Consider the following 72,089-nt stretch of genomic DNA (forward strand, 5'->3'; position numbering starts at 1 on the left):
CCCTGTGCCCAATGGGAACAGTCCAGCCCGAACTGCCAGGCCAGGTCCTACCTGAACGGGAAACAAGCATCCTAGGACCAATAGCCAGGATAGCTTGACTCCAGTGGCATGGCGAGCACGGGACCCACTTCTGGGCATACACGTCCCACTCAGATGACAAATGCAAAAACAACAATTGAAGGACAGAATGCAGAACAATGTCATACATTCACCCCAGTACGGTGATCTGGGCCTAAACCCATCGTTTTTTTGCCCACTGTGCCATTCCAGTTTGAAACCAGCTATATGTAAATCAGTCTTAACCCTGTGCCTAATGGAAACAGTCCAGCCCAAACTGCCAGGCCAGGCCTTCCCTGGCTTGGAAACAAGTATCCTAGGACCGTTTTCGGGGGTTCACCCCGCATCAGCCAGGATAGCTTGACTCCAGTGGGTCGGAGAGCACGGACCCACGTCTGGGCATACCCCTCCCACTCAGGGTGACAAGTGCAAAAACAGCAATTGATGGACAGATGCAGAACAATATCATACATTCACCCGGTACAGAGATCTGGGCCTAAATCCATTGTCTAAAGCAGTCTGTCCTACTCCAATGTGCCCGGCTGCAATCCAAAATTATTTTCCCCACTCCAATCTACCCTACTCCAATCAGCCCCACGCCAATCTAAAACAGTCTGCCTCACCCCAGTCTGCCTCACTCCAATCCCCAAAAATGTGTCCCACTCCAATCTGCCCTACTACAATTCAAAACAATCTTCCACACTCCAATTCACCCGAAATCAGCCAATTCATAATTCATAATTCATAATTCACATAATTTGTATAGCGCACTGCTCACCCGGAAGGGTCTCAAGGTGCTGGGGGGGGGAGGGGTCCGTCACTGCTCGAAAAGCCAGGTCTTGAGTTGCTTCCTGAAGGAGCGATGGTCCTGGGTCATCCGTAGGTGGATGGGGAGGGAGTTCCATGTCTTGGCCGCCAGGTAGGAGTAGGATCTTCCTCCGGCGGTGGCTCTGCGGATGTGTGGTACGACAGCGAGGGCGAGGCTGGTCGATCGTAGTTGGCGGGTGGGCGTGTAGAAAGTCAGGCGGTTGTTGAGGTACTTGGGGCCCAGGTCGTGGAGAGCCTTGTGTGCGTGGGTGAGGAGTCTGAACGTGGTCCTCTTGCTGACGGGGAGCCAGTGCAGGTCTCTCAGGTGGACGGAGATGTGGTTGTGTCGGGGGATGTCCAGGATGAGTCATGCGGAGGCGTTCTGTATGCGCTGGAGTCTTTTCTGTAGTTTGGCTGTTGTTCCCGCGTAGAGGGTGTTCCCGTAGTCCAGTCGGCTGGTGACAAGTGCCTGGGTGACCGTCTTCCTGGTTTCGGTGGGGATCCATCGGAAGATCTTGTGGAGAATGCGCAGCGTGTTGAAGCACGATGATGAAACGGCGTTGACTTGTCTAGTCATCGAGAGGGAGGAGTCCAGGATAAAGCCTAGGTTACGTGCGTGGTCCGTTGGCTTGGGAGTGGTGCCCAGGGTAGGGGGCCACCAGGAGTCGTCCCAGGCGGAGGGCGATGATCCCAGGATGAGGACTTCCGTCTTGTCTGAGTTCAGTTTCAGGCGGCTGTTCTTCATCCACTCGGCGACATCTTTCATCCCTTCGTGAAGGCTGGCTCTGGCAATGTCGGGGTCATTGGTGAGGGAGAGGATCAGTTGGGTGTTGTCGGCGTAGGAGATGATGTTGAGGTTGTGTTGGCGTGCGATGTCTGCGAGGGGGCTCATGTAGACATTGAAGAGGGTTGGGCTGAGTGATGATCCTTGTGGTACGCCGCAGATGACTTCGGTGGCCTCGGATCTGAACGGGGGGAGGCGGACTCTCTGGGTTCTTCCGGCGAGGAACGAGATGATCCACTCCAGTGCCTTCTCTTGGATTCCGATGTTGCTGAGGCGCTGTACTAGGGTGCGGTGGCAGACAGTGTCGAACACTGAAGAGAGGTCCAGGAGGATGAGGGCCGCTGTTTCCCCGTTGTCGAGCAGGGATCTGATGTCATCGGTGGCTGCGATAAGGGCGGTTTCGGTGCTGTGGTTGGCTCGGAAACCTGACTGCGAGGGGTCGAGGGATCCGTTCGTCTCGAGGAAGGCGGTGAGCTGTCTGTTGACGGTCTTCTCAATGACTTTGGCAGGAAAAGGGAGGAGCGAGATCGGGCGGAAGTTCTTGAGGTCGGTGGGGTGCGCTGTCGGTTTCTTCAGGAGGGCGCTGAGCTCGGCATGCTTCCAGCTCTCCGGGAAGGTGGCGGTGTTGAAGGAGATGTTGATGATGTCCCGGAGTTGGGGTGCGATGATGGAGTCGGCCTTGTTGAAGATGTGGTGGGGGCAGGGGTCGGTTGGGAATCCGGAGTGGATGGTGTTCATCGTGCGGGTGGTGTCTTCGGTGCTGACCGGGGTCCAGGCACGGAGGGTGGTGGTGGGGGGCGCTGGTTCAGTAGTTGGGTGCGTGGTGGGTGTACCGAAGCTGTTGTGTACATCCGCGATCTTGCGGTGGAAGAAGGAGGCGAGTGAGTCGCAGAGGTCTTGCGAGGGGGTGATGTCGTTGTTTCCGGCGCTGGGGTTGGAGAACTCTGTGACGATGCTGAAGAGTTCCTTGCTGTTGTGGGTGTTGTTGTCCAGTCGTTCTTTGAGTGTTGTTCTTTTGGTGGTGCGGATCAGTTGGTGGTGTTTGCGGGTGGCGTTCTTGAGGGCAGTCATGTTTTCTGAGGTCTGATCGTGGTGCCAGGCTTTCTCGAGGGTGCGGCAGTTCTTCTTGGAGTTTTTGAGTTCGTCGGTGAACCAAGAGGCTTTCTTGCTGCCGGGTCTGCTGGGAGGAGTCTTCAGTGGTGCGAAGTCATCTGCGCAGTTGGTGAGCCACTGTGTGAAGATGCGGGCTGCTTCATTGGGGTCCGTTGTGCTGGTGGGAGGGTTCTGGCTGTGGGACGTGGTGAGCTGGTCGGCGGAGATCTTGATCCAGCTCCTTCGGGGGGCCTGTTGCGGGTGGTGGTGGGTCGTGGTTCTTCTGAAGCTGAAGTGGACGCAGCTGTGATCAGTCCAGTGAAGTCCGGTGGAGTGGCTGAAGGAGATGTGCTTGCTGGAGAAGAAGACGGGGTCAAGCGTGTGGCCGGTGTAGTGGGTGGGGGTGTTCACCAGTTGCTTGAGTCCAAGGTTGGCGAGGTTGTCCAGGAGGATGGTGGTGTTGCTGTCGTTGTTGTTCTCCAGGTGGAAGTTGAGGTCCCCTAGGAGGATGTAGTCAGCGGAGGGGAGGGCGTGCGGGCTGCTGAAGTCTGCGATGTCTTCGCTGAATTGTGTCCGTGGTCCCGGGGGTCTGTAGATGAGGGTGCCTCTGAGGGTGGTCTTGGGGTCGGTGTGTATCTGGAAGTGGAGATGTTCGGCGGCGGTGAGGGTGTCTTCGGAGTTGGTCGTGATGCGGATGGTTTTCCTGTGGACGATGGCAATGCCTCCTCCGGTCTGGTTGGCGCGATCCCTCCGGGTGATCTTGTAGCCTTCCCGGATGGCTATGGCGATGTCGGGGCTGAGGAGGCGTTCATCCATGTTTCTGTGAGGAAGGCGACGTCTGGTGATGTTGTGTCGAGCAGGTTCCAGAGTTCAACGGCGTGCCTGTGGACGGAGCGGGTGTTGAGCAGGATGCACTTGAGGTGGTTGTTGCTGGTGTCTGGCTTGGCGGGTGCGGTGCAGGTCCGGAGGCAGGTGAATTTGCAGGCTTGGCAGGTGAAGGGTCCGTGGGTGCGTTTCGGGGTGGCTAGGTAGCAGGCGGGGTTCCTGTTGGGTTTGAGTGCGTTGAGGGTGGTGGTGTCGTAAGTTCGTCGTGTGGACTGGCATCCTCGGGGGCCAGGGGTCCTGGCGCTGGGCGCGGTCCAGGCGCGGACGGGCGCAGACGGGCTTGCCTTTGGCGCGGACTCCATTTAAGGCGAAGTGGGAGGGAGGAGCAGCTGGGAGGCGGGAGCGGGGCGGCCAGTCGGGACACAGGAGAAAAAGGGGGCGGTGCCGCGAGGGAGCAGCGGCGGGAAGCGGGGAGCGGGAGGGGGGTCACACCAGGGGAACAATAACGGTAAAATCGCAAAGCCTAGTGACAAAAAAGAAACACTACAGTGAAATACTAAACGAAATGCAGCACTACAGTGAAATACTAAACGAAATACAGCACTACAGTGAAATACAAAGCGAAATACAAATGAAAGGCACAGATGAGGGCAACAACGGTAGGAAGAACGAACAGGAACGGACCTGAGGCGCTGGGGCAGAGGCGCGCCTACAGCTGATGGGCCGTGCGGCGTGGGGGTGTCCTGAGGGGCCAATCTATCCCATTCAATCCACGCAACACCCCACCACTCCAATACATCCACCCAATCCAATCCACCCTACCCAATACAGTTCACCCCATCCCAATGAAATTCACCTCAATCCAACCAATCTACCCCACTGCATTCAAATCTACTCCACTTCACACCAGTCCACTCGACCCCACGCCAATCCAATCCACCGCACTCCAATTCAATCCACTTCATTCCACCCTACCCCACTCCACCCCATTCTAGTCCACCTCACACCAATCACATTCACCCCACTCCACCCCACTCCAATGCACCTCACACCAATCCAATCCACCCCATCCCAATCCACCCACTCCAACCTAATCCACCCCATCCAGTCCAACCCACTGCAATCCACCCCCCTTCAGTTCAGTCCTCCCCACTCAATTAAATCCATCCAGCTCACTCACTACACTGTACTCCACCCCACTCCTATCTAATCCACCCACTCAGTCCAATCCACCACACTCCAATCCAGCCCACCTCCCTCCACACCAGTCCAATCCAACCCCCTCCATTCCACACTAATTCACCGACTCCAAACCAGAAACACACTACTCTAACCCCATCCACCCACCCCAATCCACCCCTCTTAAACCAATCTAATCTACCCATTTCAATATACCTCTCTCCAACCCAATCCACCCCATCTAGTACCCCTACTTCAATCCAACTCACTCTGCTCAATTCAACCTACTCCGCCCCAATCCAATCCACCCCAATCCACTCCACTTCATTCCACGCCACTCCACTCTACGACACTGCACTCTGCCACTCTCTGCCACTGAACCACTGAACTCTACTCCCCTCTACTCAATTCTATGACACTCTACTCCACCTGCTTCACTTTATGACACTCTACCTCCCCAACTCCACTCTAGGACACTCCACGCCACTAACGTCTATCCATGCTGAGCAGTAGCCACACTTATGTACAGTAAGGCAAAACCACATTGCCAAAGCCAGTATCTCTTTTATAGGTGAGGCCTATTAGCTTTGCCAATGTTTGTTTTTATTTTACATTTGTGTGGTCTGGACTTAGCACCCCTTCGCTAGGTGACCGCTGAATTTGCTCTAATATTAGCCTGGTTCCAGTCCTTGACCTTGACCATGCTGTATAGGAGGCGTCCACTTCGAACAGGATGGGACATCAGGCTGCACTGAACTATTTTGTTTCAATAACAAATCGTGTTCTGGTTTAGGAAACATTTGGCGCGAGCTAAAAGTCATTGTGACCTCTGACATGTCTCTGTCTCTTTAATCATGGCCACTTCCTCCCCTCCGGCCCCTGGACTTTGCTGTGATGTGACTGCTGTGCGCTGCAAGGGGCAGAGTCCAGGTCCTGTTTATTACCCAACAACAGGTATCTGTGCGCCCTATTAGAAAAGGAATGAGACCGTGGCCGTCACCGTCACGGCGTGACGTCCCCTGAATATCAAGTGCCCGCGGACTTTGGTACCCGAGGCTTCACGTGAACCTCAAAACGTCTCAAGGAGCGCCGCGGCTTGAGGCGACAGAGAGGAACAGGGGGGCTTGAAAGGAAAGAGCTTCTTATACCAGACCAAGAACCTGTTGTTTCTCTTCTCCGTGGACGAGGCTGCGTCAATCGTGGACATGGACTATTTGAAAGCCAAAGAATTCCTCTCTCCAGCGTCGCTAATCAGGTGAGCCTGGCTTTGTTTAGACTCTAGAGAGACTTGTATTTCTTAAGCACCCTTTAATTGTTTTCATTTAGCGCTTCGTACCAGACTTCTGAGCGCTGTAAATAACAGATGTTGCTATGAATATGAAGGCATTTGTATAACGCACAGCTTCTCAGTGGAGTATCCCGGCGCATCAAAAACTAGTACCTAACTAAAGTACCCAATCAAAACGAGTACCTAATTCGGGTATTGCCAGCTCGTGTGACGTCAGACAGGTATACAGAATGATTGTTTCATTGCATGGCCTCATCGTACCTGCAGACCGCTTCATCTGGGTGGACGTGGGCGATGTTACTAAAAGACAACCCCAGAGTCCTTTTATATTATCTCAGGCTGCCCCATTACACCGCTCCTCACCATGAGAATCGGTCAGGGGGTTGAGCAAGGGAGGTGCTGGTAACATAAGCAAAATTATGCATGGGTATGTTTAACAGGGAGATTTTTTTTTCTTTAGGGTTTCGTGTGATATCGGAGAGGGCCTGTGTGTTCTTGAATCCTCTCCATTGGCTTTTCTAAATGTGAATGTCGGTGGAATACACATGGTCTGGGACTGCCGGCCACCCCCCGCCTTAACACACAGATTACATTACCCATTTAACAAGTCAACACATATTTCTTTGGAAGGCAGGGGGTCTGAGACCCCCTGGCCGTATTTATTAAAATATGAAACAAAATTAAAAATTTTAATAAAATAAACATTTATACAATTATTAAATGCAAATTTCAGAACATTAGATTTACATCCATTTCGACATGATATGATGGGCTAACCTTAACAAGTAGCTAATACAGCGTGGTTCCTAACCGAATCTAACATCCTGAAATTAAATTTGCATTCTAATCATTTTGGTCCTACGGCAAGGTCGCTAACCGGTGTCAGATCCTTTTTACCAGCTACGCTCTCACGTCCGAGATGCGCATGCGCAACCAGGGCCCGTTTACCCGCGTGCGCTCCCTGAACTCCATTTAACCATAACAGGAGGGCCCTTACACTCGCACACCTTGATGACGTCATAGTGTATGTGAGGGGTGGCTACCAGCCTGAGGAAAGCGTAGACTCCCTCCCCCGCACTCTTCTAAGCGATGGATACTTGCCCCTGGAGTTCTGGGAGAGACCAGTGGCCCCTCCCCCTGGGCGGCCCCTTTCGTGAATGGGACCGCCTCCCCCTAAGGACCTTAAATTGCTGCTCACCGATTATGACCGTACCGCCAGATCCACATAATAAATACGACATTACTAATCTAAGAGGGAAAAAAGGCCTAAGGAAAAAGAGTTAATGCCACAGCAAAATACACCCAAACATATACATATTTACATTTGCCTGTAAACGGGGAAAAGAGCCTAAGGAAAGAAAACATTTACTCCTATGACATTGCATAGCGTTACACCGTATACCTACCAGTGTCCTCACCAGAATTCTGCTACAAGGGGATGGAGGGTGGGTAAAATTAGACGGTCCCACGGTGGGGCGAGGAGTGAGCCTGGGAAGCGCGGGCACAAAGAGGCCGCTTTCCGCGCTCCTCAGGCTCTTAACCCCTTCGAGGCTGCGGTCCCGCCCTCCTGACCCGGAAACGCAACAACCGCTTCCGGGGCAGGTGCGGGACGCGCAACCAACCAAGGATCGGCTAGAGGGGGGGGGGGGGGGCCGGGCCCAGCCATGTGTGCGTGGGGGCCGATTGGCCCCCCCTTTTCTCATGGTCTGGGACTGCCGGCCACCCCCCGCCTTAACACATAGATTACATTACCCATTTAACAAGTCAACACATATTTCTTTGGAAGGCAGGGGGTCTGAGACCCCCTGGCCGTATTTATTAAAATATGAAACAAAATAAAAAATTTTAATAAAATAAACATTTATACAATTATTAAATGCAAATTTCAGAACATTAGATTTACATCCATTTCGACATGATATGATGGGCTAACCTTAACAAGTAGCTAATACAGCGTGGTTCCTAACCGAATCTAACATCCTGAAATTAAATTTGCATTCTAATCATTTTGGTCCTACGGCAAGGTCGCTAACCGGTGTCAGATCCTTTTTACCAGCTACGCTCTCACGTCCGAGATGCGCATGCGCAACCAGGGCCCGTTTACCCGCGTGCGCTCCCTGAACTCCATTTAACCATAACAGGAGGGCCCTTACACTCGCGCACCTTGATGACATCATAGTGTATGTGAGGGGTGGCTACCAGCCTGAGGAAAGCGTAGACTCCCTCCCCCGCACTCTTCTAAGCAATGGATACTTGCCCCTGGAGTTCTGGGAGAGACCAGTGGCCCCTCCCCCTGGGCGGCCCCTTTCATGAATGGGACCGCCCCCCCCTAAGGACCTTAAATTGCTGCTCACCGATTATGACCTTACCGCCACAGGCCAGCATAGTTGACCGACTATCTGGCCCCCCCCAAAGACTACACTGCAAAAAGGTCATATCCTCCTCGCAAAGCCCTCTACCCATGCTAAGATGTTCCTTATGAATAGGGCATTCCCTGACTCTGTTAAATGGACCCCGTCCCGCACATAGAACTGCTCTCCCCAGATGCACCCATGAGGTATGGTCTGTAAGACCGGAGTTCGGAATAGCGTGTCCAGTTTATTGTTGACCCTCTTTACCGAGTGATTCAACGCGCTGACTGAATCCACCCCCTCCACTGCAGTCTCGGTATCAACTGAGACCACACAATAGTGCAACCTGGTAACACTTTTGCTAGCCACCCTGCTGCTGCTATGATTTCTTCCAGGAGGACCCTTCTCCCCAGATCCGCTAAATCATTCCCCCCTAGATGTAAAATCACCGCTGAGGGAGGTGAGCTGTGTCTCTTGAGTAGTCCAGACATATAATCCCTGAGCTGACTGAGGCGAAGCCCCCCCCTGCCGTGAAAGGAGACCATACAACCCTTGTTCTCCGCCCTCCGTCTACCCGCTCCTGCAAGGAAAATAGGGTTAGCACGTTTCACATATGAATGGCCAACTACCCACACTACCAAAGTCTTCTTTGTGTCATCCTGCCGGTTCCGTGATGTTGATGGATGATTGTGATGATCCTCGCGCAGTTTCCGTCCTGCGTCACAGGCCCGAGAAACTGAAAATAAACCAGACAAAAACAGCAGGCGTGAGAAAAGGTGGCGGCTGAGCCTTACAACATGTGCAACCGCACGTAACGCTTATATGCATTAGAGGACCACCTCCAAATCCTTTGAACACTATTTGTACTCAAGCCTCGAGCCATGGCTTCCGTGGCCGCCCCTATCCGGAAAGAGTGTGTCCCAAATTCCTTGTGGTTAAAGCCTGCCTTGGCCATGCTCATAGCTAGGACTCTTTGAAATTGAAACCTGGTCAAGGGGGTACCATCCTTATGCATTAGCAATGCTCCCCTAGACTCCTCCGCTCGCTGCCTAATCAGTGCCTCCACATGTGCCACCGGGCAGCACGGGTTGTTCTGTGCCCGGTGTAACACCAGGCTTTGACCCCTAGCCTCCTGGTCAGTCTTGGTTTTTCTAATGTGAACCCGAATCGTGTCGCCCCTTACGTTGACATCATGCAGCTGAAGGCCGCTTTCACTATCCAGCTTGTTGCCTGCTACCAGTTCGCCTACCCTAAAAGCCCCATAAAAATTAGACGGCCCCACGGTGGGGCAAGGAGCGAGCCTGGGAAGCGCGGGCACAAAGAGGCCGCTTCCCGCGCTCCCCAGGCTCTTAACCCCTTCCAGGCTGCGGTCCCGCCCTCCTGACCCGGAAACGCAACAACCGCTTCCGGGGCAGGTGCGGGACGCGCAACCAACCAAGAATCGGCTAGAGGGGAGGGGGCCGGGCCCAGCCATGTGTGCGTGGGGGCCGATTGGCCCCCCCTTTTCTTCTTCATGCTCTAAAGGGGGTGCTTGAAAACATACCTGTGTAGTACATGTTGGGGATTGCTCATCTTGGTGTAGGTACCTATGAGATCGCTAGTGAAGTTTCAGAGAGTTATGAGACAGCTCTGCCTGTGCCCTCCTGCTCCACGGTCAGCCACAAATGTCATCTCTCTCGGTCCTCTCTATGTACGGTGACCAGATCTTGAGAATCAAAAACTGGGACGTTTTGCAAAAATAGAAGAAGGACTACAATTTTACTTCAATGGAGGGATGCAGAATGACAGCTCTCATCAACATAGGAACACATAAGAGGCATTAAGAAAATAAATAAAATGTAATTTGTAAAGCCAGCATCATACCTGTTATTAAAGTGCCTAACAGCTGCTAACTAGCACAGTTTTAGAACACCTATAAGGTGCCCCATTACTGGTTTCAGTTGCCCCCCTCTACAAACCGGGACATGAGCCACAATTGCTGAGATCTGCCAGGACAGCTGGTGAAAAACCGAGACTGTTCGGGCAAATCCGGGACGTCTAGTCACCCTATCTCGATGGGCTCAGCTCTGATTGGAAGCGTCACCAGTTTCACGTTCTTCTGGGCGTCCACCTGTGTGTCCGGTATGGTGAAAACACATCATGGTCTCACCTCGTACGGGTACTGTGCACCAGGCTCTCCTGTTCAACTGGTGTGGCCCTATCTTGCATTTCCTCTAGGAACGAGCTCGCCCGGTCTCACCGCACATGAGACTTCTTGCATTATGAGAGCATCATTATGCGGAAGGGTATATTATGAGAGATTATTTTACATTGGTCATATCTGGGCCGTTTTACTTCTTTTACTGAGTGAACACCTATTCTAAAGTCCCTTTGGGAGTGCCTTTTTCCCACGAGAGAGAGTCCTTACCGTCACCACTCCTAATTTATGGACAACCCACTTTTCCAGTGTCCATTCATCCACCACGTTAAAACAACAGAGTAGTGGATCGCCCAACTCCACTCTCCTTTGCCAAACATTGAGTATGTGCTTACTCGCCCTGGTCAAAGCGTCAACCTCCCTGCTTTCCCCCTTCCACTTTATTCAGAGTCCCTTCCATGTCTCCGGCGACCCAGCTTTGTTTGGTGTCCACAACTTTCTTCTGACATCTGCCGTGACCTTCTATTTGCCCACTGTTGCAACCAGCACTGCTCCATCACTGTTCTTGGTGGTACCTTCTCTGCCACCTTTGAGCAGATCCACAAAGATCTTCCAAAACCCACTCCTCCCACCCAAACCCTTCTCTTCTCACCATTGTTTATAATATGCATTTACTCTGTAAACTCTCTTTGAGTAGATGCCTTCCTCATGCACCCAGCCGCATGTTTAAAACCTCTCACTAACCCCCAGGCTGCGTCTAATCTGGCATCTTCAGTTAACAACAATGGTTTCTTGACCTTTTCACCATTTTTTTTCTAACTTGGTCCCTTATGTCATCCTGAACTTCTTTGTGATTTTGCGTGGTCACCAGGCCGGGTTCCAGGAATTTTTTATCTGGGTGGGCCAAGGGTGAGTTCCGTTGGACCAATGCAGGCACAATTTATAACAATTCTGAAGGTAGACTACAAGCCCTAGAGCTACACATGGACATCGATTCACCAAAATGCCTGGGGTAGCGGAAATGAAATCACACGTCCTTGAACTTAATAACATCACAAGAAGTGAAATCATATGACCTTTGACCCTCAAACTTCTTGCGAAGTGATGTCACATGACCGTAACCCTTATGACATCACAATAATTGACAATGCTGAAGTTATAATAAAAATATGACTAATAAAATAACACAACAGAGAAAAATGTATGTTTTAGGTACCATTCGCATTAGGGTGCTGATGTAATATGCAAGGAGGTCATTAATCGTTTCTCTTAGTATTACATGAAAAATGATGTGTTCATCTGAAGAGGATAGAGTACCACCAAACATACAACAGCACCGGGAACCTACACGTTTTTATAATTCAAACTGTCATTATTTAATAGTTTCCCTATGGTATACTGCAATAAGAAACGTATTGATAAATCACAGGGCGAGACAAAAAGTGATTTGAATAACAGAATGGTAGTCATGTTTACATGTGTTAATTAATGTAAAGTTGACCATTTTTTTTAAAATATAAACTCTATAATTGGCCTAAATTATTCTTTACTGTTAATACATTTTGATTTAAGATCACCTGCAAGGTTACACTCATGTGAAGCACAAAGGCGAAGGTTTTATTCAGACAATTCATTTTTCATGTATTCACAATAATGAAACATTGCAACAAATTGTTTCAAAAAAGTTTCTTTTTTAGCATTTTTTTTATTTAATCAGAAGATTGCACATTGCACTGCTGAATTTATTAATCTTACAAAATCTAACGTGTGATATTCCAGTCCCAGTGGAAGCGGCAAAAAGTAAACAGTGTCCATGAAGATACTGTTTGCATGCTCTTCTTGGAGTCGCGGCTGGTGATTTTTGAAAGTGGCGGCCTGTAATACTTGCCCTGAATTGTAGAGTGAAGCGAGTGAGCATGATATCGTCTAGCGAGGGTTACGGGGGCGCCTCCCCCGATGAACATTTTGAAAAAATGGGACCAGATAGTGCATTTTAAAGCAGGGTTTTCCCATACATTTAATAAAAAGCCATATGCTCTGCTCTCATTAAATATTGAAGTCTTTCATGATGTTCTAGGCCAATGTATCCTGATGTTCCCAAGAGTTCAGCACATTTTTCCCCCAAATGTGCTAGATGTGTTGCCATTTGTCAAGAATACCTCCATTGTGCCAGATATGGTATATTTTCATTGGTGCTCCACATATGCCATATGTGACCCTTAAGTTCAAAAATGACATACAGAACTTTGCCATTAGTACCACCCATAAACCATGGGTGATCCTAAATCAAAAATGATCCCTAGTATATTAGGGCCAGCACTTTGTCACGTTCCTTCTCAATCCAAATACACAGATTAACATATCCACCACTCAAATTCCTTTCATATTTTCACTATACTAATTCACCACTAATCTTTATCAATTCCGGCGTAGCATGCTACTCGCCAAAAAAGCGATTCGACGCCTCGTCAGGGGTAGAAAGCGCTACATAAATGCAATTACAGTAAAATACAATAATTGTCCCCTCTTATATACCTCCTATATAACCTGGTTGTCCTACTTCACACTAAAAATTACCTTCGGTGTGCCAGCAATTTGACACAGTGACTACAATACCAAGACTTTTGTTTTGTGTGCCATCAATATTCCAAAGTTGCCCCTATGCCACGAAGTACATCTAGTATGCCAATGCCAGCATTTTGTCATAGGTGTCCTCATCTTATACATGCTTGTCGTACAAAGAACTGCCTCCAGTGTGCCAGTACCAAAATTTTACCATGGGTGTCTCTTTAAGTCACAAATTACCTTCAGCATGCCTGACTTAAGGGCATACTCACAAGCATAACACCACATTCTCACTTATATTCACTCATCCACAATCACACTCTCATTCATTCTCACTAACATGCACTCATTCATTCTCACTCACAGTGGTGCTCCCTCACTGCCACTCACTCTCACTCGTTGTTCACGTCATACTCATTCATTCTTACTGACATATTCTTACTTTTTTTCATTCACTTTTTTTTCTCACTCACATTTATACTCACTGACAATAAGGTTGGGGAAGAAACTCAGACCTCCCTAAGGGACAGAGGTATATCATCCAAGGAAAAAACCAGACATAAGTCCATTGAGGGCCCAAGCAACAAGGTGACCCCGAATAGACAACAGCACCCTAGGGTCGAAATGGCAGCAGTCCCAGAATCACCACTGAATAGCAACAAAGATCGCATCAAAATAACAGCATCACAGATCAAGAAACAAATAGCCAAATGAAAGCTAGAAAGAGCCACAGGCCCGAACAGAACACCACCAATACTGTACAAACATGACGTAGATTATTGGAGCAAAGCACTTGTTTCAGTCTTCAAGGACATACAAGAAACACAAACAATCCTTGAATCATGGAAAGGATTGACGACCTGTCCAATCTATAAACAGGGTGACAAGAGCAATCCCAACAATTACTGACTTGTCACCCTAATCGACAAAGAAGCCAAGAACTATACAGGAATGATCCTGGAAGAACTAACATCCTGGGCCTCATCAAAATCCATCATCCCCATAAACCAGACTGGCTTCCTTAGAGGACTGGGAACCACTACTTACATTGTGACGCCAGCTTTGCTGATGGATACGGCCAAAGTGGGGAAAAAATCCGCTATTCTTATGCTGCATAGACTATAGCGCAGCATTAGATCACGTAGTCCATGCCAAACTATGGCAGAAATTGGAAATGTGGGGGATTCCAAAAGCCCTCCTAAAATTGATATTACTACACACTGACACCTGGGTCAAGATCAAGCTGGGAGCTGGGACGCACCTTCAAGGCGAATCAACACCTCCAGAGGACTAAAACAAGGGTGCGTTCTAGCACCCCTGCTCTTTAACCTCTTCATGGCTGACCTTCCTGGAAAGCTGGACAAGAGCAAATCACATGCCCTAAGATTGGGAAAAATGCCCCTGTCCAACCTTTTATATGCAGACAATCTGGTGTTAAGTCGTACACCAATTGGCCTGCAACACTCCCTGAATACCATTAACAATTTTTCACAACGTAAAGCAATAAATATCATTTTAAAGAAAACAAAAATCATGACAGTGAATTATCATAGGAGGAAAAAGATTAACTGGTATTTGGATGGGCAACGCTAGACCGGGTAATCAACTACAAATACCTCAGAGTCACATTGGACAGCAGAGGCTCATACAAACCCCAACTGGAGGCCTTGCGACGGAAGGGCATCACAAGCTCCTTAGCAATGAAGCCTTTGAGAAAAGTCCTGCCAGACTTAACCCTCGACCCATTCCTACAGGTCATTCGAGCAAAACTAAAACCAATGCTAACGTATGGGAGCAATGTGAGGCAGAGATGCAATGGCCCTGGATAAAACAATCAGCAGCGCTTACAGAGCAATTTTTCATATAGTGACCTACGTGTCCTCCGCCCAAATATGCTTAGAATTTGGTCTATATAAACAATCAGTCGAAAGGAGCGGGGGGAAATATAAAAAGTTATCATAACATCAGAGGCTCTGAACCAGAAACTCTTAACTTGCACATTTGGGGAGAACTGTCATACTGTGAAAAATCAACTGCCAGAGAGTATCTGCTCGATTCCCTAACAAGATTGAGACTAACCAATCTTTTGGCTGCCCCTATAGCTCACCAGAATTTCATAAAGGTTGGAACAAAAGTAATGTTAGAACTGGCTATTTCTGGTAGGCTAAGGCTGACACCAAAGCCAGGCAGAAACCACCATTCTAGTCAGGGCAAGGGAGTCACACGCCAAGATAACCCCTGCTCACCCCCTTGGTAGCTTGGCACGAGCAGTAAGGCTAAACTCGGAGGCAATGTGTAAAGCATTTGCGCCAGCACACAACAGCAACAACATCCTAGGCACACCACAAAAGGAACTCCACACAAGGGTATGTAAAAATAACTTTTGTATTGTCAAAACACATCAGATAGTAATCACACATGTACATTGTGCCAACTGGCACAGGCAATATTCACAAGGGATTATGTACAAGACAGGGCCACCAGGACCACTGTCAGGAATCAACACTTAGCAGAAATAGCACTTTGTAGATCATAGAAAATAGGATATAAAATCACTGTAACACAAATTAGCAAGTATAGCACACAACCAGTAACTACTGGTAACAGGTAAGTACCACCTACGCAACCCTAACCACCTTAGGAGAATGTCACGCAGGGGACCAGGACCTCACTAGGACCACCTGTACTGGAAAGAACAACCACCTAAGAATAAAATACATTTAGGAGTATCAGCAAGAACACATTACACATGATGCATCAAAACACATTCAGAGGTGCAGGGAAGGAAAAACACATGATGCATAAACCAACACATTCAGAGGTGTAAAATCAAGGAAGACACATGATGCATAAAAAACATTCAGAGGTGCGAGAACATAACTCAATAGCGCAAAAACACATGATACATAAAAACATTCAGAGGTGTAAGATCAAGGTGCGTAATCATATTAAATGCATTACATTTCCTAGCACCACACCACATTGCGCAAAAGTCACATTAGGCAATTACCATCACATAGATAATCACATTGCGCCTAAATAAAATCCGATACCAGCCCCCATCTAATAAAGGGACTAAAGAGCCCTGTGTCCAGAATGTCAGGGCGCGCTGCCAATGCAGCGCCAGTCAGGGGTGTGCCACCGGCGCAAAACCTAAACGTTGCAGGTGCCCACTACTTGCTGGGCACCTGGGAACAATCACAAGACCTAAACGGTGCAGCTGCCCACTAATTGCTGGGCGGCTGGGAATCCAAAACTGCGACAGGGTCCTCACTGACCCTAGAACAGAACTGCGCCAACTGTTGGAGCCAAACAGGCTCTGAAAACACTTGTGTCCACGTTGGAGCCACACAGGCTCTGACATAACACATGCCCCAAACGTTGGAGCCACACAGACTCTGAAACTAAACAGGTCCCCCCTCACACTGGGGGCAGGGCACAGGTCCTCCATATTACATCTGTGCCAAAACGCGGGAGCGGCCTGCTGCCATCTGGGGCCGCTCCGGACACAGCGCGGTGCCCTCTGGCACCTCTTCAGGGAAGCAATGGGGCCCTAGGAGCACACTGGCTCCTTAACACTAGGCCCGCCATTGGAGTCCCCCCTCTGGGGACTCAGGATCAGAAGAAATGCCCCCTGAGCATCGGAGCCACACAGGGCTCTAGACACGACAATGCTCCTGGGGCGCCAAATAAACTGCCCCTTCAGCTCTGGGGCCTCGTAATAACCCACTGTGCCCCTGAGCCCCTCTCAGGGACTATTAAACAAATATGGGCCCGGGTTGGAAGCACTTGGGCTCCGTCTAAATGTTGGGGCGGCCCACTGTCATCTGGGGCCGCCTTACTTCCATCCTCGTCCTGGTGCCGTCTCCCGGCACCAACAGCAGCCCCTCTGGAGCCCCCCGGCCCTTTTTACTCACCGGGCGGCTCTCTCTGGGGACTCCACTTCTCTTCGGACTGGCTGCATAGGCGGCGAGGCTTCTCTCACAGCGTGGGGCTCCTCTTCGGGAACGGAGCCCCGCCGGTATCTCCAGCCACCTCTTTTCTGGGTGCGGGGCTCCCCCTTTGGTCACGGGAGCCCCACAGCGGCAGGCGCCATCTTCCTCTTGGCACCAGCATTTCCGGTCTCCCTTCCTTCTGCGTCAGGTGCCGGGCCGGCAGCCATTCACAGTGCGGCCCGGAAATGACGTCACGCGGGTGTCCCGGGCCGGTCGGCGGTGATTTCTCAGGACAGTACCGAGGGGTGGGCACCCTCGAAATCAAAACAAAATAGAGCAGCGAGGTGGGCACTCGCAAAATAATTAAATAAACGGGCAAAGTCGCAGGGTAGGCACCTGCCAATCCTCACGCAAAATGCTTGACGGCGACACACTCGCACTACAGCAAAAAGCGCTCTCAAGCGCTATGGGACCAAATAAAGCGCTCTCCCAGCGCTATAAGCAATAAAGCAGCCCCCATGAGTGAAGGGGCAGGAGAGCCAGGCAAAGGGATCCCCAAAAGTCCTGGGCAGCAAAAATATGGAGCAAGCAGCGCCCAAGGAAAAAGGAAAGCCCTTCAGGTGTCCAAGTCCATCAAGGTCCCTCAGCAAAGTGAAGCAAAGGGGACCCAGTAAAAGGTCTCCAGAGTCCAGGACATCAGCAGTCCATCAGGTATCCAGGGGCTGGGCAGGGCCCAGGGATTCCCCTGGGCCCAAGCAGCAGCACGCCCCTGGCAGGATTCAAGTTAGAAACAAGAACCTTTTGGAAGGGGACACAGCCCCTTTTTATACAGAGAAATCCTTTGTCTAGCAGGGTGCAGGCAGTGTGAGAACCAGCTAGAACTGGTTATAGGGAATTCCTTTCACTGACCAGGCTGGGGACATCAAACGCACCCCAGGGGGTGGAGCCAGCATTGTGTGGGGAAAACCCAGCCTCACTCAGGATCCTCAGACCAGACAGTCAATCCACAAGCAGGCCCAGGCTCACTCCTCCCCTCACATCAGCATGCTAAACACTCCATTCACCACCGGGGCAGACCCTCCCAGACTCTCGGAGCCAGGCTCACCAGCCAGCCTCAGCCAATCACACGCCAGACACAAATTACACAAATATGCCAACTTCTAAAAGTGGCACTTCTACACTAGACACAATCATGCCGCATATACCATTGCGCAGCATCTCACGAGTTCGCACATACCAAACTCGACCCTGCACTCCCCACACATCAGGAACTACCATGGCCATACATATTCCCCATTCATTCCTATGGGAGGGCAGGTCACTCACCACACATACACAGAGAGCTCACGCACTTTACACTGTACCACAGAGAAAAAGTGCGCCAAGGCCTAAAATCACCAACACCAGGTTCCAGAAACAGGCTAGGAAAAAGCAAAAAGTTTCGGGGCAAACCTGCCAAAAAGGGCCAGGTCCAACAAGTAAAAAGAATTACATCTATCGCAGGAGACAAAGAAACACTGGCTAAAAGGGTACATGGCTGGACGGTGCTCCAACTTGACATCAGAACTGAGAACTGGGTGCTGTCTTCCACTCACATTGTATTATCAGCAAGCTCAACATAAAAGATGATATACACTGATATCATTTATAACTTGCTGTACAAATTGAAAGAAGGATGGATTTTATGTGGTTTTTAAATGTATCAATTATGATTTGATATTGTGAGTTTTAATTAACTAAACAATAAAAATTACTTACTCTGACTATAGCCTGGAATGTACTTGAACAAGATATCAGAATATGAAATGCTCTCATTTGTAACCTTGCTGTAGTTGTGAGAATAAATTCAGCCCAGAACAATACCTTAAAGAAGATGAACGGATTATTTATTTTACCACACCTTCTGGCAGAGAATAGATAGACACACATACGCTAGTAGGTGTTGTACTTCCACATTTATTCTTAGATAATGGTCAGACATCTATGATTCCCTTGTGGCTGCTTATGCAATGAGGCATACAGTGCCACTATGGGAATAGTATAATGTATGCCACATCCTGCAATATATTACTGCGTGCATCATATACAGACTAAAATACATAAACTCCCTCAGAATCCTCACACAGAAACAGACTGGTCTGGTGGACTAATGTGTCCACTGTAGGGGACTGTGTTCGACCTCATGGTCACATGTTCAAATCCTGGCTGGTCCACTCAGCCTTTCATCCTTGTGAGGTCAATAAAATGAGTACCATTGAATTGGGTAACAATAAACATCTGTCATTAAGTGCCAGGATACACTTGGGTGAACGTGAACTTTACAAATATACATGTTATGTTACATAATTGAGGTGCAAAAGAACACTCAGGGCCCTAGTGCCACTGCACCTGCTACATCATTGGCAGGTAACAACCTGTGATCACTCCCCCAATACACACTGCCCAAATGCAGCTTGCCTCAGACATGAGGTAGGGTTGCCACAGGGCCGTTTTCTTTCGCCATGAATATTTTAATGTGTCAGCCAGTATAAAAATAGAAAAAATCACCCTAAATTAGCATTTTTCCCCTTAACAGTGCATACTTGGAACAGTATTTATAAACAATGCACTTTAAAATGTGCTCTAGAGTTTACTTAATTACACCTCCCTAGGGTTGCCACCGGCTGGTACAAAAATAAGCCAGATCACCTAAAGCCAGTATTTGTAGCCGTTATCTGTACATAATTCAAACAGCAAATATAAATAGAAAACACTTTTAAATGTGTTCTCGGACTGTAAAGATTCCTGACTATTAAATATAGTAAATACAGACAGAAAAGTAATGTTACAAATGTTTATATATTCAATTTTATTCCTATTTATATTTAGTATAATGTCCATGCCTTTGCACATCCTTAAAACAATTACAATTGGCTTGTATTTTTCTTATGGAAAGGTGACGACGCTACCCAGACCAATAACTAATGTAAATAAAATGAAAAAGCATTACAACGTTTTGCCATCCACATGGCTTCTTCTGCCATTCCTCATGGCTTCTTCTGCCGACTGGGAGGGTCAAAGGTCATGTTTGGGTGGGCCAGGTCAGGATCATTTGGGATAGAAGTCACATCATACGCAGATGATACCCAAATGATCCTTTCCTTAGATGATACTACTTCAGATATAGAAACTAACTTCAGCGAATAAAGCAATCTTCAAGAAACTGCAGGTGGTACAACATGTGGCTTCACGAGTGGTGCTTAAACTCCCACAAAGATCGTCAGCATCTGCGGCATTGAAAAGTCTGCACTGGCTCCCGGTGCACAAGAGAGTTCTCTTTAAGATACCCTTGATTACCTTTAGAGCCAGGTTGAGTTTAGGACCCAAGTATCTGGGAGGACGCTTTACTCCTTACACTACTACTAGGTCCCTCAGATCATCCTCTGCCAATTTGCTTAAACCCCCCACTTTCAAATTGAAACGAGAAGGAGAAAAAACTGTGGCAGTTCTTGGGACCAAAGAATCCCATTTTAGGAAGGCCATGAAGACGTGGATCTGTACTGCCCCAGATGAACTATGCCTTTCCTTCATTTAGCACTCTGTTGGTTATTCTCACTCCCCTCTGGGATAGCGCCAGGATACTCCTAGCGGAGTGACAGTCGCGCTTTATAAGTAGCAAATTACAATTACCACAGCCCCACATGCTTGGATTTCAGAGCATGCCTCAGATTTTGAGTTGCTGAACCATTTTCCTTCTCTTCTTTCTCATTCACAACTATCACAAATAGGCGATGAGTAAATCGAAGGGTTCACGTCCCCTCCGATAATATCCTGGTATGCATCAAAGACACTAAGGGAAAACCCCTAATGGTGTGCTGCTATGCTTGATAAACATCTCCTAGGCTGTCCAAGTGCGGACCTCCCTAAGGCACTGTGGTACAGAAATACGGGTTGCATGACACAGCGCCTTCTGTCAGTGGCAGAAACTCAAATTGTTGTGCCTCCCCACTCTACACTCCACTCTGGGGTGATTGCACCAAGATAAGTGGTAATGTAATGCTGTTGTTACTCACTTAGGCTAAGATCAACAAGTAATTAGTACATCTCCACAGTAGCCCCACACATAGTATGATCTCTCCAGACCATTTAACAGCTTCCACAGCTATGTGGGATGTGCTCCTTCTCTCTGGGTATCAGGAAAGGCTCTGGTCGCTTCTACACATCTCTGGTAAGGGCTGGCCCTACTCTGAGCGTGAATCACTGCAAGCCAGTGGAGAAACAGAGGGGCATATATACAAGCCCCTATTGCCACCACAACGTCACTTTTTCCGACGTGGTAGCGTTAGGTGCATAGCCCTATTTACAATGCAGCGTTAAGTCACTTATCATGGCTTAACTCTGCCTTGTAAATAAGGCCCCCTTTCACGCTATGGTTAGCGTGAAAGGGGTGGGCAGTGGGCGTTGTGGTGGGAGTTCCACCGGAACACCATTGATGTTGGCGCATCTTCCTTTTACACAAGGGCAGCGTGCATAGGAGGCAGCGCCAAAATTAAGACCAGGGAAAACCTGTTCTTAACTTAGTGAAACGAGGAGCAATGCATAGTTTCTCCTCATTTTTGCTTTTTCCATGTGTGCTGCCTTGTGCACCACACACGGGAAAAGCAAACTGCCATGAATTGTTTAATTACAGGATGGTCCAACTTCCTGTACATAAACAATCTGTAAAAAAAAAATGCAATTTTGGGACTTTCATTTGTGTTGCATGAAGCAGCACACATAAAAGTGACAGAATGCTATTTTAGGATTGTTTAGGTGCAGGAAGGGACGCCATCCTACACATAAACAATCGTCCCCTGCACGGAGACATCCTTGCACTATGGTGCAAGGGTGCCTGCATTGGCGCTACACTGCTAACTGTAGCGTAAGCGCAGGGGTAAAAGCAAGGCTGCATCATATCCTCAGAAGTGTCGGAGTGAGGCATTAAGCCATGAAGGACAACGCCTTACTCCGCTACTTCACTTGTACATATCCCCTTGAGAGTGCTATTTCAACGGTATTTCCTGATGCAATCCCATGATGACAGCATGTAGTGTTGCTGACTTCCGGGTGCTCAAACTTCTTGCATCTCCTGCATCTTTTGCACATCTCATATATAATGCGTTTCTTACCTAGGTGCTCTGATGAGTCTGTGCGTTGTCGCCTTATGCTGAGTTTAGGATATCACAGAGGCATCTTTGGGGCAGAACTCAAAATGCACAGGTCTGTCCCTCTACGGGCCATAGTTAACTGCCATGCGATCCATATTAGCCCTTGCAGAGTGGCCCCACTTGCCATAAACTGTTGCACCACCGCAGTCCCTTGCGGAGTGACCCCACCTTTTATAAACCGTTGCACCACTGCAGTCCCTTGCAGAGTGGCACCACCTTCCATAAGCTTTTGCACCACCGTGGTCCCTTGCAGAGTGGCACCACCTTTCATAAGGTGTTGCACCACCGAAATACCTTGCAGAAAGGCATTACCCTTCCATAAACTGTTGCACCACCGCAGTCCCTTGCAGAGTGGCTCCACCTTCCATAAGCTGTTGCATCACCGCGGTCCCTTGCAGAGTGGCACCACCTTCCATAAGCTGTTGCACCACCGCGGTCCCTTGCAGAGTGGCACCACCTTCCATAAGCTTTTGCACCACTGCAGTCCCTTGCAGAGTGGCTCCACCTTCCATAAACCGTTGCACCACCGTGGTCCCTTGCAGAGTGGCTCCACCTTCCATAAACCGTTGCACCACCGTGGTCCCTTGCAGAGTGGCACCACCTTCCATAAGCTGTTGCACCACCGCAGTCCCTTGCAGAGTGGCTCCACCTTCCATAAGCTGTTACACCACCGTGGTCCCTTGCAGAGTGGCACCACCTTCCATAAGCTGTTGCACCACCGCGGTCCCTTGCAGGGTGGCTCCACCTTCCATAAACCGTTGCACCACCGTGGTCCCTTGCAGAGTGGCACCACCTTCCATAAGCTGTTGCACCACCGCAGTCCCTTGCAGAGTGGCTCCACCTTCCATAAGCTGTTACACCACCGTGGTCCCTTGCAGAGTGGCACCACCTTCCATAAGCTTTTGCACCACTGCAGTCCCTTGCAGAGTGGCTCCACCTTCCATAAACCGTTGCACCACCGTGGTCCCTTGCAGAGTGGCTCCACCTTCCATAAGCTATTGCACCACCGCGGTCCCTTGCAGGGTGGCTCCACCTTCCATAAACCGTTGCACCACCGTGGTCCCTTGCAGAGTGGCACCACCTTCCATAAGCTGTTGCACCACCACAGTCCCTTGCAGAGTGGCTCCACCTTCCATAAGCTGTTACACCACCGTGGTCCCTTGCAGAGTGGCACCACCTTCCATAAGCTGTTGCACCACCGCGGTCCCTTGCAGGGTGGCTCCACCTTCCATAAACCGTTGCACCACCGTGGTCCCTTGCAGAGTGGCACCACCTTCCATAAGCTGTTGCACCACCGCAGTCCCTTGCAGAGTGGCACCACCTTCCATAAGCTGTTGCACCACCGTGGTCCCTTGCAGACTGGCACCACCTACCATAAGCTGTGTTGCCTGTTTGACTGACGCTGCTGACAAAGGTAGTGGCCCACTTGCAATGTAAGGCTTCAAAGATGTTTGCAAAGGTAGTTTATTAGAAACACTACACACATCTGATTGCAGCAGCTGCTCAATAGTTTAATAGTAATATTTCATTCTATGTTGTATGTCAAAGATCCTGCTTCCATGACCTCTCATTGACCTCTAAACACAGGTTAAACTAACAAGTACTCCCACATCGTTCTATCTTTATGCCTATGTTTAGCCAACTGCGGTCTCCAGGATGCTAAATAACATCTTTTTCCTTGGTGTGTTGTAGGTCTTCACTCTCGTAAAGAGTTTTGTGTTTTTGCATTATAGGTCTGTCTCTTCTGTCAGTTCAGAATTAACAAAAAGGGTTTGGGCACCTCCCACCCCACCCCAAAGGCCGTTCCGTGTGTGCACGCACAATCGAAACACCAAGAAGGGGGTCACTGCAGGCACGCTGCGGGAGCTAGTTGCAAAGGTGAGTGCCACCATTGTGGGATGACGGTACTCCTATAGAGTGCCTTATTGTGTCCGAAAGCCACAGGGGGTAACACCGTCATTACCAGAAGAGGAGTCCAGGCAGTACCAAAACACCTCAATGAATTATTATTAGGCAGTAGAGTTCTATGTGATTCAAGGATAACAAGCTCGTCCTTGTAACAAGTCTAGCCAACTACAGGATCCGTGTAGTGAGAGTGGAAAATCCAAGCACACGGAATTCCCAAGCACCTCCGTTTGGGGTTTGAGTTTCAGTAGACAGTGAATTCAAACTGGAAATGCTGAGGAGAGGTAGAACATAAAAATATTTAATTAAAATAAAATAAATAAATACATTCAAAATATTGTTTAGTCAGTTTTAAAACTTCATGTAAAGAAACAGGATTTCATTCTAGTCACCTACAGTTGCTTAGTTAACATACTTTTTCAAACCACCACGTTATTCTTTCCACTGTGTTGTTCAATAGCGTTCTATTTCTTCTCTGTTCTCTCTCTCTGTGCGCCAAACAAGGGACAGGTACACCCGCAGCATCTGATTGAGAAGTGAGTGTTCTCGCAATAAAGTCCTTTCTACACACATTATGCATCAAATTACATTCAGAACACATGAGGTTCAAGTGTAAAGCCACAGCGCCTGGACATGCCACAGCGTCGGTATATGCCACAGCATTGGTACATGCCACAGCATCACCACACGCCACAGCGTCGGTACATGCCACAGCATCGGTACATGCCACAGCATTGGTATATGGCACAGTATTGGCACACGCCACAGTGTTGGTACATGCCACAACATCGGTACATGCCAGTGTCGGTACTTGTAACAGCATCGGTACATGTCACAGCTTCAGTACATGCCACAGATTCGGTACATGCCACAGCATCAGTACATGCCACAGCATCGGTACATGCCACAGCGTCGGTACATGCCACAGCATCGGTATATGGCCCAGTATTGGCACACGGCACAGCGTCGGTACATGCCACAACATCGGTACACGCCACAGTGTTGGTACATGCCACAGATTCGGTACATGCCACAGCATCAGTACATGCCACAGCATCGGTACATGCCACAGCGTCGGTACATGCCACAGCATCGGTATATGGCACAGTATTGGCACACGGCACAGCGTCGGTACATGCCACAACATCGGTACACGCCACAGTGTTGGTACATGCAACAGCATTGGTACATGCCACAGTGTTGGTACATGCCACAGATTCGGTACATGCCACAGATTCGGTACATGCCACAACATCGGTACATGCCACAGCATCAGTACATGCCACAGTGACGGCACATGCCACAGCGACGGCACATGCCACAACATCGGTACATGCCACAGCATCGGTACATGCCACAGCATCGGTACATGCCACAGCATCGGCACATGCCACAGCATCTGTAGGAATGGCTCTCGAAGGAGTGCTGAGTGCACTCTTGTGGGACTGAACCCTGCGCACCTGCAGAGACTACAGCAACTCGTATCTGAGTAGACATAATCCTTAACTCTCGTGGTTGTGGAGATGCAGTTAGATATTCTGGCACCATTTTACACAGAGGGTACGAGGGGGGTACAGCCCCCACCTGCCAGTGCAGTACAGGTGATAAAGCCAACATGATAGGCCTGAGGAGAACAGTTGCTCTAGACCTTACACTTTGGAAAGATACAAGGTTCAGGGGTGAGGGTAAATGACCTTGGGCGACCTACAACTTGCACAGCGGTCCACCCTGAAGGCTTCTTGGCTCTATACTTATCTCACGTGGTGGATGAAGTCATGCAGAATTCACTTTCTCTCCGGGGAACTTGATGAGATTCAGCAAGCTTAGGTTGTGGTAGGGGTGGGTAGAGTAGCAAGTCTTCTGTCGCTGCACCAGCCTGGAGCTTCAGGCTTGAAATAAGGTGGGAAATCATTCCATTTACCTTCTGTGTCTTTTACCTCACAGCAGCAGCACAACGTTTCCACGTTACAAGAGTAGATTCCCTACTTCTTTGGAGAAGTCAGTGGCCACAACCCAAGTTTTATTCAGAAACAGTGTCTGTCGTGGCCCAAGTTAATAAGCCACTCACATTCAAAGTGGTCTCTCAAAATGTAAAGAAACCGGACCCTTAAAAGTCCACCTTTCCTCAGTTGCATGAAAGCCATTTACAAAATAGCCCCCATCCACGCTGGCTTCCCTGGGGTCAATACGCAGCCAGGAACATGCACTGTGCTGCGATTCTTCCCCAGCCAGCCTGCAGTCAGTCTGCTGCTGGGCTCTTGCTCCATGGGCAAATCCTGGATGTGGGATGACAGGAATCCACCCATGGTGGATTACAGACCGGGTCAGTCGATAACAGTGGAGTGGCCATCAAGGGGTCAGGGGAGGTCAGCTCAGAGATCAGGAATGGACAGGCCACTGGACCACAGGAGGATCAGGTGGGGTATTAGGGCAGGACTGCTGGAGGAGTGGTCTACTGGGAAGTGCAGTTGTCGTGGACCCTCCACTGGGTGACCCAGTAGCCCGAGAGCCACAAACCCCTTGCATAGAGTTCGTATTTAATATAGACATGTGGGGATTATCTAAGCGCATATGGTAATCTGAGTGGGTAAATAGTGTGCCCACAGGGAGTTAGAATGGGCAAATATCAGTCTATTAGTGTACAGAGTATTTGCTGAAGGGAGGGAGGTAATGGTTCTTCAAGAAGACAGATGTGGCAAACATTGTGATGAGGCAGCTCACGTGAGAATTTCTCCCTGGTATTCTCACGACATAAATGAATACAAATATGATGAAAGGAATGGATGTTACAAGTGACTGTGACCCCAACTAAACAAACCCACAAGACAAAACCACCAAATGTAAAGGATGGGACATATTTCTGGGTTATGTTGGAATTTAGAACACCATAACACTTACATCCCTACAGTATGGGCATCAAAAAAACGAAATGATGGATGGAACGTTTGAATTAATCTCCGTCACTGGTGATTGCAGAGGGCGCATCCCAATCTATTGTTTTTGCCTCCTCATTTGGACCCAGCCATATGCAAACCAGCCTTGACCCTACTCCTCATGGGAACAGGCCAGCCCAAACTGCCAAGTCAGGTCCTCCCTGAATAGGAAGACAAGCACCCCAGTTTTAACTATATTGTGGCTGGTGATAAACAGACTGCTCCCCGCCATACAAAAAACCTGCCGCTCAGCCACGCACAAAGTACAATATATACAGCAGGCTAGACCGCCCACTGGTCACGTTGGGCTTGGCAAAAATCCAGAGTGCATAATACCTGGGAAGATTTATTTTGGATCACTCACTATTAAGATAGAGTACAGTGGTGAGCGGGCACAGATCTAAATCCCACATGGCGAATCAAACCAGAGACATTATAAGATAGGTCTTTAAATTGGGCATCCAAGCATCCATAGACACTTACATGAAATCAACTGGGGGACAACAGCCACCAGAGCTACAGAGTGGGGAGCATTAAAGGAAGTTGTTATGGGAGAATTCCAGAGGTAAATTAGCCAGAATAAGAAGGCACCTACATCAAGATTTGACTCACTAGGAAGAGGGACTAGTGTGGCTGCAGAGACAGGGCCCAGAAACCCAATGAATAAGGCAGCATTGTTGGAAACTAGGGATAAAGTAGGGCAAATCTGGGGTGCATTGGATACATTTACTCTCAGGGAACACAGGCAAAAGTTACATAAAGAAGGAGACAAGCCTGGGAGACTACTGGTCTGGTTGCTGGAGGAGAAGAGGCCTGTTTCCTTGATACTGTTCCAGCAAAGGCTGGATGGCACCGTGGTGGTCTCCCTGATGGGAATTAACAGAATCCTTTACCAGTATCTAATAAAGTTATATAAAGACAGAGAATATCCTGTGAATTGCTGAATGATACCTTTCTGGGGCATGTACAGCTTTCAAAACTCACTGGAGACCAAAGGGCTGAGCTGGAGTTAGAATTCCAAAAACAAGAATGAGTTGTAGACAATCTGGTGTTGCCTTGGGGAAAGGCGCAAAGGTCTCCTACAGAGGTTTATGACACGTTTGGTGCGCAGCACTTAGATAACCTACTAGAGGTGTTTAGAGAGGCCAGACAGATTAGTATCCTGCCAGAGACTCTGAGAGAAGCCATAATAACTATGATGCAGAACTTGATAAGGACCCACAAAACTGAGGTCACACTAACCTCCATTGATAAACAAACATTTGCAATGCAAGCGGTCTCGCCTTTGGGACTTTATATGTATTTAGCTATGCAGCATATTAACCTGGGTGCTGAAACATCTACTATTCTTTAACATTTGAGAGAAAGTAAGCACCAAACTGCGTACAACACCAGGTATGGGAACACATGGAGAGAAATATTGCCTTTCAGCTGGAAATTGTATAGTCCAAAGCTCTATTTTTAGTATAAAATCAGGGCCTTCAGTGGTCATATCACTGAAAATACAAGATTTGAAAAATATACTATGATCTACAGGTGCTCGTGGAAGGCAAGTTCTATGGACTAGAATCTAGAGAATGCTAAATGGATTCTGGTATTTTCATAACCTCTGCTGGTCGTTTTCTATCAAGACCGTTAAATAGAGGCAGTTGAACTGAAAAAAAAGTCCCTAAGCGGAAGCAGACAAGTCCTAGGGCTGATCTCCAGAGCCCACAAAGTACATACACATATAAGTATATACTAAAGTATATACAAGAGGTATCGAATGCTCGACCTAATAATACAGATGCAAAAATCTTCTGGTCAATAGACTGGCCCTTTGCGATGGAACTAAGGAGCGTGATGCATGCATGCGAAAATAGTGTGCAAGAGAGGGTGCACGCAGTGTCCATGTACACTGATGACACACTGTATTGACACACTGTAGTCAATCTCACTGTAACTGAGGGAGCATGATGATTTCCGTGGTGTCTCTGACCTGCTTATCAATAGTGAAAAAACAGTTCTGTTCCCTCTGAGAGGACTGGTGGACAGGCCCTGGAGGAACTTCCAGAGACGGGGCTAAAGAGTCAAAGAGTCAAAGAATTTATATAGCGCACTACATACCCAGAGGGTCTCAAGGCGCTAAGGAGGGGGGGGAGGATTACTTGTCAAATATCCACGTTTTAAGTTGCTTTCTGAAAGCTAGGTGGTTCTGGGTAAGGCGAAGGTGAGTGGGGAGTGAGTTCCATGTTTTAGCAGCCAGGTAAGAGAAGGATCTGCCTCCCATGGTGGTCTTGTTGATGCGAGGTACAGTGGCGAGGGCAGGCAGAGCATTTTACCTTGGAGTCCAAATGGCTTCTATGCCTGAGAAACAATTCACATATAATATGGGGAAAGTCCTACGGGGATTGAAGGCCTCAGATCAGTTCTGGAAAACTCTGCTTGGTTCCATCATGGGCAGAGTAACATTAGCAAAAATACTAATGCTGCTGCGTTGCTTGTATACTTTAAGAAATACTTTTTGTTCGATTACCAGATCAACCTGGAAGGAACCAGCCAGTCTCTTAGTCTCATCAGTCTGGGCAGGTTGAAAGAAGTAGGGTCTGACCTGGCATTCTGAAGAGGGACAACGAAGAAGCAGACCTGGGTTGGCCAGACCCAGAGCTTTATTACGTGGCAGCACAGCTACAGCACGATGCATTGTGGTACACGAAGGGGGATAGTTGGAAAAGAGACTTCTCAGGGGGTTACTGGAAGGGGATGAAGGTGTGCCTGATGAGGAGGAAATATTTGTCTAAGGAATACCCATTTGTTGTGCACCCGGTAGTCTCAGGATGGGAGGCAGCCATTAAGAGGATCTTGCGTTGCCCTGTTCTCTAGATCATTACTAATTTGGTGGCCATAGCCTTTCAGGTGAACCAGCAGAGATGTGTCCATGGCCAAATGGAGAGGGGGGGGGGGGTTGGTGCCAGACCTTGTGGACAGGTACCTAGGAGAAACATTCATCACATTTGAGGCATGGGAGGCAGTCGGGGTGGGGTGGGCTAATACCTTCAGTTTTCAAACCTCACAAAAAGGATCCACAAGATATGGACAGACTTTCCTGCCACTCAGGTGCCCTGCTTGACTCTAGGGTAGTGATGGAGTAGGTAAAGGATGGGGGCTGGTCTACTGGTTCTACAGGGCACTAAAGATTGACCGGAGGCAGCCGTCCCTGAGAGTCTGGGAGTAGGGTTTGTAGGAGCTTCTGACAGGCAATGAGTGGGAGAGAGTGTAAACACTTGCAAGAGGTGACAAATAATGCTAGGTTTATTGACACATTGCCCCTATTTGCACCAGATTTCCCTGACCCCACAATAGCTATTCAGAATTTATCTATAAAAATCATTTACCTGCCCACATTGTGGGGAACTTGGGGTGGTCTATTTATGTATGCTCTGGAGTTGCAGGATACTAGTGAGCTATTGGTGCTATTGGTAGCAGTATTGGAGACACTGCCTACTGCCTGCTGCCAACAATACTCAAAAAATCCAATGTAGATTCACTGCACTGGCACTGTTGACAGTACGAAGAATAGCAATCCAGTGGTTGTCCCCCAAAAACCCCACAGTAGATGGAAGGAGAAAATAAATGCTGGAGTGGACTTTACCAAAGGAACTGCCTATGAGGGCGGTGAGGTTGGACTAGGGGCAGAGGAGGATTTACACAAATGGGCTAACATGAGTAACATGTAGGGGATAACTTGACACACGTGTAGATGGGAGGGGATACTAAAGAGGGGTTTAAAAGAACTATCCGATATATCACACAACCCATCAGAAAGGAACAAGAAACAAAGGACACATGAAGGGGAAACAGTGGAAATGCCTTGTATTACTGGCTGTTAGATGTGATGTTACCTTATCTTAAAATGATATATAAAAAAGATCAAACTTTTTTTGCCCGCTATCTTGACGTAGGAAATAGATCACCATAGATCCCCTAATCTGACTTCTCTTTATCTTTTAGGCAATGGATGCTCTCATGATTTCGGGGCTCGTTGCCCTAGTGCTGGATGAAGACGGGACTCTTGTAGACAGCGAGGAATTCTTCGAGATGGTGGACGACAATACAACCTTCATGCTCTTGGAAAAAGGCCAAAAGTGGACAGCAGTCAAGGTGTGGCTCCAGCAGTTCACTCATACCTCTTTATTATAATACAGTGATCTTCTCGTGTTCATCCCAAGTAGCCTCAATGAAATATTGTGTCAGCCATTAATTGTCTTATTTTAACCACGAAAAGCTCAGCCAGCCAGTTGCTCCCTTTGCAGTTTTAATGGGAGAAACTGGATATAGCAGAATGGAAAGTAAAAGGACCAATGTGCTAAACCTTGTGCAGTGTTGCTTGAAAATCAGCAGCATAGCGTTGCCAGATGGTAAAACGTTGATATGAGCCATATTTATGTTTGCTCACGCGCTACAGCATCATCAGCCACGCTTATGCTAAAAAAAAGCTATTTTAGCAAAAAGATTTTTAGCGTGATGCTAAGTGTTGTGCTATGGTGCACAGATGATCCAGTACTGCTTTGCATGACATTTGTCTTTGTGCTACACTGCATGTACAAATTTCAATGCGAGGACTTACCTTAAATGTAAGACTACCGCATAATATTTTGCTTACCCCTCGGTTGCGCCTGCTTTCATTGGGCATTTGGACGCAAAACCACCTCATGCCATTTTAGCAGAACTGTCTGCATCAAACCCCTGGTTATTTGAGCTTCTCCTGACTCATTAGCCCTGCAAAGCAAATCCATTTTGCGATGCGCTTGTATCAACTTTTCAGCGCAAATCTATATTCTATGCTGTAAAGTTAATTGGCACTGTTGCTTGTGTTGCTTTGAGTCATGCCTGCTATAAATAATAGTTAACCTGGTACTAGGACCACAGGTATTCCTTATTCCATGGGCAGCAGCTCTGGATAATGATGCGGCACCTGCATGACCCAGGTACTTTCCGCACCCTTGCAACTGCTTTAGTGCTGGGGCTTACCACGCTCTGGCTCCGGGGTCCCTTCAGCACACTGGCAACAAATTTGGCCCTGTGTGAATTTACACGTCAACTCCGATGAAATAGTCAAAGGCAGGTACATATGCACAAGTCCTTAGTCATGACAGTTACAATCTACCAATAGCTGATGAATGGAGTTGTTTAATATCTGAATGTCACTTAGGTCAAGCAATGGCTGACGTGCAAACCTTTTGTCCCCTCTCTGTACAAACAATAAAAACTCTTGTAAGACAGCTAAAGCTGCCTCTGTCTGAACCTAAAGATGGGCAGCCAGTAAAGATCTTGCACGCAATTAGTAGGATGGCAAAAAACATGTCCTCTGGCAAGTTCAGCACATAAAAAGTGGCTTGATATGAAAGGAACCAAAGTGTTTAAAATTAAGAGATTTGTATAGAAGAAACAAGATCTTGATGTCCATCTCAGGGGTAGTGGTCAGAGGAATATCTCAGTGATAATCTTAGGGGGTGTGGATCAGACATTTCCCAACAAGAGATACTTAGGATCTGATTTAGAGTTCGGTGGATGGAGTATGTGCTGTTGCCATGGAGGAGAACTTTACCCCGCTATGGCAAGGGTAATTCGGACAACAAAGTTAGAGATGTCTGCTCAGCCAGCGGACATCTTTTGCATTTTCAGAAACTGCTGTCATGGCGGCTTCTGTAAATGTATTGAAAGTTTGACGGTCGGCTCTGTCAACATGACAGAGCCGTACGTCAAATTTTCAATTTTTTTTTAATTTCAAAAACAAAATCCGAAAGCAAGATTTTGTATTCGAACCCCACTCCCCAAAAATACAATGTGGCTGCCCCCCACCCCCCCTGGTCATGGGAGGTATCTCATTTGAGGTGGTGGTCATTTTGCAGCTTTGACTGCCCTTTACTTTCAAGGTTTACCTGGCACGGACAGCCAGGGAAAGTTTGCCATTTTCTCACCCAGTGTAAATAGGATGGACGCCGTAATCTGAATGAGACTAACTCACCTTCAGTTTTGTAGAGAAGGTACTCTGTTGCCTTTGCAACAGAGTACTGTCTCCACAATACTCTAAAGCTGGCCATACGTGTCTCCAACAAAATGGGCCAGAGGGAGGGCTGGTGCTTGCACTTGCCAAGTCGACACAGCAGTCCCAGACAGCACACAGGCTATGTAATGGCACGCCAGAATGACATTTTACCAGCTGCTTCTGTGGGTGGCACAATCAGTGCTGCAGCCCACTAGAAGCATTTGATTTACAGGCCCTGGATCCACACAGTGCACTATACTAGGGTCTGGCAAGTAAATCAAATATGCCAATCATGGAATCACTAATCCATAACAACAATTTACAAAGGGAGCTCTTGCACTTTGGCACTGAACAGCAGTGGCAAAGTGCCCAAAGCATCTGGACCAGCAACACAGAGTTCAACACACAGCAAAACACAGGAGGCAACAGCAAAAAAATGGACGGAAGACCCACACCAATGGTGTCAGTTCTAACAGGGTGCATTAGGGGTATTAGTTTTGGTAATTTGAAACTAAAATAAACAATAATTTGCAAGGAAATAGGTCTTGCATTTGCCAGAGTTTAAGCTATTGGCATTGTAAATTACAATGCCTTTTATTTATCTGTTTTGATAATTAACACTTAAATGAAAGGCATTGTCATTTACAATGCCAATAGCTCAAACTCTTGTAAATGCAAGACCTATTGCACTTCAAAGAAGCGGCCGCAATTGTCCCGGGCTGCTTGGAAAGCGAAAGCGCGCAGGGCATGCTGAATGTTGCAGGAAAGCATGTCGTGCCTGCAGTAGTAGAAACGCATTCCAGAAAATAGTGCTTTGAGACTAAATAAGATATATTGTGTAACAACAGAAGTAAAAGGGCCAGTCCTCATGGGTTGTTACAAATGAAGACAAGGCCGTACTAAGGAGGGACTCACAAGCCTATTAACGAATCAGAAGCCAGCATTTACAAAGGACAAAACAAATGATGAACAATAATCTATCTGAAGTGGTGACTGAAAAAATTAGCATGTCATTGAGCAAATGAGAGAATGAGAAGGTAAGAGCGTCAGTGTAGAAGTGTTTGAGTGATTCACAAAATCAGTGAGTGGCAATAAAGAATTCTGCAGAAGGCCATTTAAGCATTGTTACACAGCGACTCTCTTAGTCAGGCTGCCTCTATCACTCTTCCAACCACAAAATATGACTCAGCATATTCTTTAGAGAAGAATAAAACAGAATTGTCCAGAAACGCCATCCTATTAATCGTTATTTGACACCATCTTTTGGGTTGGGAAAGCTTCTTTGATACATTCTGCAGAAAAGTCCCTAGACACCCTAAAAACACAATACAAAAACATGCAAATCTAAAGCATGATGCAATAAAATTTAGGCTATGCAAAATTCACATACCTACTCAAAATTTGAGGGAAATTATGCAGAATGAATATGCAATTACACAAAATGCAAATTCAGCCTTTGTTTAGCCAACTATAATTTTGTAATTTTTTTAATTTTATCGCAGTATACCTAATGGTTACCTTATAGGAAAGTTATGCTCAATACAGTTGACCTGACTTGATTATAGTGACGAGCCAGTGACAAATGCTATGGACCTGATCGGTCCATTAGGAAGATGTATTTCAGATGCCACAGGTCTGATTTGTCTCATATATAAAGTTCTGACAAACAATCAATCAGTATTTATATAGCTCAGCTTATCACTCGTGAGGGTATCCAGGCACTGGACTGCCGGTTTCAGTCGAAGAGCCAAGTCTTGAGTCTTTTCTGAAGTCTGCCAGCGAGGGTGATGTTTGGAGGTGGAGGGGTAGGGCATTCCAGGACTTAGCGGTGAGGTGGAAGAAGGAGCGTCCCCTGGTGCAGTATCCGCAGATGTGTGAAATCTGTGCGAAGGCGAGGTTTCTGGATGGTTGATGGAAGTTCAGGTGGTGGTTTGTGTATGTAGGTCCTCGGTTATGGAGGGCTTTGTAGGCGTTGGTCAGTAGTTTAAACTGGCATCTTTTTTGGATGGGGAGCCAGTGGAGGTCTCTCAAGTGCTGGTTGATGTGGGTCCTTTGGGGTAGGTTGAGAATCGGCATGGATGCTGTGTTCTGTGTCATCTGGAGTCCTCATGAGTTCGCTGGTGGTGCCTGCATTGAGTGGGTTTTGCCGTAGTCTAGACAGCTGGTAATGAGGGCCTGCGTCACTGTTTTTCTGGTGCAGATGGGGATCCATTTGAAGATTCTACGGAGCATGCATAGAGTGTAAAAGAAGGCTGAGGAGATAGCATTGACTTTCCGTTTCGTGGACAGTTGTCTGTCCTGGATGATGCCAAGGTTGCAGGCGTAGACTTTGGGTGTGGGAGTGGGTCTGAGGTCCGATGGCCACCAGGCGTTATTCCAGAGGGAGGTGTGACTGCCTAAAATCATCACTTTGGTTGTGTCAGTGTTGAGCTTTAGAAAGTTGTCCTTCATCCAGGCTGAGACGTTCTTTATGCAGTTGTGGAAGTTGGCCTTCGTACTGGTGTGCTTGGCTGAGAGCAATAGGATGAGCTGGGTGTCGTCAGCGTAGTATGTTGATGTTGATGTCTTGGGGTCTGACGATGTCTGCTTGTGGCAACATGTAGATGTTGAAGAGGGTTTGACTGAGGGATGAGCCTTGAGGGACTCTGCAGATGGTGTGCTTTGGTTGTAAAGTGAAGGGAGGAAGGTGGATTATCTGGGTGCAGGACAAAGGCAGTAGACCTGATTGATTCATTCTGAAACAGCTGTTAACGCCAATCGGCCTTTACGGATGGATTGTTATTGCTCCCTATTAAACCCTGCAGATGTCTTTCTGTTATTTAAAATGTCACAGGTTACAGTTTTCATGTACCGATTACCCCTTATAATGCACCTTACGGTTCAAGATTTCAACTGTAATATTTCTTGCTAGAATCTCTTCGAAAGGCCCAACAGGCTTAATTGTCTAACGTACTCTTGTAAACAATAATAATAATAAAAAAATATATATATATACATATATATATATAACAGATTTGCCTGTTTCACCAATCCAAGGTGAAAGAACATCAGGTAAGGACCTCTTGTCGTGACTTATTTTTCAAAATCAAAACAGATGAAAGAAGGCAGCAACCAAATTATCCAGAGATATATATTTATTTCACAAAGATGAAATAAAAAGACATGGTGTCGGTCCATGACGCGTTTCACTCCCAAAAGGAGCTTGTTCACATGACGCGCCCCGTAGATTGACCCGTATATATATATATATATACACACACACACACACACACACACACACACACACTGATACAAATATGCATCTATTTAAATTAAGAAAGGGGCATTTGGTTTGCTCGTTCCTGCCACTGGTCTGTATGGGTGTCATTTTTCCTGACAGCTTAAAGCATGGGTAATTGGTCAGTCCACTTCAGTCATTGGCTCTCTTGCCCTGTAAGTGACGACATATGTCTGATCACTTGTGCACATCCATCTGAAAATGAGTGTTTCCTTTTTATTTTCATTTTTATAGTATGCTACTGCCCAAAAGACAGTAGTGACTGACTACTTGCTTGACGCTCACTTCATGTGTAGTGTACTGAAACCCACACAGCCAGGGCCGGACTGGGAACCAAAACCGGCCCTGGCAAAGTGCTCGGCCGGCCCCCCCTCTTCCCACTGGGGGAGGGGGGAGATGCCACCAAGCTCTTTACCAGGTCCGCTTTTCCGCCGAATTTGCTGCAAAAACGCCCCTGTCACAAAAACGGCCCCCAGGGGCCCAAAAACGGCCCCCACCCTTGCGGCCGTCCGGGGAATTGCCCGGTGCCCGCAACGGCCAGTCCGGGCCTGCACACAGCCGCTGCATCTAAATTAACTGGCTACATTGCCGAGATATTATCTACACTGTATCTTTGTTTTTACTATTGCAAGATTGCCAGCAAGGTTCTAATATGGAGTCAACTCGAACTATACACAATTTACAACATCATTATAAGACATTCACCACTATGTTCTTCGATCAGGCCGCTGTGGGCAGTAAACAGAGGGCCCCTCCTAAAACGGAATTCGTAATTCTTTTTATTTTTTATTGCAGTCACAAACACCAAATAGGAGTGTTTTCAACTGAAAAAGAAATGATACATATGACCCCCAAGTCAACTTATAACTTAATTGGGCTACGAATTACAAATATCCGGGTGAACTCGGATACTGAGTAAATTTATTTTTGCAGCAATGCTTATTGCAAGATCACTAGAGCACAACAGAGGCAATAATATACACAGGTGCCAACTATTGAGCATTGAGTCAATAAGATGTATGAAGTAAAAACCTAAAATATTTACATGCTTGTAGGATAGGCTCAACAAAGACATTTTCTGCAGTGACGATGTTTACACAATCTCCTTTGAATTTTATTATCACTAGACCAGAATGAATTTAATTCAGGATTGACTTTTTTAGTGCAAACTATATGCTGGTCTATTATGAATGTAGATGATGCACATGTTTCGCTCTCTGGGAGGGGGGGGGGGGGGGTTCGAAGCCGCAAGTAACAAAAACGGCCCCACCCAGGGACAACTTAAGGATTTTGGGGGCCATGGACCAAACGTGTTTTGGAGGCCCCTGTTTGGGACAATTTTGAATTCATGATCCAATTTCAGCTCTTTCATGCCCTCTTTGGCCAAGTCACTGAAAGTGTACAGACACACCTGTTCAAATTCGAAATGTGTTTACACCTAATATTCAGTGATAGTAATGTGTGTTTTCAATAGTGTAACACAGCAGCAGCTCAATAATATTACTGGAAATAATCACTGTGACACCCTCCCACTTCTCATATGTGAGGTCCTGTTTTGACCTAAAGGACACTTTTATATGAATGCTGCATGAACCTTAAACACATAATTTCTCTTCAAAATGTCTGTAATAGACTCACACATCACCCACATTAAAAGTAAATGGAAGGAAAGGCCTCTCGCCCCACTTAACGTAGATTCAAAGTCCTAGCAAAGCTTTTGGCAAATAGACTGGCGCAGGTGGTCCCCTCCCTGAGTCACCGTGACCAAAACGGGGTCATACCCTCGAGAAGCACCTTCTTAAACCTTCGGTGCTTCTTTAGGATTGCCACGTATTCGCAAACCCAATGGCCAAGAGCAGGCTATCTCATATTTGATCTGGAGAAGGCTTTCGACTCCCTGGAGTGGGGATTCCTATTTGTCGCACTAGACAAATATCATCTGGGGGAGTCTTTTCTCAACATGGTGAAGGTACTGTATAGTGCCCCTACTGCGAGAGTTAAAACCGGCCCCTACATATCCGGCCTCGTGGAAGTGAGCAGAGGGATTTGACAGGGCTGCCCTCTGTCTCCATTAAGTTTAGTTTAGTTTAGTTTAAAGGAGTTTGTAGAGCGCTTGGTAACACCTCCCGGTGTGTCCCCGCGCTATGGAGCGAGAGTGCAACAACAAAGAACAGAAACCAATCACACAGCAAAGAGGCAGGTTTTCAACTTCTTCCTAAACATCATTTCATTACTCTCCAACCTGGTATCTAGAGGCAGGAGGTTCCATTGCTTGGCAGCTAAGGTGCGGAAAGATCTGCCTCCCATTTTGGCTTTTTTGGGGCATGTAGTTTTAAGCAGACCCATTCCTTTGGATCTAAGAGATCTGTTAGGTTCATATACAGACGCCAAATCAGACATATATGCCGGTGCTCTGTGATGAATTATTTTATGGCACCAAAGCATAGCTTTAAAAACAATCCTCTTACTGATCGGTAGCCAGTGGAGGGCTGCTAGAGAGGGGCGTGAAGGAGCTCGGCGGGGAAGCCTTAGCACCAGGCGAGCTGCCGAGTTTTGTAAAACCTGTAGCTTTTTATGTTTTTCACTGATGTCCCCATGGGCAGCACGTTTCCGTAATCAATACGGGACGTTATCAGTGCCTGCGTCATGGTACGCCTGGAGTTAATGGGTAGCAGGTCGAGGGTGCGGTTGAGGGTTTTCATTACCCCAAAACATTTACCAACAGTCTTCTTTACGTGACTGTCAAAGGACAGTTTATTGTCCACCCATACACCTAGATTCTTCGCCTCTCGTGCAGGGGAGGGCAGAGGACCCAGACAGCTAGGCCACCACTCTGACGTCCATTTGACCTCAGTGCCTCCAATAATGAGGACCTCTGTTTTTGTCCCATTGAGTTTCAAACAGTGTTCATTCATCCACATAGCCAGTTTGGACATGCAGGCATTGAAGTTATCAGCTTCCTTAGAAGGGGCTTGAGTCAGAGATATGAGGAGTTGCGTGTCGTCGGCGTAGGAGACAAGCTCCACGCCGAACGACTGCACTACCTCTGCCAGAGGGGCCATGTAGAGATTGAACAGGGTGGGACTCAGGGCAGAGCCCTGAGGAACCCCCTGTTCAAGCATCACCCTATCGGAAAGGAAAGTCCCTCTTTGAACCTGGAAGCTCCTATTAATCAAGAAAGATTTCAGCCACCCCAGTGCCTTGTTGGTAACTCCCGCTTTATTTAGACACTGTAGCAAGATGGAGTGTGCTACAGTGTCAAAAGCGGCACTGAGATCAAGCATGATGAGGGCCATTGTCTTTCCCTCATCTGCTCCCTCACGTAAGGTTTCAGTGGCCCTCAGGAGAGCTGTCTCCGTAGAGAAGCCTGTTCTAAAGCCCGACTGAGATTTATGGAAAACATTATGGGTCTCAAGATGTTCCATGAGTTGACTGTTAGCGATTTTCTCTGCTAACTTGGCCACATAGGGTAGCAGGGATATAGGTCGTAGGTTATCCATTATGTCCATACTGATGTTCGGTTTTTTCTTGATGGGTAATACTATTGCCTGTTTCCATTCCTCCGGAAGGCAGGAGGTTGTAAAGGAGGTTTGTAGTAAGTGCCTGAGATGGGGTTCTAGTACAGGAAAAGCTTCAGCTAAAATTTTCGGGGGTGCCGGGTCCCGGGGAGAGCCCGATTTGATTTTGTTGCTCATTTTGGACAGAATTTCATAAGAGGGAACTACAAAAGAATTGAGACATACAGGTGTATTTACAAATTTATCATTTTCAATGAAGCCCGTAGCCGAATCTATCGGTTTAGAGAAACTAGTATAGATTTTGTTAATTTTGCCTGCAAAATACTGTGCAATATTATTGCAAGCTTCCACTGAATCATTTTGAGCGGGGGAGGTCACGTCCACTATGGATATCTCTTTGTATATCTGAAACAGTTCCTTGGAGGAATTGCCTGCTTCCATAATACGGGTGTGATAATGCTCTGCTTTGGCCAGACGAACTGATTTATAATATACTCTCTGTGCTGTTTTATGTTGTATTTTAATATCTGCACAGAAGTTCTGTCGCCAAGCTCTCTCAAGTTTCTTACAAGCCGTTTTCATAGCCTGCAGTTCTTGGCTAAACCAAGGAGCAGTTTTCTTCGGCCTCCTGGCATTGGACAGGGAACGGCTGGGGGCTGTGGTATCCAGGGCCTTAGTGACGATATTATTTAAATTATCATTAGCTGCCTCACAGTCGACCCCTTTAGGAGGGCCTTCGTCATGCACAATTTGATTGAACGAATCTAGAGAGAAGTTCTTCCATTTTCTGCGTTTGTATCGCAGGGATTGATGACGAAAAAGCTCCGTCCTGTCAAGTTGGACTTTGATAGGAATAATAAAATGATCCGACCAAGGTATGGGTATAGGAGCAGAGGTGTGCACTCCCTGCCAGTTACCAAAGACGGGGTCTAGTAAGTGTCCTAATTGATGAGAAGGTTCTTTATTTTTTAGATCGAGCTGAACAGATTGCAATTCCATTCGGATATCATCAGCGTCTTTATCTAAATGATCTTCGAAATGAGCATTGAGATCTCCTAGCACTAACAGTCTGGATTTCCTCAGCGCTAGATGAGTGACCACCTCCATTAGAGTCGATGTAAACTCATATAGTCTGCCTGGTGGTCGGTATATCAAAATGCCAGAGATCGAATGATTGGGACCAATGTTAATTGTGAAGATACCGGCTTCACTATGATCAACCTGAGTGTGTACTAGGGAGCAGACTAGAGGAGCTTTCGTGGCTATGGCGATGCCGCCTCCTCTGCCGTCCCTCCTGTCCAATCTAGATAGGGAATAGCCATTGGGCATGGCCTGGATAATATCCGGGTCCGAGTGATCATCTAGCCAGGTTTCAGTTAGGAAGAGGATGCTAAGATTTTGGTCCTCGAGTAAATGGTAAATATCTAGGGCGTGCTTACGTAGAGATCTACAATTCAATAATGCAGCTTTGATGGTGGGGCCCGAGCTAGTGTCTGGGATATGAAGGGGGGGTTCAAAGCGGCACCTCGTGCATTTTGTAAGTGACTGGGCAGGCATGGTGTGTTTGCAGACGGCAGGCGTGTCAGGTTGTAATGCAAGTAGTGCATGTCTTCCATACCTTATGGTGTTTTGTGACGAACTACCAGGGTTTGTGGCCCCTCGCCCCGTCCGGCCGCGGACGGGCGCAGACGGGCGCAGACGGGCGCAGACGGGCGCATTGCTCCTCTCAATGGCAATTGAGCCACTAGCGGAAGCAATAAGCACCGAGATACCAGACGGCATTGCGTTAGGAGTCGGCACACACACAATATTTTTGTACGCGAACGATCTTCTGATATACATATGAGACATCCACTGCATCCCACAGAGATGAGCAACCATACTGGAAAACCTTGCTTCTATATCAGGACTACAAGTAAACATCACTAAATCCTGTCTATATCCCTTCAGCGAACAATGCGGTGACCCAGAGTATGCGCTCGACGGAACACGTGTCCGTTGGTGCGCATAGACATTCTGCTACCTGAGCATCCGTGTTAGACCTGGCATCATTGGCATGAGTCTCTCCTCCATTTTTTCTGTTTGCCTCCTCTGTTTACGATGTTTTTGCTGGTAAATGCTTTGGGCACTGTGCCACTGCTGATCAGTGCCACAGTGCAAGTGCTCCCTATGTGAAATTGCTGTATTGATTGAATTCCATGTTTGGCTTATTTGGTTTACTGTCGGTCCCTAGTAGAGTGCACCAGGAGTGCCAGGGCTTGTAAATACAAATGCTGCTAGTGGGCCTGCAGCACGTGTTGTGCCACCCACAAGAGCGGCCTAGTAAAAGTATGTCTGAAGGTCTACCATTGCTAGACCACGTGCAGTCTGGTACTGTCACGCAGACTGCGCAAGTACACCTACTTGCCAGTCCCTAAACCTTCCCTTTACTTCATGTTAGTCACCCCTATGGTAGGCCCACGGGCAGGGTGCATTGTAAGCATAAGGTAGGACAAGCCTGACAAGGTTGGCATGTCCTAATAGTGAATTACAGCCATATTCGTTTTTCACTATTGTAAGGTAACCTGCTCTCCATCAGTTAGAATGGGCTGCCAGGATTATTAATGCTATAATCCTAGCGGGCTCGGGGAGCATGGTGCAATGTCGAGTTTGGTATCCCTGAACTCAGGGTTTAATAACGCATCCGTTTGGGTGGATGGTTTTTAGACTCTGTGTTTGAAAATAGCACTTTTAGAAAGTAGCTATTTTCTTGTCTAACTGTCTACCGGTCTCTGCTGGTTCTGGTGTGCGTGTGACAGGAGCTGGGTGGCTCCAGAGGTCTGAATGAGTCAGTGTGGGATGAGTGGGGCATTTGCATTGAGAGTAGGGGAAGAGTAGCTCCTGATAGCCTGCCCTGCCTGATACAATGCTGGCTCCGCCCCCCTGCCAGGCGGCTGATGACTCTGTGCCTGCCTGGGACTTTCCTGGCCCACCTCCTGCTGGGCAACTGATGGCCCTGCCCCTGCCAGTGACAATGCTGGCTCCGCTCCTGCTGGGCGGCTGAGGACTCTGCCCTGCCCTGTGAATAGGCCAGGTGCTTCGGCCTGGCAACACCCACAACAAACCCGAGATGGGGGGAAATTCCCCTGCATGGACAAAGGGATCAAAGCCAAAAAGGGGTATAAGAGAAGGACCCCTGAACCAAGAATTTAGATCACTTCTGACAAGGAAACCTGAACCAAGGACAAGAAGCCTGCTGATCTAAGGACTGCCTACCCCTTCTGCCAGAGTGCTGTTTGTTGGGGGAATCCTGCATTGCTTCTTTATTTTTGCCAAGGAACCAGGAGAGAGGAACTGTATGTGTACTCTCAAGCTTTGCTCAAGAAAATCTCCAAGGGCTGGAAGAGTGCCAGCCTCCTGTTGAAGTCACAGGGCTAAAGGACTTCATCTGCTTAAAGTGCTATTTGCTGGAATTTGTGAATCCAGCACCTCTGAAAGAATCCAGCAATCTCGACGCCGACGGACGCCGCCGAATCCAGCTCGACATCGTGAGTAACGGCTCCAGTGTCCCGCTTCTTCGACGCCGGCCGCCGGGCCCGATCGACGCCAGGAGCAATGCCAGTGAGTAGTGAGTTCGGCTCCAGCTCCAAGTGACCTCGTGTCTGCACCGCTGCTGATCGCATCGACTTCGAGCCCTATCGACGCCGTGAGCGCTGCTCACTCTTGCAACATCGACATCGACGACGCCGTATCCTGCTTCATCTCGTGAGCGCTGCTCCCGCCTGACTTCGGTCGACGCCGCTGCAGATCGCCCCGACTCCGAGGCCCGATCGACGCCGAAGACGCGACGCCGGACATCTCGACGCCGCTGATCATCGAGTGCTTCACTTTTCCAAGGTACTGTGTTGTGGGGTCTGTGCGACTCCGGGCTCGACGTAGCGCTCCTCGCGGTCGACGCCGAACCTTTGGATTAACTTTGCCTCGACGTCGTGTGACTCCCGTGTGGGTTACATTGTTGCCAAGAACTGTGTTTTAGAGAAGAAGAGTTGCTTTTGATACTAAAGACTTTGTGCTAAGAAGAAACCGTGCTTGAATTATTATTTTTCCTTCCAAGAGTATTTATTAAGACTGTGGTATATTTTTGTCGTTATTTGGTCTTGTGCTAAGCCTTATATAAAAATCCTTATTTTTATAATACTACTGTATCGTGTCCATTTGTAGTGTATTCACTTTATTACTGTATGTGGTCATAAATGCTTAACGCACTGCCTCTGAGATAAGCCTGTCTGCTTTGCCAAGCTACCAAGGGGGTGAGCAGGGGTTATCTAGGTGTGTGATCCCCTTGCCCTGACTAGAAAAGGTGTGTCCCTATTTGTCAGAAGTGTATACCTCTGCCAACTAGAGACAGCCGCTTCTAACATTGGTGGGTCAGCGGTGGGATTTGAACTTTGCATTTATGATCCATGTGCAGTGATTAGTGTGCGCTACATAGTGAAAGCAGACCATAGCGCAGCCACAATCTAATTTGGAAGGATTGGGGAGCGGGGTTGTGGGGTCGCTTTGTGAATGAGGGAAGAGATACCCTGTTAGACATGCCTGTTGAGGATAGGATGTCTTATGCTCATATGAAAGATGCTTTAATGTTAAGGTATGGCCTAACCCCAGAAAAGTACAGACAGGCCTTTAGAGAATGTAAGAAGTTGCCTGGTACTACGTGGGTGGAGTATGTGTCATATTTTTGCAGAGCCATGGATGGTTGGGTAAAGGGCAGCAAAGTGGAAAGTTATGATGCACTTTATGATTTGTTTGCTTGGGAGCACTTGTCTAATAACTGTTTTCCAGAGCTGCGCCAGCACCTTATTGATAGCAAGATATCTAACCCTAGAAAACTTGCTGAAGAGGCGGACCGCTGGGTCAGTACCACGGTCCACAAGGGTCCAGTGGGAGACTCAGCCAAAGGTGGGCAGGGTCCCCAGCAGAAGAGTGGGGGGGACAAGGGTAAACAGAGGGAGTTCCAGAAAGGGCCCCAAAGTAATCCCCAAGGGAACCAAGGGAAGGGGTCCCAGCCTCCCCCAGATAAGAAATCAGAGGCCCCGACAGGTAAACCTGTTCGTAGGGGCCCCATGACCTGCTTCGCTTGTAAGCAGGTGGGACACCGTTTTTATGATCCTCAGTGTCCCTTGAAGAACTCTAGTGCACCACCCAGTGCACCACCACGTGCCGCCCCCCGTCAGTTGGCGAGTGTAGCCCTGGGAGGGGAGGAGAGGGTTGCCCATGGTGGGGAGGGTCCCGCAGAGATGTCCCTGGTCTCTCTAGGAGACATGGAATTGGTCCCTCCACCCCCTCTGCCTAGTAACACTAAAAAAAATAGGCAGTGGGTGACCATTAATGGCCATAGAGTGGAAGCTCTCAGAGACACCGGAGCGAGTGTGACAGCTGTCAAGTGTCACTTGGTGTCCAGAGAGCAGGTTGTTCCCCACGCATTCTACCCTGTGATAGCTGCTGACAACTCCCAGAGAGAGTGTGAGGTAGCTCAAGTTTCCTTTGAATGGGGGGGGGAGTTTCAGGTACTCTTCAAGTTGCTGTAAGGCCCGCCATGCCTGTTGATTGTCTCCTGGGCAATGATTTAGAAGACTCCCCTTGGGCTAAGGTGGAGAGGGAGACACATTTGAAAATGTTGGGTGTGCCAGAGTGGGTGTGTGCAACCACTCGATCCATGACAGCAAGTTAGGGTGTTGATGGGGTTCTGGAGCCTGAAAGTATGGCCCAGGACTCAGCTGTAAAGAGAAGAGGCAGGGGGCGCGGGAAACCGTCCCCCGTAGTTCCCGTGGTCCAGGAGGAGGCAGACCTTGAGGGGTATGCCCTGGAACCCACAGGTGAACAAGTTGCTGAACTGGGAGACCTGCCTGAGCTGACCCACTGGCAGCAGGATGGTGGTCCCTCCAGGGAAGAATTCTGTGCAGAACAGAAAGTGTGCCCTTCTCTTGTGGGTATGAGGCAGCAGGCCTCAGCCCAAACCTCAGGTGATCAGTCAGGGTCACATTTTGTTTACTGGGAGAACGGTCTCCTGTATAGCGAGCCTAAGGCTGCTGAGCCTGGGTCAGCCCGTGTGCTGGTGGTACGCCAGCGCTTCAGAGCCTTCCTACTGGGTTTGGCTCATGACGTTCCTTTAGCTGGACATCTGGGGCAGGACAAGACCTATGACAGGCTTGTCACCCATTTTTATTGGCCTCAGATGAGAAGGGATACAGATATCCATTGCAAGACCTGTCAAACTTGCCAGGCAAGTGGGAAAAGCGGGCGGAAGCAGAAGGCTCCCCTCCAACCTTTTCCCGTGGTCAGTACCCCCTTTGACCGGGTGGGGATTGACATTGTTGGGCCCCTGGACCCCAAGACAGCCCTGGGCAACAGGTTCATCCTGGTCTTGGTGGACCATGCCACACGGTACCCGGAAGCCATCCCTCTCAGAACAGTGACGGCCCCCGTGGTGGGACGGGCACTGATGGGTGTTTTCTCCCGCATGGGGTTCCCCAGAGAGGTGGTGTCAGACCGGGGCACCAACTTCATTTCCAACTATATGAAGTCTCTGTGGAAGGAGTGTGGGGTAACTTACAAGTTCACCACTCCTTACCACCCTCAAGGTAATGGGTTGGTTGAAAGATTCAACCGTACCCTTAAAGGCATGATTATGGGTCTTGAAGAACCAATGAGGCGTAAATGGGATGTCCTCTTGCCATGCCTGTTGTTTGCTTACCGTGAGGTGCCACAGAAGTCTGTAGGGTTCAGCCCCTTTGAGCTTTTGTATGGTCACCCGGTAAGAGGACCTTTGAGTCTGGTCAAAGAAGGCTGGGAGCAATCTCCCAGGAAACCTCCCCAGGATGTATACAGTTACATGCTGGCCTTTAGGAACCAGACTAGGCACTTCAGAGATCTTGCTCAGGCAAATTTGGAGGCCAGCCAGGAGGAGATGAAGCGGTGGTACGACCAGAAGGCCACTCTGGTAGAGCTTCAGCCTGGACAAAAAGTTTGGGTCATGTCCCCTGTGGAACCTTGTGCGCTCAAGGACAGATGGACTGGTCCATTTAAGGTTGTGGAGAAAAAGAGCGATGTCACCTACCTGGTGGACTTGGAATCTCCCAGGAACCCCTTGCGGGTCCTGCATGTCAACCGTTTGAAGCCCCACTTAGAAAGGTCCGAAGTGGGCATGCTCCTAGCTACAGATGCTGGAATGGAGGAGGAGAGTGAGCCTCTTCCTGACCTCCTGTCTGCAAAAGAGCAAGATGGGTCAGTGGATGGTGTTGTCCTCTCTGACACACTGACCCCTGAACAGCAGCAGGATTGTCGCCAATTGTTGGGACAATTCCCTGATCTGTTTTCCTTGATTCCTGGTGTCACTCAGTGGTGTGTCCATGATGTGGACACCGGGGACAGCACTCCTGTGAAGCACAAGGCTTACAGAGTGACTGACAAGGTCAGAGCATACATCAAGGAGGAGGGCTCCAAAATGTTTGCCTTAGGGGTGGTTGAGTCCTCTAGCAGCCCTTGGGCCAGCCCAGTGGTCTTGGTCCCAAAGGCTGCAGCGCCTGGTGCTTCACCGGAACTTCGGTTCTGTGTGGATTACCGAGGACTCAATTCAGTCACCAAGACTGACGCGCACCCCATCCCCAGAGCTGATGAGCTCGTAGATCGGTTGGGGGCTGCCCGGTACCTTAGTACGTTTGATCTAACGTCTGGGTACTGGCAGATCGCCTTGACTGATGGGGCAAAGGAGAGGTCAGCATTCTCCACACCAGATGGGCACTACCAGTTCCGGGTTATGCCCTTTGGGATGAAGAATGCCCCTGCCACCTTCCAGAGGTTGGTCAACCAGGTCTTGGCTGGACTGGAGGATTTCAGTGCCGCCTACCTGGACGACATCGCAGTGTTCAGCGCCAGCTGGGAGGAACACTTGCGCCACCTCCAGGAAGTGTTGTTGGCCCTGCGCAGAGCAGGCCTCACAATCAAAGCCAGTAAGTGCCAGATTGGGCAGGGTTCAGTGGTGTACTTGGGGCACCAAGTAGGGAGCGGCAAGGTGGCCCCCTGCAACCCAAGATTGATACCATCCTGGCATGGGCACCGCCCAAAACCCAGACTCAGTTGAGAGCCTTCTTGGGTCTCACAGGTTACTACAGGAGGTTCGTCAAGGATTATGGTAACATTGTGCACCCCTTGACTTCGCTGACTTCCAGGAAGCAGCCACGACTTGTGATCTGGACTGACGCCTGTCAGACTGCCTTTGACACCCTGAAAACTGCAATGTGCACAGCACCCATACTCCAGGCACCCGACTTTTCTAAAGAATTTGTTGTCCAGACGGACGCTTCAGAGCATGGCGTGGGGGCTGTTCTAGCTCAGGTGAATGAAGAGGGCCGAGACTTACCTGTAGCCTTCATCAGTAGGAGGTTACTTCCCAGGGAACAGAGGTGGAGTGCGATAGAGAGAGAAGCATTTGCTGTGGTCTGGGCGCTGAAGAAGCTAAGACCCTACCTATTTGGGACTCACTTCCGGGTTCAGACGGACCACAGGCCCCTCAGATGGTTGATGCAGATGAGGGGTGAGAATCCAAAGCTGTTGAGGTGGTCCATTTCCCTACAGGGGATGGACTTCACGGTGGAACACCGCCCTGGCACAGATCACGCCAATGCTGATGGTCTGTCCAGATTTTTCCGCCTTAGTGATGAGGACTCCCTAGGGTAAGGGTAGTTCTCCCCACATTTCAGCTGGAGGGGACATGTGTTAGACCTGGCATCATTGGCATGAGTCTCTCCTCCTTTTTTTCTGTTTGCCTCCTCTGTTTACGATGTTTTTGCTGGTAAATGCTTTGAGCACTGTGCCACTGCTGATCAGTGCCACAGTGCAAGTGCTCCCTATGTGAAATTGCTGTATTGATTGAATTCCATGTTTGGCTTATTTGGTTTACTGTCGGTCCCTAGTAGAGTGCACCAGGAGTGCCAGGGCTTGTAAATACAAATGCTGCTAGTGGGCCTGCAGCACGTGTTGTGCCACCCACAAGAGCGGCCTAGTAAAAGTATGTCTGAAGGTCTACCATTGCTAGACCACGTGCAGTCTGGTACTGTCACGCAGACTGCCCAAGTACACCTACTTGCCAGTCCCTAAACCTTCCCTTAACTTCATGTTAGTCACCCCTATGGTAGGCCCACGGGCAGGGTGCATTGTAAGCATAAGGTAGGACAAGCCTGACAAGGTTGGCATGTCCTAATAGTGAATTACAGCCATATTCGTTTTTCACTATTGTAAGGTAACCTGCTCTCCATCAGTTAGAATGGGCTGCCAGGATTATTAATGCTATAATCCTAGCGGGCTCGGGGAGCATGGTGCAATGTCGAGTTTGGTATCCCTGAACTCAGGGTTTAATAACGCATCCGTTTGGGTGGATGGTTTTTAGACTCTGTGTTTGAAAATAGCACTTTTAGAAAGTAGCTATTTTCTTGTCTAACTGTCTACCGGTCTCTGCTGGTTCTGGTGTGCGTGTGACAGGAGCTGGGTGGCTCCAGAGGTCTGAATGAGTCAGTGTGGGATGAGTGGGGCATTTGCATTGAGAGTAGGGGAAGAGTAGCTCCTGATAGCCTGCCCTGCCTGATACAATGCTGGCTCCGCCCCCCTGCCAGGCGGCTGATGACTCTGTGCCTGCCTGGGACTTTCCTGGCCCACCTCCTGCTGGGCAACTGATGGCCCTGCCCCTGCCAGTGACAATGCTGGCTCCGCTCCTGCTGGGCGGCTGAGGACTCTGCCCTGCCCTGTGAATAGGCCAGGTGCTACGGCCTGGCAACACCCACAACAAACCCGAGATGGGGGGAAATTCCCCTGCATGGACAAAGGGATCAAAGCCAAAAAGGGGTATAAGAGAAGGACCCCTGAACCAAGAATTTAGATCACTTCTGACAAGGAAACCTGAACCAAGGACAAGAAGCCTGCTGATCTAAGGACTGCCTACCCCTTCTGCCAGAGTGCTGTTTGTTGGGGGAATCCTGCATTGCTTCTTTATTTTTGCCAAGGAACCAGGAGAGAGGAACTGTGTGTGTACTCTCAAGCTTTGCTCAAGAAAATCTCCAAGGGCTGGAAGAGTGCCAGCCTCCTGTTGAAGTCACAGGGCTAAAGGACTTCATCTGCTTAAAGTGCTATTTGCTGGAATTTGTGAATCCAGTACCTCTGAAAGAATCCAGCAATCTCGACGCCGACGGACGCCGCCGAATCCAGCTCGACATCGTGAGTAACGGCTCCAGTGTCCCGCTTCCTCGACGCCGGCCGCCGGGCCCGATCGACGCCAGCAGCAACGCCAGTGAGTAGTGAGTTCGGCTCCAGCTCCAAGTGACCTCGTGTCTGCACCGCTGCTGATCGCATCGACTTCGAGCCCTATCGACGCCGTGAGCGCTGCTCACTCTTGCAACATCGACATCGACGACGCCGTATCCTGCTTCATCTCGTGAGCGCTGCTCCCGCCTGACTTCGGTCGACGCCGCTGCAGATCGCCCCGACTCCGAGGCCCGATCGACGCCGAAGACGCGACGCCGGACATCTCGACGCCGCTGATCATCGAGTGCTTCACTTTTCCAAGGTACTGTGTTGTGGGGGTCTGTGCGACTCCGGGCTCGACGTAGCGCTCCTCGCGGTCGACGCCGAACCTTTGGATTAACTTTGCCTCGACGTCGTGTGACTCCCGTGAGGGTTACATTGTTGCCAAGAACTGTGTTTTAGAGAAGAAGAGTTGCTTTTGATACTAAAGGCTTTGTGCTAAGAAGAAACCGTGCTTGAATTATTATTTTTCCTTCCAAGAGTATTTATTAAGACTGTGGTATATTTTTGTCGTTATTTGGTCTTGTGCTAAGCCTTATATAAAAATCCTTATTTTTATAATACTACTGTGTCGTATCCATTTGTAGTGTATTCACTTTATTACTGTATGTGGTCATAAATGCTTAACGCACTGCCTCTGAGATAAGCCTGTCTGCTTTGCCAAGCTACCAAGGGGGTAAGCAGGGGTTATCTAGGTGTGTGATCCCCTTGCCCTGACTAGAAAAGGTGTGTCCCTATTTGTCAGAAGTGTATACCTCTGCCAACTAGAGACAGCCGCTTCTAACAATCCGCATATACAGAAGCCCAAAAGACTTGGAAGATGGAAACCAGGGCAGTGCACTGACCTCAGTCCGCTCCCAGATGACGTTTTCGGACATGCTCCCACTATCACTACAGTGACAGGGAAAGTGCCCATAGTAAAGATGGTAATACTGCCCAGGTTTTTGTATCATTTCACAAATCTCCCACACTACATTCCTTTGTCCTTCTCCCGGCCCCTCGAAAGATTAGTAAAAGCCTTCATATGGGGAAAATCTAGACACATGGTGGCGATCAGCAAACTCTGCTTACCGGTGACCAGGGTGGCCTGGCAGTTCCACGCTTGGAACAGTGCTACTTGGCAGCCCTAATGCAATGGGTTACCAGATGGTTTGCGTACCGTCACAGTGGAGACACAGCAACAACATAACCCTCCCTACAGATCATGGAGCTAGCGGTAATATTCCACCCATGTTCAAAAGCCAAGCCGCCGGACTCACTACTGCTGAATGTGGCCTACAAAAGCTTCTGTAGAGCTCTGTATATCACCCGCAAAACAACACGTTACGCTCCAGCCCTACCTCTGGAGGGAACACCCAGAGGTCAAACAGTAACCATAGCAGCCAAACTCAGAAGCTGGCACACTGCTGGAATTCAGGACATCTATATCAAGAGGGCACACTAGTCCCATATACAACGCTAATGGAGTAAGACAAATTATATCCCGGGCAATTTCTACTGCATCGCTCCCTACTAGCGTCGATAACAGCAAAATGGGGAGCCGTAGATGCCAAACCAGAGACACACCTAACCAACCATTGAGTTGGGTAACAATAAACAGCTGTTATTCAGCGCCAAGATACCTCCGGGTGAACATGCGCTTTACAAATACACATGTTATGTTATGTTATGTTATACAATACCTACATGGTATGGGGCAAGGTGGGCACCTTGTCAAATGGTTTGCAGCATCCCTCAGGCATCACACGGAGGCAAACCTATCGGACCTCTGCCAGCACTGGAAGGCAGACATAGGACGCCAGCTCACAGACACGGAATGGGCCTCGGTATTGGCGAGCTCAACTCAGGTTCCAAGGAATGCACGCCTGCGACAAATACAATTATATATCATCCATAGAGCGTACCTCACGCCAGCGAAGATCAATCAATACTTTAGATGCCAAGACACCAAATGCCCCAGATTTATGCATTTAGATGCGGACTTGCTACATATGCTATAGGAGTGCCCCACATTAACAGACTATTGGTCGGCAGTAGCCGATGCGCTGGTGCACTGCACATGTCGCACACTCCTGTTTGAATGGCACATATATCTTCTGCATTTGTACCATAGAAGCCGAATCAATAAAACCACGTCTAGATTTTTAGATCTAGGGTTTGTAGTAGCAAAAAGGCTAATCACAAAAAGATGGAAGGAGCCTGACCCGCCGCTCATAATAATGTGAAGACGCTCCATGCTAAATTGGGCCAAAGCAGAAAGCACTGCACTCAGATGCGAGGACACGCTTGGGATCCGCAAGATCCCCCTCGCTGCAAGTTGGGATGTAATCCTAATTGCATTGACCCACACACAAGGGAATGCCACTCTCTCTCAGACTCCTCTAGATGATAAACCTCAAGAGCGCATACCATAGAGGAGAGCACGCGGGAAGGAGAAGCGGAAAGAAGTGAGGTAAAGAATTACAACCCACCGAATAAGTGCAACCATGAACATACCCTATGCCAAGCTAGCAGCCAGTGCCAGAGCACAAATGACAGTCATTAACGCCAAGATAGTAGCTCCCAGGGTACCTGAGCGCCAGCCTCACAGTTGAGATCCCTAACCTATTAAGCATTATTTTGCCACAGGTTCGTTAACACCCCTCCTTCACAGTTATGGAGCACATCGTGACAAACACAGGCACAGCGCAGTTGCACAGCGTAAGACGTGTTAGGAACATCATCACTGACACCACAGACATATACCCAATACAATGGGCCTGACGCCAGGCAAGATATAAAAGATGTCATATAAGTGGTATAATTCACTCTGAAACTTTAAAGGATTCATTGGACACAGAAAGATACAAATGACACGAATATCAGAAATATCCTTCCTTTTTTTGTCAGTTATCGTTGCGTGTCGCAGTTTAACGAAATAATCTGTGCCTGGTATGTGTTTATTATGAAGAAAAAACTTAATAAAACAGTTCTTAAAAAAAACCGTAAATGAAAGAAAAACAGTACTTAAAACAATCTGTTTAAGAATTAGGTCAAGGTCATCAGGGCAGGACTCTCTGCAGAACAGAGCTGGCTCTATCAGTGGGCCCCTGAATGGCTGGGGCCCTGGGCCAGAGCCTACTTTGCCCATGCCTTAAAATGTCTCTGCCCTCACCACTCCAGTGCTGGCCCACCCACCTTCTGGACTGTGGTTGTCCTCGTCGTAGGAGGTGGGCGATCTCTTGTTCGGAACCTGCTCTAGGGTCTCACATATGCAAGAGTGCATCTCTTGCTGTATTATTCTTTGCATCAGGACCTCATTAGATTGTGTCTGTGAAATTTCAGGGGTTTCAGTTTCCTGATCAGACATAACTGTAGCTCGAATATTATTATTATGCTTATAAAATGATTTATACTTGCTTTATAAGGAGGAGAGAGATAAGCTCCCTCTTAATAATCAAGATTAAAATTTTAAACCTAGTTAAGCCCAAAACTAAGGATTTAGATTTGATTAAGGCTCTGGCAGTCATACTCTTGCTACTCACAGCAATACTTTCATGAAGTGTACATCCTCTGATCTTTGTCCAGGAGAATTAGATCCAAACTAGATATCCAGTAGTTACATAATCAGATGGTATCTTAAAAACGTTGCCGTGATGGGTGTACTACCTGGCTTACGTTAATGTGTCTGAGATTGGGGAGAGTAAAATCTAGAGACAAAGATATCTACATCAACCAGACCAGTGTCCATTTCTGCTGCTAAGTTCTGTCCTTTCAGCATCAGATATTGAGGCTGTATTGGATTACAGGAATGTACCGTAGTATTACGAGAAGCTAAATGTTATTGTTTTCTCCCACTGTCTTCCAGAATGGGGTTCTCTCATATTCCTTGAACAAGGAAAAGCCTCGGAACAGCAAGGACATTGCACGTATCACCTTTGACATCTACAGGCTGAATCCACGGGATCTCTTCGGCAGTCTGAACATCAAGGCCACTTTCTACGGGCTCTACTCCATGAGCTGTGATTTCCGCTGCCTGGGCCCCAAGAAGGTGCTCAGGTGAGGACCACTTTTAAAGAGTACCTCACAGATAACGCAACAGTACAAAGTAAACTTTCCCAAAGCTGTGATATATTAGTAAACTGACCTTCATGGGGTATATTGCTATCATTTACTGCAGGAGACAGTGCATGTTTTGTGTAGTGTAGTGTTAAACTGTGTTAGGCTGTGGTGTGCCCTACACCTAAGCATACTGAGGTCTAAAAGACTTGGTTTTAGTGGTGTGGAAATTGGAAAGAGAAATTAGGCTGTTTTAAAGTTTGCCTGTAGGTGTACTAAGAGTTGAAAGGGAGACAAGGCCAGACTGGGAACAGCAACTAGCCCTGGCAGATTGCTGCTCGGACCTACCCCGGGAACGGCGGTGGTGCTAGTGAGATTAACGGCTCCTGCTTTTGTTACAGGGGGACGATATTCCAGCACAGCTGCTAAAGCGGCCCCCAACAACAAAACCGGCTCGCAGGTACAAAACAGGCCCCCACCCTTCTGGCCCACCGGGGAAACGCCCGGTGCCCGCTATGGCCAGTCCGGCCCTGAAGGGAGAGCATTCATTGTAGTTTTAGGGATGCATAAAGTGTATATGTGGGTTCAGTGGGAGAAATAGAAACTGCGTATGGGGAGACTAGATGGTGCTTTGGAGGTTATTCTTGAGTATACTGGTAACTGTAGTGGAGAACACGCTATGGTTTATTTGGCCTCTGGTACAGGTATACTAAGGGCATACTAAGATTAAAGTAGTGTGCACACTTTAGCACAGCAGGAGTAATTGATGGGGTATATGGAAAGACTTTGGTCTGCTTATTAAAACGCATCTAAGTACTGCCTCATCAAGATATACTGATGGCGATGGTAGATGCTGCATCGGATAGGCACGAGACTGTCATTGAAGCAAATGAGTAAGTTTACTCTCCATTACAGCCTGCAGTATAAGCCATATGCCTTCAAACACCTTCCCAATAGACGTTGGTATGTCGTACCAATCAGATTCACACACTCACATCTTTTCATAGCCCCACTTGCAGTCAGAGATGGAAGTCCTTCTTTCTGGGCAGCCATCTTACATATTCAATGCCACAAAATGGTCCCCTTTTTCAACTGCCACAACAAGGTTACTACACTGTAGCTGAACTGCGAGCATTCCTACTCATTCTCCTGCAGCCAGGGCTCATACATCATCCCCAAAGTCCAGGTCTTCTACACGCCTGCCTACAGTGAATTCATTTACCTCATCATGAACAGCAACCACTTCTATGACTTAGCCCAGAGGAAAGACTAATATGGCAAACCTCACCACAAGCGCAATAGCTGAATCTTCTCTGGCCATATCTCTGTCTCCCAACATTTACCCACAGAGTTATCACTCAATTAAACCCAGAGAAGGGCTCCAAAGAAGTCCCTCTCTGCCAGTGCTACTTCACCTTCATCCATTGCTATTCCATCATGTCACATAGCAACATAATATCCTAATTGATATATCATCTATGTAATCTCCTACAGCCTGCAACATGACACCATTTTGTACAACCAGGAATCCATCACAATTCCCTATAGTTCGAACTCCCACCACACATAGCATGCCATATCTACTAGACCACCTCCTACAGAGAGCACTTGAAGCCCTGTTTCCATCACCATTCCCCTCTACACTCTGGTCTGTAGCCATCAACTGTTTATCAATCACCATAGGAAGCACAAGCCAAAACCATACCAACACAGTCATAGCTATCCGCACAGCCACTGGTCCTATATTGTCCATCACAGTCAGAAACCCCACACTGCCCCCCAAAAGTCAAGTCTGTTTCATCACCTCCAGTAATCTAAGTTTTTATGTCACCACCCACATCCAGTGCCACTACATCATTTACTACAGCTAACAAAACCATCCCGCACAAGTACCAACCCCCTTAGAACTTGTAATCCTGTACTACTACTATATACCACAGCGAGCACTTCTACAGTTTGTTGTCTAAATACCGAAATACTACAATATTATAGAAAACTCACAACTGTCGTAGACCAGTTGGTACTTGTCCCTTTGTATGTCTAACATGAAGATTCTGGCAGCGGGTTTCCGAGAAGGGTTCCAGGTGCACTTGGATTGTTTTACTCTTGTGTTTCTTGGCAAGGGTGTAGCTCCGTCAGTATGACTGTGGGGGGAGGTGGGGCAGTGTGAGCTTTAGATTTCCCACAATCCTGTTGGTTAAAATATATTGTACGAGAACCAGGGCAGGAGGGGGGGCCTTAAGGAGAAGTAGGAAGGGAGAGGAGTGCAGATTGAGAAGGGCACTTATAACTCAAATTTTGTAAAATAACCAATTTGTAAGACCTTTAAAACAGAAAGAAGAGTGTGTGTGGTTGGGTGTCGCGGGTTGGTCTGCATGTATATGTAAAAACCCCAAGTGAAATCCTACCAAAACCTCACCACACCCGACTTAAAACACCTGTACACAACTATTTACTACAGAATACATTTATTAGAGGGGTGTAACACCTCCAAACACTCCAGATGAAGTTATGCCCCTGTTTCTTGGTTTAGGTTTTTATTTGGAAGGGGAAATGGTAGCTTTTGTTCCTTTTCTCAATGTTTTCTTCTGGCCTTAGCATACAAATGTCCATCATGTCCATGAAATTAGCAAGTGAGAACTCCCTGCTTTATTGCTGTTCCCGGTTCCTCACATTGCCCTTGTATCGCCCCAGAAGCCATTGTTCTTTCGGCTTGCTTTACAGCGGAGGAAGTAGCCAGTCATTTATTGCCTTGTTGTGGTGGGGATGGTTGTTAGTAATGTTTGGTCCCCCTTGTGCTGACGACTGATTTCTTTACCCAGGGAGATCCTGCGTGTAATCACAACAGTGATGCAAGGAGCTGGACAAGTTCTGCTGACTGCCTCCGGCTACCTGAGACGTCTCATCGAGGGCCCAGAGCACTGGCAGCCATCCAGGATCATCGAGTATGAAGACTGAGGAGGGGCAACTGGACAAAAGACCTGGGCTTCTGTGCACCTGCTGGCAGAAGGAGCAGAAATGAGGACTTTTTCTAAAGTTAGATACATTCTGCTATTTACAACTGGTTTACATCCCCAATTACCCTCACCTTCCATGCCCAAGTGCAATATTTTTAATGGTTTGATCCCTCAAGATCTCACAATGATGTATGCCTGCTGATTTCCTCCTTGCAGAAGTCAGCACCATTTCCAGTTTTTGACGACCAAAGCCATCATAACAAATGCTTTTCCAGTCTAATCAAATGTCATAAACTCAATGTGTCTAAATTAGTTTCTTTAAGGTATGGCCTAGCCTCCAAATGGATTGCCTACATCATCAGCTAAAGTAACAAAAACAGTTATGCTCTTACTGTATGGAGGCCCCTGCTGCATTCTCCTAGATTTTGGATGTGGGAAGAGTGAGATTTTATTTATTATTCTCTCCTAGGCCGGGGAGTGCAGATAGGCGGATACGTCTGTAGCCTAGACAGAGTTGAGACCTTTCCTATATCAGGGAAAGTAGTGAGACACCCATTGGTCTCTACTAGAAGAGGGACCAGAGGATAGCCTCAGTTACTCTCCTAAATGGAGAGAATAAGGTGGACCCAATTCCACACAAGGAGTGTGGAATTGGGTCCACCACTCTCCAAGACGGAGAGAGTAGGATGGTGTCCTCTTCTCTTACGTGGACGATTGAGTGTGGGATTGGGTTCTACACTCGCCTAAATCGGCAGAGTAGATGACGTCCTCTGCACTGTCCTGGACCAGGGAGTATAGTATTGTGGCTACTCCCCTCCTAGATGACGAGAGTAGTATGGCATTCTCTGCGTCTCTGCGTCTCTTGGACGAGGGAGTGTGGGATTTGGTCAACTGCTATCCTGGATAGTGGTAGTAGGGTGGCTCCATTGCTTTCTCATGGATGAGGGAGTGCAGAATTGAGCCCACTCTACTCCTAGATGGCAAGATTAGGATAGTGTCCTCTGCACTCTCCTGGACAAGGGATTCCGTGATTGGGCCCACTCCTAGATGGTCAGACTAGGATGACATTCACTGCTCTTCACTATGATGGAGGGAGATGGTCCCTCATAGATGGGAAGCATAGGATGGTTTTGACAGCTTCTAGTGCCATCCTTGACAGACTCACAGAACAGCCCCTTTTCACATAGAAGCCAGCATTTTGGAATGCAATGAGGGAAATTTACAGACCAAAATCCTCGAATTGTAATTTTGCGCTTACTTGCTTTAAATACAGGAATTATTAAGAGGGAAAAGAGAAAAATATGGTGATTTTTTATTTCAAAAGATTGGCAGGAGTTGCATGCATTTTCTCACCCAGATTGGCAGGCTTGTGGCATTTTGGCACAGTGGACCATTTTTACAAGGAAATGCTGGAGCGCAGAGCTGTGCGAAATTTGGCAGCACCACACTCCGACATTTCCAAAATGCAGTGATGCACCGTATTCACAACAATACGGGATACCCCTGTGTTTTCCCTAGTGCTAGTGCTAAAATTATCTGCCTAGCCCCAAACGCAGGCACCCTTGCACTATAGTGCAAGGGTGCCTGCGTTGCAGGGCATGAACGGTTATGTGCAGGAGTGTGACCATTCCTGCACATAAACAATCAATAATGGTGATTTGTTACTTCTATGTGTGCTGCAAATCGTCATAATTAAATGATTGTCTATGCGAAGCAAGGGACATCGTCTGGCACATAAAAAATAATTAGTGGCGTTTTGCTCTTATGTGTGCTGTGGAATGCAGCAAACATAGAGAAAAGCAAAAACAAAAGAAATGAAACAATTTCTCTTTGTTTTGCCATTCTAACGCAAGATATTGCATGGCGTTAGTTTTTGGCTCTACCTCAGATTTACAGATCCTTGTAAATCTGGGGAGGTGTCAAAAAGCTATGGGGGTTGCAGTGGAACACCCACAGCAACACCCATTTCACGCCACTTTCACGCTAAGTGATGCATGTAAAGGGGCCGTATTTACAAAGCAGCGTTAAGCCACAAAAAGTGGCTTAAAACTGCTTTATGTGTATGGAGAATGGCATAGTGCCACCAGAACGTCGCTAAAAGAGGCGTTCTGGTGGCGCTATCTCTTGTAAATATACCCCATAATGAGAGAAGCTCCCTCTGTCTTGGCAAACGTGAGTTCCCAATGGCCCAACCATCGCTTTTATCGGCTACTAAATCTCAAGAATTTGGAAACCTACCGTATGCGCTATATGAAAAGCATATTTGTCGATGTCTGATCAGGTGGTTGGTAGAAACACCACATACGTATCAATAAAGTAGGCTTTGATCCTGGAGAGAAAAACAGTATTCAGGGAAAAATTACTTAGAACAATATGCAGGTTTAAAAAGAAAATGTTTGATTCATTGATAAGCGTGCTTGTAAACATGCTACATTCCAGCATGAGAAGAAGGACTGTGTTGCATTTGCAAATATACATTAGCTCAATAAAGGGCATTACTTTGTGTTTCAAATGGTTTCTCATAAGTGACGTAACTATGTTTTCATCTCAGCTGCTTAAATATTCACACACCCTGCGGGCTGCGGCCTAAATATATATATATGTTAAACACATGAAAAGCTCATCACTTTACATGCTGTGCTGTTGCTTGCAAGGAGAACTTGAGTAAAATATATATTGAGAGATGCAGTGCCCCTCTTCAAGTCAAGCTTTGGTACAATGTGCTTGCAGTTTAAGCACCACATCCGGTGACGTGGCACATGCCAAAACTTAGTGACACCTCATATATGTGTGAAAAAGGCCACTTCAAAAAGACAGGTGCATGTGACATCATAACCACCCGTGCCAAACGTGATACAGGCTTGCCAAGTAACAGGCTTCCAAGACCTAATCTTTCACTGCTCTTTAATTCTCAGTAACTGTAGGCCACCCAAACTAATCTACTCAATCCCAACTACTCCTCATTTTAACCTACTAACTAATCGATTCTCCTTTATAATGAACTTTGTGGCAACCGCATTCATGTGGCCCAACCCCAAGCTGATCCACCCTCTCATAGCATACCCAACTTTGTTTCTGTCGAAACACAGGGTCTCATTTATGGTTTTTTTGCCGTAGGGAAGCACAGTAGGCCTTGCTGGTGCGCTGCCCTATGGCAAAAGAAAGGGGCAGGAATGCTCCATATGTATTAGATACAGCGAATTCCTGTCCTATTCCTCTGCGCTGGCACACAATGGGCTGCTGCGCGCCAAAGCAGGCACCTTTGCACCACGGTGCAAGGGTGCCTGCGTTGGGGGATGGCTATTTTTGTGCAGGAATGGAAACCTTCCTGCACAAAAACAATCACAAGAGGCTTTTACATCTTTCTATGTGTGCTGCAGAATGCGGCACACACAGAAAGAGGGAAAACGAGGAGAATAAAGATATTTCTCCTCAATTGTGCCTCCCTCACACCTCCCCTGGGAAGGCGTACATTTTCAGTGCTCCCTCATACTTACGATTTCTCGTAAATCTTGGGCAGTGTCAAAAAGCCATGGAAGTTGCTGGGAAAACCCCAGAAACACCCATGAAACGCCCCTTTCATACAGATTTCTGTGTGAAAGGGGCACATAACGTGGCTTTACATAGCCTTATAAATATGCCAGTGGCACATTGCGTCACCGGATCTTTAAAAAAGTGACGTGCCGGTAGGGCCCACAATCTTCAATCCTGCAATTCTGAGAAAGCCTTGGTACAGGACTTTTTCTGCCCTATCCCCATTTACCACTACTTCCCCCCAACAACTTCACCAACATCTCGCAAATCTGTGACAGATACAACTCCATGCCCGACATCAAAAGGTGAGTACCATCACCACGTGAAACAAATGCTTCTCCCCGTAGGAAACCACTGAATGAATCACCCTAGTTATGCTCTCTTCCCTGCAGAAATGTCTCATCTAACAACTGACTTTCCACCTTGCTTTATCAATTTCCGCTGGCTTCCTCGCCCCACACCAATCCCTACTCGGATTCAATTCCATCCACATTACAGACGTGCCAAACCACAACCTCTTCTTGCCCGCTGATCCTTTCTAATATCAACAGTGCTTACCCTTTTTGCTTCTCCAAATCCTTTTGCCCAAGTGCACCAGCAGCTCATGATGGTAACTCCAGCATTTAAACAGCTTTGCAAGTGTTGATAGTGGTTCACCAGCCCTTTCCAAGACTATTTTATTTGCACTCGCAAGTCATTGAATCCCAACTGTCTACCAACACACCTCTGGTCTGCCTGACGTGCTGCCCATTGCATGAAAGAATGTTTAAATATCCACATTAAAATTCAACCCTGCATGGTTTGCACACAACCTGAAAAATAACCAGCAACAAGGACATATTAAGCTCAATTCATGGCTCCCAAAACCCACTCTGAACACATATAAAGCCCAAAACACTCCTGTTTCCATCTCCCATGCCTCCTTATCATCCCTTCTAAACATCCTCTTACTCTTGAGTGCCTACCCCCTGCAAATGCAACCCCTGGCAAAGTCAATACTTGCAGGCCTTCCTTAACACTAACAGCAGACTTTGCAAAAATGTGCAACTGTGCCTGTACCTAAAAAAACAACTCATCTCTTGTCCTGCCCTCATTCTTGAACCACAGCCAACACTGAATGGGACACACTTCACCAACAGAGTATTTCCTCAACACTGCCAATTTACTAGTCTTCCTTTTATCTGTCTTAGATTGTCTAATTCAAACCTCTAATGTGTCGCTGTCAGAAACTGGAATTTTGTTGCAGTTGTCTCCCCACATTCTGCCCCATCTTTGACTACTAGATGCTGGTTTTTTACTCTGACAGTGCTCTGAGGCTGGCTAACCAAACTTCAGTGCCAGTGCTCTTTCCCCTAAAACAAGTAAAGTCTCATTGTAACCCAGTTGGCATGAACTTTAGCACCCCTGTAAGTTCGTAGCAAATAGTACCCCTGGTACCTAGGGCATGGGTACTAAAGAGGGTCTCTGAGGGCTACAGCATTTCTTATGGGACCCTCATAAAAATTGCATTTAGCCTGCCATTCCAGACTGGGTGTCATGGTGCAAACCATGACGAAAAGCACTACATGGTACACTCACTGTGTGCCATGTAATAGATGTAATGTAATATATATGTCACCCCTACAGCAGGCTTATATCCCTAAAGCAGGGTGCATTATACTACAGGTGAAGACATGTCTTCATGAGCAAATATGCCCCTGTGCTGTCTAGTTCACTTGCTAGACAGTACAAGTGAACAGGGAAGACATCTTAAGTATATCTAATGGGCACTGGTCCTCACAAGTTCACCAGCAGCATGATGGCTTCACTGAAACCTATAGGGTCCGGTATCAAATACCTTGTCTGTCCTGGCAGGGGAAAACAGTGGGAAGCTCGGGCCCACGCCTAGAGCCAGAAGTCGGGAGACATGATTCAGGAGTCGGAACCCGGTGATCACCGAAGCCTTCAACACTGTCAGCTGACATCAGACCCATTTCGGGCAAGCCTTAGCTCGGCTCGGCTCAGGCACCTGCAAGCTTCAAGAGCATGGTCGCTCTCAGCGGGGGCGGGCTGTCCATTTCCCTGCTTTATACTACCATAGACTGGAGTCGTGATCGGCGAGCGGACACCGTGGAGAAGACAGCAAAAGGCGGAGTTGGCCGTGCGGCCTCAACATTCAGCCTGGGGCGTAGCCTCCGCGACAGCTGCTACGAGATTGCAGATAGTGGCTGCGGACCTGTCATAAGGGTGTTTGGGGTCCTGGCCTCTCAGTGCTGACTCTAGGGGCCCCTACCCCCTGCGGGACATGACAAACATTGAGGCTCCGCGTTGGCTGTAGCATTCAATGCTGGTGCTGCGGGGAGGGGCTGTCCGGGCCTGACTGCGGCCAGTGAGGGGACCCTGCATTGTGGCACGCCTCTTGCGAGCTTGGGTCCGCAGCCCTGTGTCGGGTGGCCCCCTCCCTTGGATTGGGAGCAGCAGACCTTGTGGGGCTGCTCCAGGTACAGGAGGGAGTTCTGGGGCCTGCATTTGGGCTGCAGCTGGGGCACGGCTCTCCCTCTAGTGCTAGTGGCCCTGGGCCGGTGACTGTTGTGAGTGTGTGGCCGGCATACTACTGGCAGGAATTTCCCACCGATCCCTCCCAGCTGTAGTGTAGTTCCTATTTTCCAAATAGGCTCTGCACATTGCAATAATTGATCCTGTAGTTTAGACGTAGGACTGAGGTCGACTAGGTCTCTACCGAATATATTAAACTTAATTGTGAGTGCCAGCTCGCTCAGAGGTCACTAGAAACTTTCTCGAATTCACAAGAAGGGTTTAGTTTCTGACAACCGCATAAACATGACAACTTTGTTTCCCAAGAATAAGAAATCAACCTCTAGAGTCGCGGAAACAATAGATAGCTATTTTACTCAGTCAATTGTGCATGATTCATTTCACCAGAGGTGCTGAGAAATAGAGAGACGGGCGTTTTCAATAAAAAGTATTTATTATCTTTCTCAAGCATAAGAAATGTACTGCTACAATCGTAATACTGGTTATAAAGTACAATGCGTACAGCGCGAAGAGTAATATAAAATAATACTGTAAAAGCATGATATGGTTTCTAAGCCATAAAATACATCAAATACATAAAATACATACAGTGATAAAATAATGACTAAAAGTACTCAACTGTTGCTTCTAAAATACGCCTACCCCGGTGTACCTAACCTAAGTCTAGTACAAGGGAAGAAGTAAGTGAGGTGTAGCTTAAGTTTAGTATTCTTTGCCAATAATCTATTCCAAGAATTCTCTAAGGGTCTAATCAGCTCCGTACCTTGGTTTTAGAAGGAAGGAGGTCTTATATCTCTCTCTCAGGACTCGATTTCCCAGCAACCCGCAGGGGTAGCCTGGAAACACTGGAGCTGGATTTCTCGGCAGGAGAAAAGACAGCGTCTCTCAGTGCGTCAGCTGGAAGGTCGGCTTCCTTCGGTACTTGCTGCTGCAGGGCGCGTCGGGCAAGTAGATAGTCGAACTGCTCCAAACCACTGTGTGTTTGTCTGGGCAAATGTAGGCATATTTATACCTTAAAGGTGCCGAGTTTGACGTATGATTGGACATATTAACGTCATCAAAGACTCAGTTCTTTGAAAACTCCATGATTTCCTAGATAAATTAGTATTCAGGCAAGGGGAAGTCCCTAGCTGCTTAAGACGGGTTTTTCTAAGAATCGTTGTTGATTCTCGGAACTTAGTGGAAGTAGCCATGCCGTATTTGGGCTGCATAGGCTCAGTCTAAATATGGTAATGATTTCTATGCCTATATATATGGATCGGGTAATTTATACCTATATATGGGCATGAATCAGGAAAATTACACTAGGGTCCTAGATTCCTACACAACACAGCGTCTGGTATAACAGTGCAGTGCTGTAGCGCCATTGAGCCTACACTGATTACACTGGAGCCCTGGAGTGACATGCAACGGAAGGAGCTGATTCTTGCTTGATAAGAGGGGACCCGTCATCACAGCAGCACCAGGCACAGGCACTTTGTTGGGGGACTTCAATTCCCATCCCTCATTGCGGCAGGAGCCGCCAGCACACACAACCCTTGACCTGTGCCAGGAGGTGCTAAGAACTGCTTGGGGCTCGCGCCACGTGGGACAGGCGCGGGTGTGTCCGGATCTGCATTCGTCAGCGTCTCGCACAGGCTGGGCTGGACCACCCCCCTTTTGTACACCCCTCAACAAGCATCATGGATAAGCGCAAACAACCATGTAGCTCAGATATGGGCAAATCCAAAGCTAAAGTTCCCCGGAACTCAGCTTCTATCATTTCGTACTTAACTACTGCTATGGGAGCGTTAATGCAGGAATTCCAAAATGCGGAGGAACAATTGGGTTTGAGGGCTGATCACTTAGGGTTGAGTGTATCCCCAGTTAATCCCCCCTTGAAAGCAACCCCTTGCGAGGTTCCAGTGACTCCCATAAAGCAGGTTGACCTGGCAGAGGCCCCACAGGCTCCTCAAAAGGGGTCTCAGATTACGGAGGGAAAACATTTGGGAACTGTCGCTTTACCCCCCCGAACAACTACTTGTGGCCGCAGCCAAAAAGAAAAGGAAGAAGAGAGGAAAAAAACCAGCAGGGTCCTGGCCGAATCCCCTCCAGCTCACGACCGAGTATGTTGCCTAGATTCTGAGCATCTTCTTCACCCAGCTGTGAGACAATTTGTGGCGCATCTACTTAAGACGAGCCTGGAGTCACTGTTCTCCACATTTATTGACAACATTTCTAAACTCTTTAAATCAATGGTAGATGGGGAAAATGGCACATTTAGAGACTCATTCGATGGACATGAAAAATAGGGGTTTGACTGTTAATAGGTCAGGTGTACCCACTTCACCAAATATGGTTTCTAACTGTAAGGCGGGGGTAACCCGAGGCTGGAAAGTCAGACCCCCACAAATTGGCAAAGAGTCTCAAGGGAAAGTGAAGCCGGTTTTGAGCGCAGGAGTGAGGGAGGTGGGTAAGCCTTTCAAACAGAAGGATGATTGTATCCCCATGGTTAAACAACTACCTGTGGGACAGGGCACTATACCTATAAGCAGATCTGTCAACTGGCTCCCAAATAGCTGTAGACTACATTTACCCCCTGAGGCAAGTCCCCTAATAGCAATATTATTAGGCAGTGGTGGCTGGTGACATCTGAAAGTGGTGTGCGTTCACAATTGTCATTCTTCACTGCGGCGAGTGAGCGTAGCGAGCGAGCCTGAACCACCTACAGGGAGCTCGGGGGAGTTCTCTCCCGAGAACATTTTGAAAAAAGAGTGGGCAAATGGTGCATTTTCATCTACGCGGTGTGACGGAAAGCAGGCGGATACGAAAGGGCGAACCCTCGAACAGTTGTGTTCTTGGGAGACCCTCCTGTTGGACACCAGTTCGAGTTCATAAATTGCATAAACTCGCTAATGTTTTCCTGGATTGCTGGAATCAACCTCGACACGTAACAAGAGGGGCACGGATCTAGGTAGACGGGCTCTGTTCTTGGGGCCCAACAACTGAAATACGGTAGGGCCGTAAGTGACACTGATTGCGACAGCCCTGATGAAGACCGGAGTGACCTTTTGAGGCATAACTAATCGGTTGAAACATGTTGACTATCGCAGTATGAGGAGCGAAGTCTAGAGAAACCTTGTTTTCCTCATTAGACATTACCCATCCTGAGTTCTTAAGTTTTAATCCTGATAGGGGTACCAAGGAACGTTGAATAGACTATTTTTCTTTAGTTGGCACCCTTAATCAGTTTTAACCACTTCTAATTGACTGCACCCCTTTTGTCGCACTATCAGTTTCAGTCACTTCGTGATGTGCACAGTCTTTCATCACATTATATGTTACATGTAGTCTGTGTTGAATTATATGGTCGTACGTTTTGTTGTGTGGAATTTATTATTTTTTCCCCTCCCTTATGCTCCATCCTGTGTGTGGCTACACCAGGGCGTATTGCAAGCAGGCCCTATGATGAAGATGTCACATACTTCGGTATGTGAGTGAGGGCAGTTTTTCACAACGGATGAATTTGTCTGTCTGTGTAATAGTGTGTACTCTACAACCCCTTTTGTGTTTTCATGTGATTTTCTTTGGGGATCCGGGGTGGTAGAGTTGAGTTATTTTTGGCCCTCTCCCCTCCTACGTGTAAAGTGCATTTTCAAACAAACCAGAAGATGTGAAGAACAGCCCTGGAATGCTTTCTGCCCAGAACTCAGGATCCTTCCCACCAGGCAGTGCCCAAGGAAAAAATGAAAACCTGCCTCTTCACGGAGGCTTTTCTAGCCTTCTACAAAACTCACAGGATGCCTCCCATTCCATCCAAGGAAAAAGTCCCTGAAAATGTTTAAATTGCCACAGAGGAGTTCTGTGAACAGAGTGAAAAACAAGTGGTTACACATAAAATACACCGAGACTCAGTATCCAAAACAGCATTCACAAAGTGGTCACCAGCCAAAAGTCAGCGCACAACAATTCAATTAAATACATAAATAAATGAAGTGACAGAGATCCCACGTAAGCGCAGTGACTGATGTAAAGGTAAGAATAGCAACCTATTATACAGTACCAAACAAAAAATCTGCATCATGAAATACTATTTTGTGCCGTTTCGTTTCTGATAACCAGGGAAACAATAAAACAAGTCCATCTATTACCACTTGAGTGAATTACAGTAATATCACAGTTTTGATTAAATGTTTTCCCCACCAGGCATACCTATCCCATGATATGGTGAGAAGGTTACCCGTTGCTTGATATTGTTTAAAAAAAAACCTGTGTTGCAATATGAACATCACAGTTAAGGAAGCAAAGCAACGGACGACAAAGCCTTTTCTCAAATATTCCCCCCCTCCCTCCACCCCTAGAGAGTCTTATGGACAGCAGATGGCTTAATTTCGAAATGCCCAATATCGCAAAAAGAATCCTGGCTCTTGCACCATAACCAATAAACCTGGATCATTTAAATGGTCGCACAAATTAAGAATGAGACTGAACACTCCCAGTTTTTGCATTTCATGTTTAAATATTTTATTGTGAGAAGCGTGGCTGTAAAGTACAGGAAATGACAAAATCATATAGCATATATGCTGTACCGTTATGGCCGCCATAAGTGTGGCAGGGTATGCTCAGACGTGAGTCCCTTGCTCACTTTGCCACTGGATTCAAGCAAGCCGGGCTGAAGACGGCTGGAATGCCAGAAACCGGTCCTCGGAAGCTTGTTTCCGGTCCAGGGAAGGCATGGCTTTGCAGTTCGGGCTGGACTGTTCCCATGAGGCACAGGGTCAGACTGATTTGCATATAGCCATGTCTGAACTGGGGTGGCAGAGTGGGCTAAAGAACGGTGATGGATCAAACCCAGATCTTTTGACTGGGTGTGAGTGTTTGATTGGTTCAGATGCTCCGTCCATCACCACCCCCTTTTGTACCGCTTTGGCCGCCATAAGTGTGGCAGGGTATGCTCAGACGTGAGTCCCTTGCTCACTTTGCCACTGGATTCAAGCAAGCCGGGATGAAGACGGCTGGAATGCCAGAAACCGGTCCTCGGAAGCTTGTTGCCGGTCCAGGGAAGGCATGGCTTGGCAGTTCGGGCTGGACTGTTCGCATGAGGCACAGGGTCAGACTAATTTGCATATAGCCATGTCTGAACTGGGGTGGCAGAGTGGGCTAAAGAACAGTGATGGATCAAACCCAGATCTTTTGACTGGGTGTGAGTGTTTGATTGGTTCAGATGCTCCGTCCATCACCACCCCCTTTTGTGCCGCTTTGGCCGCCATAAGTGTGGCAGGGTATGCCCAGACGTGAGTCCCTTGCTCACTTTGCCACTGGATTCAAGCAAGCTGGGCTGAAGACGGCTGGAATGCCAGAAACCGGTCCTCGGAAGCTTGTTTCCGGTCCAGGGAAGGCATGGCTTGGCAGTTTGGGCTGGACTGTTCCCATGAGGCACAGGGTCAGACTGATTTGCATATAGCCATGTCTGAACTGGGGTGGCAGAGTGGGCTAAAGAACGATGATGGATCAAATCCAGATCTTTTGACTGGGTGTGAGTGTTTGATTGGTTCAGATGCTCCGTCCATCACCACCCCCTTTTGTACCGCTTTGGCTGCCATAAGTGTGGCAGGGTATGCTCAGAGGTGAGTCCCTTGCTCACTTTGCCACTGGATTCAAGCAAGCCGGGCTGAAAACGGCTGGACTGTCAGAAACCGGTCCTCGGAAGCTTGTTTCCGGTCCAGGGAAGGCATGGCTTGGCAGTTTGGGCTGGACTGTTCCCATGAGGCACAGGGTCAAACTGATTTGCATATAGCCATGTCTGAACTGGGGTGGCAGAGTGGGCTAAAGAACGGTGATGGATCAAACCCAGATCTTTTGACTGGGTGTGAGTGTTTGATTGGCTCAGATGCTCCGTCCATCACCACCCCCTTTTGTAGCGCTTTGGCCGCCATAAGTGTGGCAGGGCATGCTCAGACGTGAGTCCCTTGCTCACTTTGCCACTGGATTCAAGCAAGCCGGGCTGAAGACGGCTGGAATGCCAGAAACCGGTCCGCGGAAGTTTGTTTCCGGTTCAGGGAAGGCATGGCTTGGCAGTTCGGGCTGGACTGTTCCCATGAGGCACAGGGTCAGACTGATTTGCATATAGCCATGTCTGAACTGGGGTGGCAGAGTGGGCTAAAGAACCGTGATGGATCAAACCCAGATCTTTTGACTGGGTGTGAGTGTTTGATTGGTTCAGATGCTCCGTCCATCACCACCCCCTATTGTACCGCTTTGGCTGCCATAAGTGTGGCAGGGTATGCTCAGACGTGAGTCCCTTGCTCACTTTGCCACTGGATTCAAGCAAGCCGGGCTGAAGACGGCTGGAATGCCAGAAACTGGTCCTCGGAAGCTTGTTTCCGGTCCAGGGAAGGCATGGCTTGGCAGTTCGGGCTGGACTGTTCCCATGAGGCACAGGGTCAGACTGATTTGCATATAGCCATGTCTGAACTGGGGTGGCAGAGTGGGCTAAAGAACAGTGATGGATCAAACCCAGATCTTTTGACTGGGTGTGAGTGTTTGATTGGTTCAGATGCTCCGTCCATCACCACCCCCTTTTGTACCGCTTTGGCTGCCATAAGTGTGGCAGGGTATGCTCAGAGGTGAGTCCCTTGCTCACTTTGCCACTGGATTCAAGCAAGCCGGGCTGAAGACGGCTGGACTGCCAGAAACCGGTCCTCGGAAGCTTGTTTCCGGTCCAGGGAAGGCATGGCTTGGCAGTTTGGGCTGGACTGTTCCCATGAGGCACAGGGTCAGACTGATTTGCATATAGCCATGTCTGAACTGGGGTGGCAGAGTGGGCTAAAGAACGGTGATGGATCAAATCCAGATCTTTTGACTGGGTGTGAGTGTTTGATTGGTTCAGAAGCTCTGTCCATCACCACCTCCTTTTGTACCGCTTTGGCTGCCATAAGTGTGGCAGGGTATGCTCAGAGGTGAGTCCCTTCCTCACTTTGCCACTGGATTCAAGCAAGCCGGGCTGAAGACGGCTGGACTGCCAGAAACCGGTCCTCGGAAGCTTGTTTCCGGTCCAGGGAAGGCATGGCTTGGCAGTTCGGGCTGGACTGTTCCCATGAGGCACAGGGTCAAACTGATTTGCATATAGCCATGTCTGAACTGGGGTGGCAGAGTGGGCTAAAGAACGGTGATGGATCAAACCCAGATCTTTTGACTGGGTGTGAGTGTTTGATTGGTTCAGATGCTCCCGTCCATCACCACCCCCTTTTGTAGCGCTTTGGCCGCCATAAGTGTGGCAGGGTATGCTCAGACGTGAGTCCCTTGCTCACTTTGCCACTGGATTCAAGCAAGCCGGGCTGAAGACGGCTGGAATGCCAGAAACCGGTCCTCGGATGTTTGTTTCCGGTTCAGGGAAGGCATGGCTTGGCAGTTCGGGCTTGACTGTTCCCATGAGGCACAGGGTCAGACTGATTTGCATATAGCCATGTCTGAACTGGGGTGGCAGAGTGGGCTAAAGAACGGTGATGGATCAAACCCAGATCTTTTGACTGGGTGTGAGTGTTTGATTGGTTCAGATGCTCCGTCCATCACCACCCCCTTTTGTACCGCTTTGGCCGCCATAAGTGTGGCAGGGTATGCTCAGACGTGAGACCCTTGCTCACTTTGCCACTGGATTCAAGCAAGCTGGGCTGAAGATGGCTGGAATGCCAGAAACTGGTCCTCGGAAGCTTGTTTCCGGTCCAGGGAAGGCATGGCTTGGCAGTTCGGGCTGGACTGTTCCCATGAGGCACAGGGTCAGACTGATTTGCATATAGCCATGTCTGAACTGGGGTGGCAGAGTGGGCTAAAGAACGGTGATGGATCAAACCCAGATCTTTTGACTGGGTGTGAGTGTTTGATTGGTTCAGATGCTCCGTCCATCCTCACCCCCTTTTGTACCGCTTTGGCCGCCATAAGTGTGGCAGGGTATGCTCAGACGTGAGTCCCTTGCTCACTTTTCCACTGGATTCAAGCAAGCCGGGCTGAAGACGGCTGGAATGCCAGAAAACGGTCCTCGGAAGCTTGTTTCCGGTCCAGGGAAGGCATGGCTTGGCAGTTTAGGCCGGACTGTTCCCATGAGGCACAGGGTCAGACTGATTTGCATATAGCCATGTCTGAACTGGGGTGGCGGAGTGGGCTAAAGAACGGTGATGGATCAAACCCAGATCTTTTGACTGGGCGTGAGTGTTTGATTGGTTCAGATGCTTCGTCCATCACCACCCCCTTTTGTACTGCTTTGGCCGCCATAAGTGTGGCAGGGTATGCTCAGACGTGAGTCCCTTGCTCACTTTGCCACTGGATTCAAGCAAGCTGGGCTGAAGACGGCTGGAATGCCAGAAATCGGTCCTCAGAAGCTTGTTTCCGGTTCAGGGAAGGCATGGCTTGGCAGTTCGGGCTGGACTGTTCCCATGAGGCACAGGGTCAGACTGATTTGCATATAGCCATGTCTGAACTGGGGTGGCAGAGTGGGCTAAAGAACGGTGATGGATCAAACCCAGATCTTTTGACTGGGTGTGAGGGTTTGATTGGTTCAGATGCTCCGTCCATCACCACCCCCTTTTGTACCGCTTTGGCCGCCATAAGTGTGGCAGGGTATGCTCAGACGTGAGTCCCTTGCTCACTTTGCCACTGGATTCAAGCAAGCCGGGCTGAAGACGGCTGGAATCCCAGAAACTGGTCCTCGGAAGCTTGTTTCCGGTCCAGGGAAGGCATGGCTTGGCTTGGCAGTTCGGGCTGGACTGTTCCCATGAGGCACAGGGTCAGACTGATTTGCATATAGCCATGTCTGAACTGGGGTGGCAGAGTGGGCTAAAGAACGGTGATGGA

The 72,089-nt window shown here is 48.1% G+C and overlaps 1 protein-coding gene across 1 annotated transcript; it reads left to right on the forward strand.

The window, feature by feature from the left end:
• The first annotated feature begins 5,713 nt into the window (after positions 1-5,713).
• CIDEB (cell death inducing DFFA like effector b) lies at positions 5,714-59,706 on the forward strand. Its single transcript, XM_078679476.1, has 6 exons — positions 5,714-5,999; positions 23,940-24,084; positions 31,035-31,184; positions 54,047-54,237; positions 57,060-58,732; positions 58,774-59,706. The coding sequence occupies exons 1-5, from the start codon at positions 5,950-5,952 to the stop codon at positions 57,193-57,195; spliced, it is 672 nt and encodes a 223-aa protein (XP_078535602.1). The 5' UTR covers positions 5,714-5,949; the 3' UTR covers positions 57,196-58,732; positions 58,774-59,706.
• The last annotated feature ends 12,383 nt before the right edge of the window (positions 59,707-72,089 follow it).

This window comes from Lissotriton helveticus, chromosome 3_1 (assembly GCF_964261635.1).
Source record: "Lissotriton helveticus chromosome 3_1, aLisHel1.1, whole genome shotgun sequence".
Taxonomy (NCBI): Eukaryota; Metazoa; Chordata; class Amphibia; order Caudata; family Salamandridae; genus Lissotriton; species Lissotriton helveticus.

What these genes read in the sequence shown, in the direction of transcription:
- CIDEB (XM_078679476.1), top strand. Translation starts at nt 5,950, where the DNA reads ATGGACTATTTGAAAGCCAAAGAATTCCTCTCTCCAGCGTCGCTAATC. An exon ending in TCTCCAGCGTCGCTAATCAG is followed by an intron (nt 6,000 to 23,939) that starts GTGAGCCTGGCT and finishes TTTGCATTATAG; the next exon opens with GTCTGTCTCTTCTGTCAGTT. An exon ending in AAAAGTGGACAGCAGTCAAG is followed by an intron (nt 31,185 to 54,046) that starts GTGTGGCTCCAG and finishes ACTGTCTTCCAG; the next exon opens with AATGGGGTTCTCTCATATTC.